Source organism: Triticum urartu, chromosome 6 (genome assembly GCF_003073215.2).
Source record: "Triticum urartu cultivar G1812 chromosome 6, Tu2.1, whole genome shotgun sequence".
Taxonomy (NCBI): Eukaryota; Viridiplantae; Streptophyta; class Magnoliopsida; order Poales; family Poaceae; genus Triticum; species Triticum urartu.
This window is the reverse complement of record NC_053027.1, coordinates 516685321-516757409: the sequence shown is the minus strand read 5'-3', so window position 1 is coordinate 516757409 and position 72089 is coordinate 516685321. Positions and strand designations below refer to the sequence as shown.

General features: G+C 45.9%; 3 protein-coding genes across 3 annotated transcripts; 1 reads left to right on the top strand and 2 right to left on the bottom strand.

The window, feature by feature from the left end:
* The first annotated feature begins 33815 nt into the window (after window positions 1-33815).
* Window positions 33816-36518, top strand: LOC125514740 (galactoside 2-alpha-L-fucosyltransferase-like). The gene is made up of 2 exons (XM_048680093.1): window positions 33816-34226; window positions 34969-36518. Exons 1-2 carry the CDS (start codon window positions 33980-33982, stop codon window positions 36393-36395), a joined length of 1674 nt encoding a protein of 557 aa, XP_048536050.1. The 5' UTR covers window positions 33816-33979; the 3' UTR covers window positions 36396-36518.
* Window positions 36519-36767: 249 nt separating this feature from the next.
* On the bottom strand, window positions 36768-38887 carry LOC125514741 (photosystem I chlorophyll a/b-binding protein 5, chloroplastic). Its single transcript, XM_048680094.1, has 6 exons — window positions 38535-38887; window positions 38304-38436; window positions 37740-37852; window positions 37493-37597; window positions 37292-37380; window positions 36768-37202 (listed from the first exon to the last, which is right to left on the bottom strand). Exons 1-6 carry the CDS (start codon window positions 38720-38722, stop codon window positions 37066-37068), a joined length of 765 nt encoding a protein of 254 aa, XP_048536051.1. The 5' UTR covers window positions 38723-38887; the 3' UTR covers window positions 36768-37065.
* A 23110-nt stretch (window positions 38888-61997) lies between these two features.
* On the bottom strand, window positions 61998-63217 carry LOC125512583 (ethylene-responsive transcription factor ERF109-like). Its single transcript, XM_048677672.1, has one exon. The coding sequence runs from the start codon at window positions 63095-63097 to the stop codon at window positions 62330-62332; it is 768 nt and encodes a 255-aa protein (XP_048533629.1). The 5' UTR covers window positions 63098-63217; the 3' UTR covers window positions 61998-62329.
* Between the last annotated feature and the right edge of the window lie 8872 nt (window positions 63218-72089).

The window sequence follows — 72089 nt, the reverse complement described above, 5'->3', positions numbered from 1 at the left end:
TAAGGGGGGTAGGTCTGTCACACCCTGATTTTGATGCCACAACACTTAAGCTAATAAATCATGATAAAATGTGGTTTGACAAAAACTTTTGAGTGTTTTGTCTTAGCTTTGATCGAATGTTTGACTGTTGTTTGCAAGTGCTCTAAAAATCAAATAAATCCTCCAACTCTTATACTCCTTCTCCTTGATCCAAAACCTTTTCCCAATGATCATACCATGTGTATAGAACAATATAGTATTTTCTTACAAAAATAATTTGGCCAAATAGTATTTTCAAAAATTAGTTTTCCAAAAACCCCTGAATTGAGGTTTGCACTGCAAGTACTTAATTAAGGGCAGTAAAAATATTTCCAAAAATAAATTTGACTCCTATTAGATATAGGACACCCAGAAACCACAAAAATATAATTTTGAAAGTTATTTTCCTATTTTATTTAAAGGCATTTTCTTTAGGCCAGAAATGGTCTTTAATAGGTTAAAATTATTTTAAAGCTTCAAAAATATTTGAGAAAAATCAGGGAAGCTCAGTGGACATATATTGTCCATATATATATGAGTTTAAACACATGGTCATGATCAAAATATTGGAAAAAACCCTCCAGAACCATTTCAGCTCATTTGAAATATTTCTGTAAGAAATATTTTCAAATAAATCCAGGAAAATTCTAGCAAGTCACATATTCATAATGTGATGATCTTGCAAAGTTTCATATCAATCAAAATAACTATGGTTCACAAAAGTGCCCCAAAACCCTCTCTGTCCAGATCCAAGTTTGAACAACTCTACATTGCCAAGTGTGTCCTTTTCATCTCAACTTTTGTGGACATGTTCAGAGCCTCAAATGATGACACTACACTAAGTGGTGCATCAAGGAGAATAGATTTGCATGACTAAATCTTGAAACGTCCATTTTTGCTAATTTCTAGGGTTTACAAAAGTTGCATTGGCAACTTTGCCCAAATGAGCTCAAAATTGGTGGAAGGCCCTAATTATATGTGAAATTTCACCCTGTGGAGTCTCATGGCAAATGGAAATCATCTGCTTTCCCAAAACACCATCAAACACCTTTTGGCAGAAAATTAAAATGCATGTTTTGGCAATTTCCACTAATCTCCATGAGCTCAACTTTTTCCCACAACCTCATCTGCTCCTCCTCTACCTCCTTCATCTTGGCTGCCCAAGGATCAATGATTAAGGGGGGCAGAGACCCAATTTTCCTCTCTTGACAGCCACTTTCCCCTCCCTTTCTCATCTCTCTCCCACTCCTGGCAAGTTCCAGAGCATCCAATGCCACTTTCCCATTGTTTACTCTCCCCTGCAGCTTCCAGACACAAGTGGATGCGCAAGTGCGCGTGGAAAAGCCGCGGATGCCGGCCAAAGACGCGCTCTGGAGCGCGAGGCAGAGCAGGCGACCGTTGACACCGCGTCCCCCGACCACCTCGAGCCTCCCCCTTGTGCCAGTCGAGGTGCCTCGATGTCCGCAACACGCCACTGTGCAGGCCCCCTTGTCTCTCCCTCTCTCTCACCTCCTGCGGCGCGTGCCCAGAGCCGCACGGCTCGGCCAATGCATGGCCTCGCACACGGGAGCACCAGAGCCTTGCCCCGCTCCTCCTCTCTCTTCCTGGCGCCCCACTCAACTCCCACAGATGCCGTAGACAGCCCCTCGCCCTCTCTCCTGGCCTCCTGAGTCGTTGCCGCGGCCACCCGTGCGCCGCGTCCACGGTGAGCCACTGGACGGCTACTTAAGGCCGCCTCCGAGCCCCCTCTCTACTCCTTTGGCCCTCTCTCCCTCCCGTGCATCCACTGGACCAATCCGCACCTCCTCCCGTGCCCCCCAACCTCGTCCATGGCCGGAGCCGAGCCGCCGAACACTGCCTAAATTCTTGTTGTCCGGGCCCCCTCCTCACCACCTATGGGTTAGCTCGCATCTCTATTTCCCCGCGGAGCTCCCCCGCACTCCGGTTACTCCTCCCGACGGCCGGAGCGCCGTGCCCGCCATCGCTGTCGGCCACGCCCGCCACAGACGACGCTCTCCTTGACCAGGTCCTCCCCGGCATGCGTGCGACCAGTGGCTGGAAGCGCCTCTCTGCGCTGGTCACGCCGGTGGGCAGAACGTCGTCGGGGGCGCTCTGTAGCCCGGCAATCGCTGGTGGGAGCCGCTCCTCCTCGCGTCCAGAGCGCGCGCGGGAGGTGGAAGATGACCTGCCGTTGGGGCCCGCACGACAGCGACCCAATAGGCGGGCCCGTCCGTTTAAGTGGATACGGCTCCAGCGGATCCACTTCCCCTGCGTGGAAGCGTACCCCACGAGGGCGCCTTCGGCGTCGCCCTGTCGTCCGCGTGGCCGAGCCGCTGGACCGGCCAAGTGCGCTGCGGCGCTATGCTGCGCTCGGTGCGCGGTATAGGTATAACCCCCCACTTCCTTTGTCTTTTCCTTTTTCCAGAAATTTGTAAAATGTCCCAAATATTCAAATTAACTCCAAATTGAATGATTCAAATTTCTCGTGACTCCATAAATCATGATCTACCTGTTGGTGCAGCATGCACATTTTTCTAGAACAATTTTCCTCACACAAATTAAATAAAATCCCATTTTCCATTTCTGTGATAAACTTTAGAAAATCACAGAGGGCTCAAATTTGATCCAAATGCCATGATTCAAATTTCTAGATGCTCCTGAGTTTATAACATATGTCATGAACATTTTTCTTAATACTTTCTGTACCCCACAAAATAATGAGCCATTTCTTCATGTTTGTCAACTTCGCAAATCCATAGAATATTCATTTGAACTCCAAATCCAGTGAAACCAACTCCTAGATGCTTCTAAAATCATGGTTTGTTAAATGGGTGCCTTTGCTCATTTTTCAAAAATATATTTCTATACACTTCTTGCAAACCCATAAACCCCTTGATTCCATCATATCAAAATGTTTAGAAATATCCACTGACCCAATTCCAATGAAACCACTCTGGTTATTTTTCATACAACCAGAGATGTCCTATACAAGTCAAATTAATATTTTTAGAGCACTTTTATTTCCTGCCTTGTTATGTTGCTTATTATGGTTGCTTTCGACGATAGTTGACGAAGTAGACGAAATGCTCGGAGTTGGACCAGAGATATTTGAGGATCTCAAGACTCTGATGAACCAGGCAAGCAGCCCTTTGACCATGTCTATGAAACCCTTTTTATGCATGTCATATAGCACTTTATTAGTGTTGCATCGGAATCATGATGAGATGGTAACCACTTTGATGGGTTGCCTCTATTACTTGTTGATACTTGCATTGTGCATGACCCTACCTCCTTATGAGGGTTATGCCGGTGGGAGTAGATAGGATGCTAAAGTAGTGCTATGCAAAAAGGGACGGGAATATGCATGGTGATGGAGACAAAGTATTTTCAAAAGACTTTTCGAAAACCCCCATCGGGTGCCACTTATGCCCGGGGGAGATGATGAGTTGGGTAACCACTTGATGACGAAGTGGTGTACCGAGGCAAGTTTGTGTGTTGTTTTTCAAAACGGATTGGTTTAAGTTGCGACCGTTATTCCAACCATACATGCGCAACCACTCTACCCTTGTATGGGAAAGGGCATCATTGATTACCTAGGCCGATACTAGCTTGGAGCCTGCATTACTAGTGACGGGAGAGTTGTTGGTGCGCTCTCTCGGGACGGGGTCATGCCAGGTAGGGCGGCCATGACTGTCTTCACAGGGCACCGGACACACCGTTGGTACCCCGTGCTTGTGGTATGTGATGAAAATGGGAGCGAGGCTCCACAATTATAATATGTGAAATGTTGGGCACGGGGGTTACTGCCAATCGAGTGGACTCTATGTTAGTGTCGTCTAGGGAAAGATAGTGATCGGGTGCTTACCCCGGGTACTTGAGGTACCGCGGGTCGTGGATGACACGGAAGTTCCCCGGATCTTGTGGGTAAAGTGTGCAACCTTTGCAGAGTGTAAAACTATTCGAATAGCCGTGTCCACGGTCAAGGACAGTTGGGTAACCGCTCTTGGGCTACGTCCACATGTTTACAAACCAGTATATGTGTCTGGATAAGTGGGAAGAACTACTTGGGTCAAGTCAAAGGACTTGACATGATTGAATTGGGTTGGTGCCCACTCTATTTATGTTGATATCTGTAACCGTCCTTATGGTTACTTGAATTCTCCTGATGCATGTCTTACAAGTTGTTGAACATGGCATTGCACTCAAAACTAGCTTTCTGCAAAAATTTACCTATATCATGCATTGATGTATCTTGAGCCAAAACATGGGTTGCTTGCGAGTATATTCAAAGTACTCATTGGCTTGCCACTGGTTATTTTATTGGCCAGGAAGGAAAAACAGGATATGATGAAGAATACTTCGGTGACGAACATGCGAGCTAGGACGCTTCCCAGTCAGAATGCCTGTAGGGTTAAGGCAGATGGCATGGGTCCAAGTTATCGACGAAGATTTCCGCTGCGAAGTTATACTCAAGACTTGACCATAATGGTCATAATTTATGTAAGACGGTGTGCATGGATGTAAGACTCTTGTTACTCAACTTCTATGTGTTCAGTGAGCATTGATCTCTGGGATCACTGTACACGTGCATTCGATGATCACGACTTATGAGTCGGGGTCCCCACATTCCAAAAGCCCATCAACATGGATTTTCTTCATGCGCTTTACACCAATATGACCTAAACGACAGTGCCACAAATAAGTTGCACTATCATTATTAACTTTGCATGTTTTGGCTTCAATATTATGAGAATGTGTATCACCACAATCGAGATCCAACAAACCATTTTCATTGGGTGTATGACCATAGAAGGTTTTATTCATGTAAACAGAACAACAATTTATTCTCTTACTTAAATGAATAACCGTATTGCAATAAGCATGATCAAATCATATTCATGCTCAACGCAAACACCAAATAACACTTATTTAGGTTCAACACTAATCCCGAAAGTATAGGGAGTGTGCGATGATGATCATATCAATCTTGGAACCACTTGCAACACACATCGTCACTTCACCCTTAACTAGTCTCTGTTCATTCTGCAACTCCCGTTTCGAGTTACTACTATTAGCAACTGAACCAGTATCAAATACCGAGGGGTTGCTACGAACACTAGTAAAATACACATCAATAATCTGTATATCAAATATACCTTTGTTCACTTTGCCATCCTTCTTATCCGCCAAATACTTGGGGCAGTTCCGCTTCCAGTGACCAGTCCCTTTGCAGTAGAAGCACTTAGTTTCAGGCTTAGGACCAGACTTGGGTTTGTTCACTTGAGCAGCAACTTGCTTGCTGTTCTTCTTGAAGTTCCCTTTCTTTCCCTATGCCCTTTTCTTGAAACTAGTGGTCTTGTTAATCATCAACACTTGATGTTTTTCTTGATTTCTACCTTCGTCGATTTCAGCATCACGAAGAGCTTGGGAATCATTTCCGTTATCCCTTGCATATTATAGTTCATCACGAAGTTGTACTAACTTGGTGATGGTGACTAGAGAATTCTTTCAATCACTATTTTATCTGGAAGATTAACTCCCACTTGATTCAAGCGATTGTAGTATCCAGACAATCTGAGCACATGCTCACTGCTTGAGCAAGTCTCCTCCATCTTTTAGCTATAGAACTTGTTGGGGACTTCATATCTCTCAACTCGGGTATTTGCTTGAATATTATCTTCAACTCCTGGAACATCTCATATGTTCCATGACGTTCAAATCATCTTTGAAGTCCTGATTCTAAGCCGTTAAGCATGGTGCACTAAACTATCAAGTAGTCATCATATTGAGCTAGCCAAACATTCAGAACGTCTGCATCTGCTCCTATAATAGGTCTGTCACCTAGCGGTGCATCAAGGACATAATCCTTCTGTGCAGCAATGAGGATAATACTCAGATCACAGATCCAATCCGCATCATTGCTACTAACACTTTTCAACTTAGTTTTATCTAGGAACATATAAAAATTAAACGGGGAGCAACATCGCGAGCTATTGATCTACAACATAGATATGCTAATACTACCAGGACTAAGTTCATGATAAATTAAAGTTCAATTAATCATATTACTTAAGAACTCCCACTTAGATAGACATCCCTCTAATCATCTAAGTGATCACATGATCCAAATCAACTAAACCATAACCGATCATCACGTGAAATGGAGTAGCTTTCAATGGTGAACATCAATATGTTGATCATATCTACTATATGATTCACGCTCGACCTTTCGGTCTCAGTGTTCCGAGGCCATATCTGCATATGCTAGGCTAGTCAAGTTTAACCTGAGTATTCTGCGTGTGCAAAACTGGCTTGCACCCGTTGTAGATGGACGTAGAGCTTATCACACCCGATCATCACGTGGTGTCTGGGCACGACGAACTTTGGCAATGGTGCATACTCAGGGGGAACACTTTTATCTTGAAATTTAGTGAGAGATCATCTTATAATGCTACCATCAATCAAAGCAAGATAAGATGCATAAAAGATAAACATCACATGCAATCAATATAAGTGATATGATATGGCCATCATCATCTTGTACTTGTGATCTCCATCTCCGAAGTACCGTCATGATCACCATCGTCACCGGCGCGACACCTTGATCTCCATCGTAGCATCGTTGTCGTCTCGCCAATCTTATGCTTCCACGATTATCGCTACCGCTTAATGATAAAGTAAAGCATTACAGCGCGATTGCATTGCATACAATAAAGCAACAACCATATGGCTCCTGCCAGTTGTCGATAACTCAGTTACAAAACATGATCATCACATACAATAAAATTTAGCATCATGTCTTGACCATATCACATCACAAACACGCCCTGCAAAACAAGTTAGACATCCTCTACTTTGTTGTTGCAAGTTTTACGTGGCTGCTACGGGCTTAGCAAGAACCGTTCTTACCTATGCATCAAAACCACAACGATAGTTTGTCAAGTTGGTGCTGTTTTAACCTTCACAAGGACCGGGCGTAGCCACACTCGATTCAACTAAAGTTGGAGAAACTGACACCCGCCAGCCACCTGTGTGCAAAGCACGTCGGTAGAACCAGTCTCGCGTAAGCGTACGCGTAATGTCGGTCCGGGCCGCTTCATCCAACAATACCGCCGAACCAAAGTATGACATGCTGGTAAGCAGTATGACATATATCACCCACAACTCACTTGTGTTCTACTCGTGCATATAGCATCAACGCATAAAACTTGGCTCGGATGCCACTGTTGGGGAACGCAGTAATTTCAAAAAAATTCCTACGCACACGCAAGGTCATGGTGATGCATAGCAACGAGAGGGCAGAGTGTTGTCCACGTACCCTCGTAGATCGAAAGCGAAAGCGTTAGCACAACACGGTTGATGTAGTCGTACGTCTTCATGATCCGACCGATCCAAGTACCGAACGCACGGCACCTCCGAGTTCAGCACACGTTCAGCTCGATGACGTCCCACGAACTCCGATCCAGCAGAGCTTCACGGGAGAGTTTCGTCAGCACGACGGTGTGGTGACGGTGATGATGTTGCTACCGACGCAGGGCTTCGCCTAAGCACCGCTACGATATGACCGAGGTGGAATATGGTGGAGGGGGGCACCGCACACGGCTGGGAGAGATCAACTGATCAACTTGTGTGTCTAGAGGTGCCCCCTGCCCCTGTATATAAAGGAGCAAGGGGGGAGGCCGGCCGGCCCTCTATGGGCGCGCCAGGAGGAGGAGTCCTCCTCCTAGTAGGAGTAGGACTCCCCTTTCCTACTCCTACTAGGAGGAGGAAAGGAAGGAGGAGAAGGAGAAGGAAGGAGAAGGAGGAAAAGGAGGAAAGGGGGGCCGACCCCCTAGTCCAATTCGGTTTGGGCTAGGGGGGCCGCGCGCCCTGCCTCCTCTCTTCCACCACTTGGCCCATGAGGCCCATTACTTCTTCCTCGTATTCCCGTAACTCCCCAGTACCCCCGAAAATACTCGAATCACTCGGAACCTTTCCGATGTCCGAATATAGTCGTCCAATATATCGATCTTTACATCTCGACCATTTCGAGACTCCTCGTCATGTCCCCGGTCTCATCCGGGACTCCAAACTACCTTCGGTACATCAAATCACATAAAATCATAATACAATCGTCACCAAAACTTTAAGCATGCGGACCCTACGGGTTCGAGAACTATGTAGACATGACCAAGACACGTCTCCGGTCAATAACCAATAGCAGAACCTGGATGCTCATATTGGCTCCTACATATTCTACGAAGATCTTTATCGGTCAAACTGCATAACAACATACGTTGTTCCCTTTGTCATCGGTATGTTACTTGCTCGAGATTCGATCGTCGGTATCTCAATACCTAGTTCAATCTCGTTACCGACAAGTCTCTTTACTTGTTCCGTAACACATCATCCCGCAACTAACTCATTAGTTGCAATGCTTGTAAGGCTTATAGTGATGTGCATTACTGAGTGGGCCCAGAGATACCTCTCCGACAATCGGAGTGACAAATCCTAATCTCGAAATACGCCAACCCAACAAGTACCTTCGGAGACACCTGTAGAGCACCTTTATAATCACCAGTTACGTTGTGACGTTTGGTAGCACACAAAGTGTTCCTCTGGTAAACGGGAGTAGCATAATCTCATAGTCATAGGAACATGTATAAGTCATGAAGAAAGCAATAGCAACAAACTAAACGATCAAGTGCTATGCTAACAGAATGGGTCAAGTCAATCACATCATTCTCCTAATGATGGGATCCCGTTAATCAAATGACAACTCATGTCTATGGTTAGGAAACATAACCATCTTTGATCAACGAGCTAGTCAAGTAGAGGCATACTAGTGACACTCTGTTTGTCTATGTGTTCACACATGTATTATGTTTCTGGTTAATACAATTCTAGCATGAATAATAAACATTTATCATGATATAAGGAAATAAATATTAACTTTATTATTACCTCTAGGGCATATTTCCTTCAACAAATGCTTCAACCAGAGGCGTCTTCTACCTCCTCCTCCTGTGAGATCTGCCAGCACCGCAGTGGTCAGGCATAATCCCAAGTTTATCTGCAGTGAACATGCAACTATATGTGTGTCGTAAAAGAATTGGAATTATTTAGGGTTCATTTCGACATTTCATACATTAAACTGGTTTTCTAGCCATTTCAGGTGCACAATTCAAAATTAAACTACATGCACATGCTTCGGTGCATACAAATTGGTTGAAAAATCAAATCTGTGTCCTTCAGTGCATGCTTAGGTCCCATGGAAGAAACGGGAATGAATTTTTCGGGGTTCGCTTGGCCTTTTTTATACATTAACTGGGTTTTCTAGGTATTTTATGTGCATAATTCAAATTTGAACTACAAGCACATGCTCCAATGCACTAAAGTTGGTTGAAAAATCACATGCGTGTCCTTGGGCGAATTTCTAGGTCCCATGCAAGAGATGGGAATGAATTTCAAACACCATGGCACTGTTGATTGCCAACAAAACGTTGAGATACCTGGTTTTTAAATTCTAGTAAATCCAAAACTCGTCTGAAATTCATGAAACTTGGCATGATATCATGGAGCGGCATCAACATGCCATGGTGAAAATTTTTGTCCCAATTGGGGCCAGGTTTGGGTATAAGCTTCTCACAAACCAGAGCTTCTCACAACAAGCATGATGGTTTCGATAGGGAACGTACCACCTTTGGGGACAGGACAATATCCGTTGCCTCTTATTGCTTTAAAAAAATTTCTAGTGTCAACATAGAACAACATGAGTGTTGTGTTCAATCTTGGAATTTTTTGGAGTTAGTTTAGCCTTTTTAATACATTAACTGGGTTTTCTAGGCATTTTATGTGAATAATTAAAATTTAAACTACAAGCACATGCTCCAATGCACCAAAGTTGGTTGAAAAATCACATGTGTGTCCTTGGGTGAATTTTTAGGTCCCATGCAAGAGATGGGAATGAAATTCAAACACCATGGCATTGTTGATTGCCGACAAAACGTTGAGATGCCTGGTTTTTAAATTCTAGTAAATCCAAAACTCGTCTGAAATTCATGAAACTTGGCATGCTATCATGGAGCGGCATCAACATGCCATGGTAAAAAATTTGTTCCATTTGGGGTAGGTTCAGGTATAAGCTTCTCACAAACCAGAGCTTCTCACAACAAGCATGATGGTTTCGATAGGGAACGTCCCACCTTTGGGGACGAAACGATATCCATTGCCTCTTATTGCTTTCAAAAAATTTCTAGTGTCAACATAGAACAACATGAGTGTTGTGTCAATTTTTGTGATTTTTCGGGTTCATTTGGACATTTTTATGCATTAACTGGGTTTTCTAGGCATTTTATGCGCATAATTCAAATTTGAACTACAAGCACATGCTTCAATGCACTAAAGTTGGTTGAAAAATCTAATATGTGTCCTTGGGTGAATTTCTTGGTCCCATGCAAGAGATGGGAATGAAATTCAAACACCAGGGCACTGTTGATTGTCGGCAAAACGTTGAGATGCCTGGTTTTTAAATTCTAGTAAATCCAAAACTTGTCTGAAATTCATGAAACTTGGCATGCTATGATGGAGCGACATCAACATGATGTGTTAAAAAATTTATCCCATTTGGGGCAGGTTCGGGTATATGCTTCTCACAAACCAGAGATTCTCACAACAAGCATGATGGTTTCGGTAGGGAACGTCCCACCTTTGGGGACGAAATGATATCCATTGCCTCTTGTTGCTTTCAAAAAATTTCTCGTGTCAACATAGAACAACAGGAGTGCTGTGTCAATTTTTGGGATTTTTCGGGGTTTGTTTGGACATTTTTATGCATTAACTGAGTTTTCAATGCATTTATGTGCATAATTCAAATTTGAACTACATGCACATGCTCTAGTGCATATAAATTGGTTGAAAAATCAAATTTGTGTCCTTGGGTGCATGCTTAGGTCCCATGCAAGAAATGGAAATGAATTTCAAACACCAGGGCACCGTTGATTGTCGGTAAAACATTGATATGCCTCATTTTAAATTCTAGTAAATCCAAAACTCGTCTGAAATTCATGAAACTTGGCATGCTTTCATGGAGCGGAATCAACATGTCGTGGTAAATTTTTGTCCCGTTTGGGGTAGGTTTGGGTATATGCTTCTCACAAACCAGAGCTTCTCACAACAAGCATCATGGTTTCGGTAGGGAACGTCCCACCTTTGGGGACGAAACGATATCCACTGCCTCTTATTGCTTCCAAAAATTTTCTCCTGTCAACATAGAACAACAGGAGTGTTGTGTCAATTTTTGTGATTTTTCGGGGTTCTTTTGGATATTTTTATGCATTAAATGAGTTTTCAATGCATTTATGTGCATAATTCAAATTTGAACTACATGCACATGCTCCAGTGCATATAAATTGGTTGAAAAATCAAATCTATGTCCTTGGGTGCATGCTTAGGTCCCATGCAAGAAATGAGAATGGATTTCAAACACCAGGGCACCGTTGATTGCCGGCAAAACTTTGAGATGCGTGGTTTTTAAATTCTAGTAAATCCAAAACTCGTCTGAAATTCATGAAACTTGGCATGCTATCATGGAATGGCACCCGACATGATGTGGTATTTTTCGTGTCCATTTTGAGAGAATGGGCACTCGAATAATGATAGCCAACAAAGGCATTTTGAAAAAATAGCTACCACTTTAATATCTCAAACGGTTGTATAATTCAAACCGTGTGCGTTCTGTTAACCATTCACGTGACGCCACATGTCTTGGTTTTAATGGTTGTAGGAGGTGCCGTGCGGACAACTACTTGACCTTGACTGAACAGGAGGCGTGCGAGCGCAATCCGGTGCGCAGGCTGACCGAGAGGCGTGCAAGCTGTCCTCCAATGTGCAGGCTCACCGGGAAGCGTGCAAGTTGTACGCTGCGCAGGCTCACTGAGAAGCGAGCCCTTTGACTTCCATGGCCTCCCGCCTTCCTCTCCATTAGTGGCGCCCGAGCCGCTGTTTAATACGGGCGGCCCTACTGTTCGCCTCCCATTCCCCCCCTCCCCGTAGACCTCCACTGCCATGGCGCAAAATGATTATCTGCCACTAGCCTTCAAGTTTGGTGAAGTCGACTCCGAGCCAGAGGAGATAGAAAATAAGGAGGAATGGGGCCTCATGGATATGGCCCAGAACGAGCTGGCCGCGGCGGTTGCTGCCCCCGCTCCCGTCCCAGCACCCATCCCCGCGCCCGCGCCCATCCCCGTAGCATTGACGAGCTGGTCACCGAGCACTGTCGCAGAGCTGGAAGCCGTGGGCATCAGCGAGGTCTCCGCGGACACGCACGAGCTCAGGTACATGCTAGCACCAGCGCCCATGCCCGTGCCCGTGCGCGCCCCTCCACCCACTGTGGCGCCGGCCCCCGTGCGTTTGGCTGCACTCGCCGCGCCCATGCGCGCCCCTCCACTCACCACGGTGTCGGTCCCCATGCGTTTGGCTGCAGCCGCCGTGCCCGTGCCCGTGCGCGCGCCCCCGTCAGCGGCATGGGACACTGTCATCGACCGCTACCTCTCAGCGGCGCCAGTTGCCGTCCTCCCGCTTCCCGCCCATCGATCGCGCGACAACATGATGTTTGATTTACAAGTGAAGAACATTTTGTGCTGCCTTGAAGACTTCAACAACGGCGTCCCGGAGGACGACAAGACAACGACGGTGCGGCACGCCACCTCAAATAGTTTTTTGGGGGTTTAGTACTGTATCTCAAATTCTCGATCATATGAATATAAATTCGCAGTGTGACTGAATGAAAGATATGGTTTGAACGAACTTGCATTTTCCTCCCTTAATGTACAAACTTATCAAACGATTTTCTTTTGAAAAAAACGTCAATGGTTTTTAAATATAAAACACTCATCGCAAACGTTTTAGTTAGAACACCTGTATGCAAACCGACAACTTCCTCAGGAAGCCAATGGAAAATGTGCCGAGCAGGATTTCTGCATCCCTTCAACGCAAACGGTTGTTTTGCATGACCCGTGTGCACCACGTAGAAACAATTGGGTAAGATTTGCATATCTATCATTTTAGGTATGTTGCCGTTTCTCAAACTGGAAAGATTGACATTTGTTTATCTAGTATATTGCCATTTGTCAAGCTTGTAACACTGCGGTTTGTCAAAATATGCAGCTACAAATCACTAGCACTATCTAATTTTTGCAACTAAAATCACTAGCACTGTTCATATGGACACCACTAGCAGGCGTGAGTTCATGGACGCATATGCAAATGTACCATTGATTACATACAACAAGTCATCAACCCACAACGACAACGAGGATACACGTTGGATTATAGATCATTTCCGACAAAACATTATAGTAAAGTTTTTCTCACACAACAAATAACAAAGCGATGAAATGTACTTTAGCTCAACCACTTATCGGCGTTGGAAACGCTTGCTTTGAACCAGAAGTGATTCTCTGGGAAGGGCCAGCTACTGTCAATCTCGAGACCAACACAGGACTGATCATCGAGGCTGAAGCAGCCTATGTCAGGACCCATATTGGGACGGTAGGGAAGCATAGTAATGTCCGAGGTATAGATATAGTTGCTTCTCATAAATGGTAGTAATGTTGTGTCAACAGCAGCTAGATCGCCTTCCACCATCATTGGATAGTTTTGTCCAAGGAAGAGCGAGTTTCCTCCAAGACTTTCAATACTGAACCAGGGAGAAGGTGTTGGCGCTAGTACACTAGTATCCATCCCGAATACCCTGCAACGGATGTTGGAATAAGTCCGGAGAGTGCAACCATACGAGACAACACCTACTTCCTTAGTAACATCAACAGTGCCCTGTATACAGAAAAGAAGAGGTGATCCATCGGAATAAGTTGCCAGGCGCCACTGAGTATATGGGTCCTGCTCGTCCTCATGCTCGTGAATAAAATTTTCAAGTATAGGTGGTGGAATGTTCACAGGACCTTGGAAACACAAAAAGGTTAATTAGTAAAGGGAAACTAGCTAACCCGCATGCATGTGGAGGAAACAATTATAATTACGGTGGAAGACAAACGTACCGAAATCATACGGATTCCATGCAAAAACAGTGCCATGAGTGGTGGCAGCAAACACAAGACCCTCGTATTGAATTGCATCACAGTACTCATTTGTGTATAGAAACTGATTTTTGAGCAATATCCATCGAGTCAAACCATGAAGGATGGCAACAAGCTTGTCGAAGATAGCGACAACACAAGCATTCCTATAACTCCAAGAGCGGTTGGGAACTCGACAAATTGCTATCTTCCGTAGACGACAGTCAGCATGCTCGTATTTGAACTCACGTAGAATACCGGTGTACTCAACCTCTGGGCAGTCGTCTGAGATTTTTCGAAGTGGAAACCGGTGATGAGTGTACACATTTACAAGTTCCCACTTGGAGTTGTACCCAATATAAACAACCCAATCTCCATTTGCGCCTGCCCAAGCCTTGCCCTCAAGCGATGGCATCTTAACATCATACATATCATTATCAAGCATCATCAACTTATACAAGGCGAGGCTTCCCTCGTCCCCGCGCCAGTCAGCAGGATCACGGCGAAAAAGATAGGGGAGATCAAATCACGCCTGGACCCTTGGGTTCCTTGTAATGATGTTATTAGTTGAGTTGAGAATGGTCTTGAACGAACCTGCCATGCTAGCTGAGGTGATGGCGTCGCACCGATCAATGAGTTCCTCCACCGCGTCATCATTCAGATCGGGGCAAGAATAACGGGGTCATTTCCGACTTGTTCCCTCCATGGAGAAGACGATCAAACAATGGCAGAAGGAAGGGTGAAGGTAAATGGAGGAGGGAGGAAGAGCTAGCGTGCGAAACAGTTCCAAATCAAAAGGGAAAGGCAAAGAGTCAGTGGACGGTTGCCACGGTACACGAAGAGGCGCCTAGGGAGCGAACGGTTGCCACAGAGGTCACACACTGACGACAAGGGCCGAGTGAACCGCATGCAATCCCATCGCACAACACACACGTCTTGTTAAGTTGAACCATTTCTGTTCTCTTGTGTCAATGCAAACAGTTCATCCGAGTGAACCGCATTCTGTATACCGCACACACCTTGATCTGGCTGACCGTTTCTTTTGTGTTGCCGAATCACAAACAGTTCATCCGAGTGAACCGCATGCTGTATATCGCACACACCTTCATCTGGTTGCCCGTTTCTTTTGTGTTTCCTAATTACAAACAGTTCATCCGAGTGAACCGTATGTTGTGTATCGCACACGCCTTCATTTGGCTGCTAGTTTCTTTTGTTCCTCCTCATCGCAAACAGTTAATTGAACCGAACCCTATGCCCTTCATCGCACACGCAACTAAAATTTGAACCATGTTTGATGCATCATCCATCGCAAACGTTTTGCACCTTTTTTGACGGTTTTCATACACCACCGTTTGCGATTATTGCATCGCACACAGTTTCTCGAAGGGTCTCTTATCGTAGTGTCGTGTTAGCAGCGTCCTGCAGTAGTGATACTACATCACAATCATTTTGACGCAATGTTGATATCCAAGATAAATCATTATCAACTCCCAGCTACTTATGCATGGCATGATAAACTATAATCTCTAATTGTCATTGCAAACATGTTTAATCATAATGAGCTGAATCATGGATACCAGGTTAAACATATTTACACAAAAAGAACAAGTCGAGTTCATACCCGTTTCACTCCACCACGGCTAGTTCATCGAATATCGTCATTATTGCCTTTCATTTGCACGACTGAACAATGTGAAAATAATAATAGTGCAAGAGTGCCATGGACTAAGCTGGAATCTGCAAACATTTTATTCAACACGAGAAGACAAGGTAAAATGTGCTATTTATTAGTTCAACAATTATTCATATGAGATCAACTCAACATTTTCATCGTGGTCTTCTCCTTGGTACAACTCAAATAAAAGAAAAGAAATTCAGAGAAACACACTGAAATATTTCTAGAGTTTTTGGTTTTCTGGAGCAAGCAAATAAGAGAGAAAAGCAAAAACGAGAAAAACTATTTACACGGGAAAGCTCCCAACAAGCAAAGGAAGAACAAGGAAGTCTTTTTGGATTTTCTTTTAAATATAACAACTAAGCATGCATGGAAAGTAAACTAGCTACAAATAAATTTTTTGGTTTTTCTAAAGTTTTTCAAACACACAAGAAGAATGCAAGAAAAATAAATCTAAGCATGGATGATACAATGAAAAGGTGTGAACACCGATAAGATGAATAAGTGGGCATGAATGTAATGTCGGTGAGAATCACGTACTCCCCCAAGCTTAGGCTTTTGGACTAACTTGGTAATCGATCAGTAGTCCGGATAGTAGTTGGGGTACTGAGGAGGGGACATCCACTGATCCCACTGTGGAGGCTCCTCCTATGCTGCCTCCTCAGCAGCCTGAACGTTCCGATAGGCGATGCTGTCTGCAGGCATGATCTTGTATCCGCCCCTGGCAATAGGATCAAACAAAGCAGGAGCAGGCAACGGAATAATATCACGAGTTTCAACACTAAAGACCAAGTTATAAGGAATAGGAATGTTAGGATAATCCCGTGCAAGAAAATGATGGTGTTCCATGGCTGCACGGTCTAAGTAAACCTTGGTCAGAGGGTAATCATGAGGGCGTATCCCAACATTAAAGTGGGCTGCCAAGCGAGTAGCATAAATCCCACCATGGATTTTACCCTGAGATTTATTAAGATGGAGGCGACGAGCCACAATAGCTCCCAAGCTATAAGTGTTGTCGCCCTCCAATGCACAACGTAAAACAGCAAGTTCTGGTGAGCTGAGCGCACCCACCTTCTCCCTAGCAAGCAAGCATTTTGTAATAAAAAGTGCAAAGTAATGAACAGCAGGAAAATGTAGGCCAACAGCAGTGGTAGCTGACACTCCTCTCTCATCTCCCACGGTCAAAGTACGATAAAATGCCTCAAACCCAGTTGGCCTAGGCTCGGCCAAGCTCCCATCAGAAGGGATCAAGCATATGTCACAAAATTCAGTAAGTGGTATCTGATGGTTTTTAGCATATAAATCAAAGCTAACTTCAGGCAGATTATTCCTAGGCATGAAAGTAAAGCTCTGAACGAAAATGTTTGTGAGGATTTGGTACTGTTCACACTCATCTGCAATGAAGTCGGCGAGGCAGACATTCACAGCATATTGCATGAACTCTTGAAGGATTCCGGCCTCTTCCAGGAACGGGGTGTGCGGCCATTCGCACGACCGTACCTCCGCCAACCTCTGAGGATGGAGATCACTATCATATGACTCCCCAATAACACCTTTGGAGTTCTTCTTGAAGCCAAACTTCCTAAAGATATTCATGGTTTTCCGATGAACAAAATTCTAAAATTTATTAGCCCACAAAATTTTCTCAATAAAGCTTCACAAAAATGATACCAACTACTCATAGAGATACATAGAGGCCATAGCAAGCATTCCAACTACTTAAAACACTCAGAATTTAACATGCAAGCACATCTATAGCAGCACCAAGAGTAGTTAATTATTCAAAATATAAACCACTAAAACAAAAACTAATTGGACAAACGGTGGAGTCACATACCAAGCAACAATCCCCCGAAACAGTTTCGGAAACGGAGCTACGAGCAAAGAGATCAAAATCCGCGAGTTTGAGCTCAAGAACACGGGAGAGAGAGCAATGAAGATTTTTTTTCTAGAGGTAGGTGATGATGTGGTATGAAGAGATAAGTGAGAGGGCCCACATGGGGACCACAACCCACCAGGGCGCTCCTGGGGGTGCTGGCATGCCCAGGTGGGTTGTGCCCACCTGGTGCACCACCCTCTGATGTTTATTGCACCAAAAATTCTCAATTATTCTGAAAAAAATTGTATTAAATTTTTAGGGTATTATGAGAACTTTTATTTTTGGGTCATTTTTTTATTGCACGGGGAAATTAGAAAACAGACAAAACATGGCATTTTATTTTATTTAACTAATAAGAATAGAGAATAAAAAGTAGGGATAGAAAACATTGCTTACTAAATTCATCAACTTCATACCGTTCAAAAATGATCCATTAATAAGGTTGATCAAGTCTTATTAACAACCACTTTCGATTAGCATGAAACCGAAGAACTTTCTTAAATCACTAGGTTACCTCAATGGGGATATGTTTTCCCCAAAAATAAGCATTTCATATTTCTTTTTGACAGTGGGTAGAGGTATTTGAAAACTTCCAATAGTGATTGTCGGAGATTTTTCAATAACATTAATACCATTCACTTGGAATTATTTCTTCGGAAAGTGCACGGTATGCTCATTACCATTGATATGAAAAGTCACCTTGCTTTTATTGCAATCAATAACAACCCCTACAGTATTCAAGAAGGGTCTACCAAGGATAATTGACATGTTGTCGTCCTCGGGCATCTCAAGTATAACAAAGTCAGTCAAAATAGTAACATTAGCAATAAGAACGGGCACATCCTCACAGATACCGATAGGTATGGCAGTTGATTTGTCAGCCATTTGCAAAGATATTTCAGTAGGTGTGAGTTTATTCAAATAAAGTCTTTTATATAAAGAGAAATGCATAACACTAACACCAGCTCCTAAATCACACAAAGTAGTTTTCAAATAATTCTTTTTGATAGAGCAAGGTATAGTTGGTATTCCCGGATCTCCAAGTGTTTTAGGTACTCCATCTTTAAAAGTATAATAAGCAAGCATAGTGGAGATTTCAGTTTCCGGTATTTTCCTCTTATTTGTGATGCTGTCTTTCATATACTTTGCATAAGGAGGCATTTTTAGGATATCAGTCAAGCAAGTACGCAAAAAGACTGGCCTCAGGATTTCAGCAAAGCGTTCAAATTCTTCATCATCATTCTTTTTAGTTGACTTGGGTGGAAAGGGCATAGGTTTTTGAACCCACGGTTCTCTTTCTTTATCATGTTTTCTAGCAATGAAGTCTCTTTTATCATACCTTTTATTCTTAGGTTGTGGGTTATCAAGATCAACAGGTGGTTCTATCTCAACATCATTGTCTGGTTCTTTATTATTTGGTTGATAGTCTTCATGAACATCAACATTATCTTTTTCATTATCACTAGGTGAGTGTTCATTACCAGACTGAGTTTCAGCATCAGAGATAGAAACTTCATTATCTATGTCAGGAGGTTTCTCTATTTCAGGTTCACTAGGAGCATGTGAAGTCCTATCATTATTCTTTTGCCTTTTCTTTTTAGAAGAACTAGGTGCACTAGTGTTGGATCATTGTGAATCTTGTTCAATTCTTTTTGGGTGTCCCTCAGGATAAAGTGGTTCCTGAGTCATTTTGCCTCCTCTAGTTGCAACTCTAACAGAAAAGTCATGCATATTATTATTCATTTCATCAAGCAACTCTCTTTGAGATTTAGCAACTTGTTCTAACTGAGTTTGAACCATAGAAGCATGCTTTCCAACACCTCTAACATCATTTGATATTTTAAATAACAAGTCGCTCAAGCGAGCAATCATATCAGAATTGTATTTCAATTGTTTCATAACATTTGCATTGAAGTGTTCTTGTTTTCTAATATAATTTTCAAACTCATCAAGGCATTGGCTATGATGCATATTGTGAGGATTATCATTATCATTGAACTTCATAAGAGAATTTACCTCTACCACCTTAGGCAGTGGTGGTGTATTAATCCCATGTATTTCTTCAATAGGAGTTAAATTTTTAACATCCTCAGCTTTAATACCTTTTTCCTTCATAGATTTCTTTGCCTCTTGCATATCTTCAGGACTGAGATATAATATACCCCTCTTCTTCGGGGTGGGTTTAGGTGGTGGTTCAGGAATAGTCCAATCATCATAATTTTTCAGTATGTTATTCAATAATTCTTCAGCCTGTCCAACAGTTTGTTCCCTGAAAACACAACTAGCACAACTATCTAGGAAGTCCCTAGAAGTATCGGTTAGTCCATTATAGATGATATCAAGTATTTCATTTTTCTTAAGTGGATGATCAGGCAAAGCATTAAGTAATTGGCAAAGCCCCCCCCCCCAAGCTTGTGGGAGACTCTCTTCTTTAATTTGCACGAAGTTAAATATTTCCTATAAGGCAGCTTGTTTCTTATGAGCAGGAAAATATTTTTCAGAGAAGTAATAAATCATGTCCTGGGGACTATGCACACAACCAGGAGCAAGCGTATTGTACCAAGCTTTAGCATCACCCTTTAATGAGAATGGAAATGATTTGAGAATAAAGTAATAGCGAGTTTTCTCATCATGAGTAAAAAGGGTGGCTATGTCATTCAACTTTGTAAGATGTGCCACGACAGTTTCAGTTTCATAACCATGGAAAGGATCAGATTCAACCGGAGTAATTAACTCTGGGTCGACACAGAATTCATAATCCTTACCATCAATAAAGATAGGTGAAGTAGCAAACTTAGGATCACATTTCATTCTAGCATTCAGAGATTTTTCTTTATACTTGCATAGTAATTTCTCTAGATCATCTCTATCATTGCAAGCAAGAATATCTCTCGTTGTTTCTGCACTCATAACATAACCTTCCGGTACCTTAGACAATTCATATCTAGGAAGGCTAGTTCTAGTAGGTGTTTCAGGAGATTCAATTTCAAGCTCATCATGAGATTCAACAACATCATGTTGTATAACTCTAGCAATTTGTTTATCAAGCAATTCACCAAGTGGCACATCATCATTATCAAGCAAGGTACTAGCATCATCATAAGCATTATCCATAGCAGAAGTAGCATCATGAATAACTTGCGACATATCAGAATTAATAGCATGTGGTGGTGGTGCAAGTTTACTCATAATAGAAGGTGAATCTAAAGCAGAACTGGATGGCAGTTCCTTACCTCCCCTCGTCTTTGAGGGATAAATTTTAGTCTTAGGATCCTTCAAATTCTTCATGGTGATAAATTGGTAATAATCCCAAGTGACTCAACAAATATAGCTATGCTCCCCGGTAACGGCGCCAGAAAAAGGTCTTGATAACCCACAAGTATAGGGGATCGCAACAGTTTTCGAGGGTAGAGTATTCAACCCAAATTTATAGATTCGACACAAGGGGAGCCAAAGAATATTTGAAGGTATTAGCAGCTGAGTTGTCAATTCAGCCACACCTGGAGATTAATTATCTACAGCAAAGTGATCAATAGCAAAGTAGTTTGATAGTTTTGATAGTAGTAGCAGCAACAATAGTAACAGTAACAGTGATAGCAGTAATTTTGTAGCAAGTGTAATAGTGATGATAACAGTAGCAACTTAGCAGAAACAATATGGAAAAATTCGTAGGCATTGGATCGGTGACTTGTTGGATGATATTCATCATGAGACAGTTATAACCTAGGGCAATACGACACTAGCTCCAGTTCATCGATATAATGTAGGCATGTATTCCGTAAATAGTCATACGTGCTTTATTAAAAGAACTTGCATTACATCTTTTTTTGACCAAAAATGACACTAGGGGGAAAACCTCTACTGTGATAACATATAACTATATAAATGGGGGGTTTACATAGACATATCAGCTACTTTACATCCTATTCTGTTGCGGCCATACCTAGGGTGTGGCTGCTCAACCAGTTCAAAAGTAGAGGAGTAGGCTATACAACAGAGGCACAAAAGTCGACCAGAGCAGCTTTATGTGCTGCTTTAACCCTATGCTGCAATGAAGACAAGTCTTCTTTGAAACGGTTGAGCCAAGATACAACACTGGGAGCTATTGGGGAACGTAGTAATTTCAAAAAAATTCCTACGCACACGCAAGATCATGGTGATGCATAGCAACGAGGGGAGAGTGTGATCTATGTACCCTTGTAGACCGACAGCGGAAGCGTTATATTAACGCGGTTGATGTAGTCGTACGTCTTCACGATCCGACCGATCCAAGCACCGAAACTATGGCACCTCCGAGTTTCAGCACACGTTCAGCTCGATGACGATCCTCGGACTCCGATCCAGCAAAGTGTTGGGGAAGAGTTCCGTCAGCACGACGGTGTGGTGACGATCTTGATGTTCAACTCTCGCAGGGCTTCGCCTAAGCACCACTACAATATTATCGAGGATTATGGTGGAAGGGGGCACCGCACACGGCTAAGAAAATGATCACGTGGATCAACTTGTGTGTCTAGGGGTGCCCCCTACCTCCGTATATAAAGGATCCAAGGGGGGGTGCGGCCGGCCCTAGTAGGAGGCGCGCAGGAGGAGTCCTACTCCTACCGGGAGTAGGACTCCCCTCCCTTTCCTTGTCCAAGTAGGAGATGGGGGAGGAAGGGAGAGAGGAGAGGAAGGAAAGGGGGCCGCCGCCCCTCGCTCCTTGTCCAATTCGGACTAGGGGGAGAGGGGGCACGCGGCCTGCCCTGGCAGCCCCTCCTCTTCTCCACTTTAGGCCCATGAGGCCCATTAACCCCCCGGGGGGTTCCGGTAACCCCCCGGTACTCTGGTTTTATCCGAAACTTCCCCAGAACACTTCCGGTGTCTGAATATAGTCATCCAATATATCAATCTTTATGTCTCGACCATTTCGAGACTCCTCGTTATGTCCGTGATCATATCCGGGACTCCGAACCAACTTCGGTACATCAAAACTTATAAACTCATAATATAACTGTCATCGAAACCTTAAGCGTGCAGACCCTACGGGTTCGAGAACAATGTAGACATGACCGAGACATGTCTCCGGTCAATAACCAATAGCGAAACCTGGATGCTCATATTGGCTCCCACATATTCTACGAAGATCTTTATCGGTCAGACCGCATAACAACATACGTTGTTCCCTTTGTCATCGGTATGTTACTTGCCCGAGATTCGATCGTCGGTATATCAATACCTAGTTCAATCTCGTTGCCGGCAAGTCTCTTTACTCGTTCCGTAATACATCATCTCGCAACTAACTCATTTAGTTGCATTGCTTGCAAGGCTTAGGTGATGTGCATTACCGAGAGGGCCCAGAGATACCTCTTCGACAATCGGAGTGACAAATCCTAATCTCGAAATATGCCAACCCAACATGTACCTTTGGAGACACCTTTAGAGCTCCTTTATAATCACCCAGTTACGTTGTGACGTTTGGTAGCACACAAAGTGTTCCTCCGGTAAACGGGAGTTGCATAATCTCATAGTCATAGGAACATGTATAAGTCATGAAGAAAGCAATAGCAACATACTAAACGATCGAGTGCTAAGCTAACGGAATGGGTCAAGTCAATCACATCATTCTCCTAATGATGTGATCCCGTTAATCAAATAACAACTCTTTGTCTATGGTTAGGAAACATAACCATCTTTGATTAACGAGCTAGTCAAGTAGAGGCATACTAGTGACACTCTGTTTGTCTATGTATTCACACATGTATTATGTTTCCGGTTAATACAATTCTAGCATGAATAATAAACATTTATCATGAAATAAGGAAATAAATAATAACTTTATTATTGCCTCTAGGGCATATTTCCTTCAGTCTCCCACTTGCACTAGAGTCAATAATCTAGATTACACAGTAATGATTCTAACACCCATGGAGCTTTGGTGCTGATCATGTTTTGCTCGTGGAAGAGGTTTAGTCAATGGGTCTGCAACATTCAGATCCGTATGTATCTTGCAAATCTCTATGTCTCCCACCTGGACTAGATCCCGGATGGAATTGAAGCGTCTCTTGATGTGCTTGGTTCTCTTGTGAAATCTAGATTCCTTTGCCAAGGCAATTGCACCAGTATTGTCACAAAAGATTTTCATTGGACCCGATGCACTAGGTATGACACCTAGATCGGATATGAACTCCTTCATCCAGACTCCTTCGTTTGCTGCTTCCGAAGCAGCTATGTACTCCGCTTCACATGTAGATCCCGCCACAACGCTTTGTTTAGAACTGCACCAACTGACAGCTCCACCGTTTAATGTAAATACGTATGCGGTTTGCGATTTATAATCGTCTGGATCAGTGTCAAAGCTTGCATCAACGTAACCATTTACGATGAGCTCTTTTTCACCTCCATATATGAGAAACATATCCTTAGTCCTTTTCAGGTATTTCAGGATGTTCTTGACCGCTGTCCAGTGATCCACTCCTAGATTACTTTGGTACCTCCCTGCTAGACTTATAGCAAGACACACATCAGGTCTGGTACACAGCATTGCATACATGATAGAGCCTATGGCTGAAGCATAGGGAACATCTTTCATTTTCTCTCTATCTTCTGCATTGGTCGGGCATTGAGTCTTACTCAATTTCACACCTTGTAACACAGGCAAGAATCCTTTCTTTGCTTGATCCATTTTGAAATTTTTCAAAACTTTGTCAAGGTATGTGCTTTGTGAAAGTCCAATTAAGCGTCTTGATCTATCTCTATAGATCTTAATGCCTAATATGTAAGCAGCTTCACCGAGGTCTTTCATTGAAAAACTCTTATTCAAGTATCCCTTTATGCTATCCAGAAATTCTATATCATTTCTGATTAGTAATATGTCATCTACATATAATATCAGAAATGCTATAGAGCTCCCACTCACTTTCTTGTAAATGCAGGCTTCTCCAAAAGTCTGTACAAAACCAAATGCTTTGATCACACTATCAAAACGTTTATTCCAACTCCGAGAGGCTTGCACCAGTCCATAAATGGATCGCTGGAGCTTGCACACTTTGTTAGCTCCCTTTGGATCGACAAAACCTTCCACTCACTTCTTTCGAGAGAAACTCCTTCTCCAGAAAGGATCCATTCTTAGCGACAAATGTCTTGCCTTCGGATCTGTGATAGAAGGTATACCCAACAGTCTCTTTTGGGTATCCTATGAAGGCACATTTCTCCGATTTGGGTTCGAGCTTATCAGGTTGAAGTTTCTTCACATAAGCATCGCGGCCCCAAACTTTTAGAAACGACAACTTTGGTTTCTTGCCAAACCACAGTTCATAAGGTGTCGTCTCAACGGATTTTGATGGTGCCCTATTTAACGTGAATGCGGCTGTCTCTAGAGCATAACCCCAAAACGATAGTGGTAAATCTGTAAGAGACATCATAGATCGCACCATATCAAGTAAAGTATGATTACGACATTCGGACACACCATTACGTTGTGGTGTTCCAGGTGGCGTGAGTTGCGAAACTATTCGGCATTGTTTCAAATGTAGACCAAACTCGTAACTCAAATATTCTCCTCCACGATCAGATCGTAGAAACTTTATTTTCTTGTTACGATGATTTTCAACTTCACTCTGAAATTCTTTGAACTTTTCAAATGTTTCAGACTTATATTTCATTAAGTAGATATACCCATATCTGCTTAAATCATCTGTGAAGGTGAGAAAATAACGATATCCGTCACGAGATTCAACATTCATTGGACCACATACATCTGTATGTATGATTTCCAACAAATCTGTTGCTCTCTCCATAGTACCGGAGAACGGTGTTTTGGTCATCTTGCCCATGAGGCACGGTTCGCAAGTACCAAGTAATTCATAATCAAGTGGTTCCAAAAGTCCATCGGTATGGAGTTTCTTCATGCGTTTTACACTGATATGACCTAAACGGCAGTGCCACAAATAAGTTGCACTATCATCATCAACTCTGCATCTTTTGGCTTCAACATTATGAATATGTGTATCACTACTATCGAGATTCATCAAAAATAGACCACTCTTCAAGGGTGCATGACCATAAAAGATATTACTCATATAAATAGAACAACCATTATTCTCTGATTTAAATGAATAACCGTCTTGCATCAAACAAGATCCAGATATAATGTTCATGCTCAACGCTGGCACCAAATAACAATTATTTAGGTCTAATACTAATCCCGATGGTAGATGTAGAGGTAGCGTGCCGACCGCGATCACATCGACTTTGGAACCATTTCCCACGCGCATCGTCACCTCGTCCTTTGCCAGTGTTCGCTTAATCCGTAGTCCCTGTTTCGAGTTGCAAATATTAGCAACAGAACCAGTATCAAATACCCAGGTGCTACTGCGAGCTCTAGTAAGGTACACATCAATAACATGTATATCACATATACCTTTGTTCACCTTGCCATCCTTCTTATCCGCCAAATACTTCGGGCAGTTCCGCTTCCAGTGACCAGTCTGCTTGCAGTAGAAGCACTCAGTTTCAGGCTTAGGTCCAGATTTGGGTTTCTTCTCTTGAGCAGCAACTTGCTTGCTGTTCTTTTTGAAGTTCCCCTTCTTCTTCCCTTTGCCCTTTTTCTTGAAACCAGTGGTCTTGTTGACCATCAACTCTTGATGCTCCTTTTTGATTTCTACCTCCGCAACTTTTAGCATTGCGAAGAGCTCGGGAATAGTCTTATTCATCCCTTGCATATTATAGTTCATCACGAAGCTCTTGTAGCTAGGTGGCAGTGATTGGAGAATTCTGTCAATGACGCAATCATCTGGAAGATTAACTCCCAATTGAATCAAGTGATTATTATACCCAGACATTTTGAGTATATGCTCACTGATAGAACTGTTCTCCTCCATCTTGCAGCTATAGAACTTATTGGAGACTTCATATCTCTCAATCCGGGCATTTGCTTGAAATATTAACTTCAACTCCTAGAACATCTCATATGCTCCATGACGTTCAAAACGTCGTTGAAGTCCCGATTCTAAGCCGTAAAGCATGGCACACTGAACTATCGAGTAGTCATCAGCTTTGCTCTGCCAGATGTTCATAACATCTGGTGTCGCTCCAGCAGCAGGCCTGGCACCCAGCGGTGCTTCAAGGACGTAATTCTTCTGTGCAGCAATGAGGATAATCCTCAAGTTATGGACCCAGTCCGTGTAATTGCTACCATCATCTTTCAACTTTGCTTTCTCAAGGAACGCATTAAAATTCAACGGAACAACAGCACGGGCCATGTATCTACAATCAAACATAAACAAGCAAGATACTATCAGGTACTAAGTTCATGATAAATTTAAGTTCAATTAATCATATTACTTAAGAACTCCCACTTAGAAAGACATCCCTTTAATCTTCTAAGTGATTACGTGATCCAAATCAACTAAACCATAACCGATCATCACATGAAATGGAGTAGTTTTCAATGGTGAACATCGCTATGTTGATCATATCTACTATATGATTCACGCTCGATCTTTCAGTCTCAGTGTTCCGAGGCCATATATGCATATGCTAGGCTCGTCAAGTTTAACCTGAGTATTCTGCGTGTGCAAAACTGGCTTGCACCCGTTGTAGATGGACGTAGAGCTTATCACACCCGATCATCACGTGGTGTCTGGGCACGACGAACTTTGGCAATGGTGCATACTCAGGGAGAACACTTTTGTCTTGAAATTTAGTGAGAGATCATCTTATAATGCTACCGTCAATCAAAGCAAGATAAGATGCATAAAAGATAAACATCACATGCAATCAATATAAGTGATATGATATGGCCATCATCTTCTTGTACTTGTGATCTCCATCTCCGAAGTACCGTCATGATCACCATCGTCACCGGCGCGACACCTTGATCACCATCGTAGCATCGTTGTCGTCTCGCCAATCTTATGCTTCCACGACTATCGCTACCGCTTAGTGATAAAGTAAAGCATTACAGCACAGTTGCATTGCATACAATAAAGCGACAACCATATGGCTCCTGCCAGTTGTCGATAACTCGGTTACAAAACATGATCATCTCATACAATAAAATTTAGTATCATGTCTTGACCATATCACATCACAACATGCCCTGCAAAAACAAGTTAGACGTCCTCTACTTTGTTGTTGCAAGTTTTACGTGGCTGCTATGGGCTTAAGCAAGAACCAATCTTACCTACGCATCAAAAACACAACGATAGTTTGTCAAGTTGGTGATGTTTTAACCTTCGCAAGGACCGGGCGTAGCCACACTCGGTTCAACTAAAGTTGGAGAAACTGACACCCGCTAGCCACCTTTGTGCAAAGCACGTCGGGAGAACCGGTCTCGCATAAGCGTACGCGTAATGTTGGTTCGGGCCGCTTCGTCTAACAATACCGTCGAACCAAAGTATGACATGCTGGTAAGCAGTATGACTTATATCGCCCACAACTCACTTGTGTTCTACTCGTGCATATAACATCAACACATAAAACCTAGGCTCGGATGCCACTGTTGGGGAACGTAGTAATTTCAAAAAAATTCCTACGCACACGCAAGATCATGGTGATGCATAGCAACGAGGGGAGAGTGTGATCTACGTACCCTTGTAGACCGACAGCGGAAGCGTTATATTAACGCGGTTGATGTAGTCATACGTCTTCACGATCCGACCGATCCAAGCACCGAAACTACGGCACCTCCGAGTTTCAGCACATGTTCAGCTCGATGACGATCCCCGGACTCCGATCCAGCAAAGTGTTGGGGAAGAGTCCCGTCAGCACGACGGTGTGGTGACGATCTTGATGTTCAACTGTCGTAGGGCTTCGCCTAAGCACAACTACAATATTATTGAGGATTATGGTGGAAGGGGGCACCGCACACGGCTAAGAAAACGATCACGTGGATCAACTTGTGTGTCTAGGGGCGCCCCCTACCTCCGTATATAAAGGAGCCAAGGGGGGTGCGGCCGGCCCTAGTAGGAGGCGCGCAGGAGGAGTCCTACTCCTACCGGGAGTAGGACTCCTCTCCCTTTCCTTGTCCAAGTAGGAGATGGGGGAGGAAGGGAGAGAGGAGAGGAAGGAAAGGGGGCCGCCGCCCCTCCCTCCTTGTCCAATTCGGACTAGGGGGAGAGGGGGCGCGCGGCCTGCCCTGGCAGCCCCTCCTCTTCTCCACTTTAGGCCCATGAGGCCCATTAACCCCCCGGGGGGTTCCGGTAACCCCCCGGTACTCTGGTTTTATCCGAAACTTCCTCGGAACACTTCCGGTGTCCGAATATAGCCGTCCAATATATCAATCTTTATGTCTTGACCATTTCGAGACTCCTCGTTTTGTCCGCAATCATATCCGGGACTCCGAACCAACTTCGGTACATCAAAACTTATAAACTCATAATATAACTGTCATCGAAACCTTAAGCGTGCGGACCCTACGGGTTCGAGAACAATGTAGACATGACCGAGACATGTCTCCGGTCAATAACCAATAGCGGAACCTGGATTCTCATATTGGCTCCCACATATTCTACGAAGATCTTTATCGGTCAGACCGCATAACAACATACGTTGTTCCCTTTGTCATCGGTATGTTACTTTCCCAAGATTCGATCGTCGGTATATCAATACCTAGTTCAATATCGTTGCCGGCAAGTCTCTTTACTCGTTCCATAATACACCATCTCGCAACTAACTCATTTAGTTGCATTGCTTGCAAGGCTTAGGTGATGTGCATTACCGAGAGGGCCTAGAGATACCTCTCCGACAATCGGAGTGACAAATCCTAATCTCGAAATATGCTAACCCAACATGTACCTTTGGAGACACCTGTAGAGCTCCTTTATAATCACCCAGTTACGTTGTGACGTTTGGTAGCACACAAAGTGTTCCTCCGGTAAACGGGAGTTGCATAATCTCATAGTCATAGGAACATGTATAAGTCATGAAGAAAGCAATAGCAACATACTAAACGATCGAGTGCTAAGCTAACGGAATGGGTCAAGTCAATCACATCATTCTCCTAATGATGTGATCCCGTTAATCAAATAACAACTCTTTGTCTATGGTTAGGAAACATAACCATCTTTGATTAACGAGCTAGTCAAGTAGAGGCATACTAGTGACACTCTGTTTGTCTATGTATTCACACATGTATTATGTTTCCGATTAATACAATTCTAGCATGAATAATAAACATTTATCATGAAATAAGGAAATAAATAATAACTTTATTATTGCCTCTAGGGCATATTTCCTTCAGGAGCCAGTCCTCAGAAGTGTTGGTTGTTTCTCTCCTTCCAAATACTCCACGTTGGGGTTAAGAATGTTTCATAGAAGAACGGGTTCGGCCAGCTATCCTTTGTAGTTTGGAGAAGATCGAAGCGGCAGGGGAATATTGGCCAGGTGATGTTTAGTCTCGTCCAGCAGCTTTGACTAAAAGGGCATAAGAAGATCATGTGGTCAACTGTCTCTTCAACATGCTGATCGCAAAGGGCGCAATTGAAATTGTTGCCAATATTGTAGTGCCTCCTCTTCAACATGTTGTGTGTGTTGGGTCTATCATGGAACAAGAGCCAACCAAAAACTTTGATCTTCAAAGTGCATTTCGATTTCCATAGTTGATTGAATGCTTGATGGGTCGTCCCGTCCCTAAAGTAATTGTTGTAGTAGTCTCTTGGTTTGTAGAGTGTGGCGCCCCAGGAATAATGCCAAACATCATGCAGAGATGTCGACGGAGAGATCCACATTGATTGCGTTTGGATATCCCGGATCTCTGCCAAAGCCTGCGGCGAGACAGGAAGGTGAAAGGTTACATGCATGTCCGTACTGGCCATCGCTTCAGCGACCGAAAGATCCTCTTGCACAGCAAACGAGAAAGCACGAGGGTGCGAGATTTGCAGCACCTCCTCTTTCCAGAGATCTTTCCAGAAAAGGGTCGACGTGCCATCCACTAGCTGTATGCGCGAGATGCCGTGGTAGATGGGAGTCAGTTTAAGGATGTCCTTCCACCAGAACGAGCCAATGGGGTCAACCGCGTGTGGAATTTTGCCATCATAGTGATTGTCCCAGATAAGGTTAACCCAAGGAACATCATGTCTGTTAAAGAATTTGTGAAGGAATTTTAGCAGCAGGGCCTCATTGTGAATCTTCAGATTGATCACTCCTAGGCCCCTTATTTTCTTTGGTCGACATACCAAATCCCAAGCGGCCAATGAGTTACATTTATCACCTTGTTCAGTTTTGTTTGTCCAGAGGCATCTTCGTCTGATCTTGTCAAGGATCTCAATGAGCTTGGGAGGGAATTTGAGAGTGCACATGGCAAACACCAGGAGGGACGTAACCGAAGCATTCAACCAAGATAGCTTGCCACCGTATGACATCATCGCGATAGTGGGTGTCAGTTGTCTTTCCAATCTGCAAACTAAAGGCATAAATTCTTGTACCGTGGGTCGTGTGGTGCCAATTGGGAGACCAAGGTAGGTGGACGGCATTGATCCAACCGCACAGCCAAAAACCCTAGCAAGATTCGCCGTAGAACTTACATGACATATTTTGTCCTACCCTCCCATGGCAGTGGGGTCCATATTGGAAACTAAGGGATATTAAGGCCTCCTTTTAATAGAGAACCGAAACAAAGTATTAACACACGGTGAATACATGAACTCCTCAAACTACGGTAATCACCGGAAGAAGTCTCGGTTATTGTCATTCCGGGGTTACCGGATCATAACACGTAGTAGGTGACTATAACTTGCAAGATCGGATCTAGAACATGGATATAATGGTGATAACATAAACAGTTCAGATTTGAAATCATGGCACCCGGGCCCAAAGTGACAAGTATTAAGCATGGAAAAGTCATAGCAACATCAATCTAAGAACATAGTGGATAATAGGGATCAAGCCCTAACAAAACTAACTCGATTACATGATGAATCCCATCCAACTCCTCACCAACCAACGAGCCTATGAAGGAATTACTCACTCCCGGTGGGGAGCACCATGGAATTCATGATGGAGAAGGGTTGGTGATGATGAAGAACGAAGACCCCCCCCCCTCTCCGGAGCCCCAAACGGACTCCAGATCTGCCCTCCCGGGGAAGAACAGGACTTGGCGACGGCTCTGTCTCGTGGATCGCGACAATTCTTTCTCCCTGATTTTTTTTCAAAATAGTATTTTATAGCGTCGGAATCAGGGTCTGCGGGGCCACCAAGTGGGGACAACCCACCTGGGCGCGCCAGGAGAGGGGGGCGCGCCCTGGTGGGTTGTGCCCACCCAGGGGCCCCTCTCTGGTTGGTCTTGGCTCTAGAAATTCTTATATACTCCCTTCGTTTTTATTTACTCCGCATATTAGAGTTGACTGAAGTCAAACTTTGTAAAGTTTCACCAAATTTATAGAAATGAATATAAATATTTAGCATAACAAATCTATATAATGTGGAAGTACATTCAACAACGAATCTAATGGTATTGATTTGTTATTGTATATGTTAATACTTTTGTCTATAAACTTTGTCAAAGTTTGTAAAGCTTTACTTTGACCAAAACTGATATGCGGGGTAAATAAAAATGGAGGGAGTATTATATAAAAATTCCTCGTAAAATTTCGTTCCATTCCGAGAATTTTTATTTCTGCACAAAAACAACACCATGGTAGTTCTGCTAAAAACAGCGTCTGTCCGGGGTTAGTTTCATTCAAATCATGCAAATTAGAGTCCAAAACAAGAGGAAAAACGTTTAGAAAAGTAGATACGTTGGAGACGTATCAGTGTCTCTCCCGAATGCAATAATTTTTGTGCAACCCTTGAGAGCATCCAAGCACGTCCCGTGAGCAGCTTTGGCCTCAAAGATATGGTATACATGCGCCCCTCTCCGTATCCGTTTTCGTGTGCTTGCATGTCTATTTGTCCATATGCTTGCATGCTATTCATTTGTAGGCATCCCAAACTTTGAAGGCATTCAAGGCCCAACATGACGGCAAGTCCTTCAACCTCACCCATTATTGGATGGTCATCAACGGGGAGGAGAAGTTGAAGGCACAATATGTCGTTGCCAAGGCGCGGGGGGGGGGGGGGGGGGGGGGGGGGGGAGCCGTCGAGGAGCATGGGGAGGGCGAGAAGCCACGACCGCGGGGGAAGGCCAACTCCAAGAAGGAGGACAAGAGTGATGTGGCGTCGATTGCCTTGCATGCCACTCTGGAGGGCATGATGAGTAAGAAGGACACAAGGGAGGAGAAGCGCGAGCAAGACAAGGAAGAGCAAATGGACGCCTTCATGAAGATTCAAAGGAGGATGCTTGAGCTCGATGCGGAGAAGCAAGCCAAGATGCTCGAGATGGAGGCGGAGAAGCAAGCAAAGATGCTCGAGATCGAGTCTGCCAATGCCAAGACCAAGGAAAAAGAAGTGGTACTCGATAGCATGATGACGTGGGTGAAGATCATGAAGGTGGACTTGAGAGCACAGAGTTGTCGAGGAAGAGGTCATGGTTCGAGAAGATGCAGGCCGACATGCTCAAATTCGATGACGAGTGATCTATGACGGAGAGCGTCATCCTTTTTTATTATGCCGGCAAGTGTGCTGGCATTACCATGGCCGAGATGGTGTGGTCGAAATCCTGCCCTTTTTTTGTGTGCCGGCCGCTGACAGGTGTGTCAACATGAACTGTATGGTGGTTTTTTTAGAGGCTGACATGTATGCCGATCGTTGGCATGATGCTGACATGAACTTTGGACGATGGCATGGTCGTTAGCATGATCTATAAGCGCGGGCTTTCTAAAATCTGTGTGCGGACATGAAATAGGCCGGCGGGTTGGACGCAGGGCTAATCCAAACGTAAAACGGAATAAACGGTGAGCAGACAGCCGACTAAAATATACGAAAAATGAATAAAACACGCGTTTCCTTGGTTCGGCGCGTTGGAGTTGCTCTGACCGCCCCCACCATCCAAAGCCGCATCAGCAGGCACGCTTGCCTCATCAACGCCGAACCCGGCGAGCCGGGCGAGCCTGGCGCGTCCGGTGCCCCGCACAGCAACCCAGGGCATGGCCGCGACCGTGCCACGCACAGAAAGCAGGAGCAAGACTACAAAAGCCACGCCGACGCCGAGGCGCCCCAGCGACCACCGACAACGCCACACCGACGCCCACCGCATCGCGTCGCTCGGCCCGGAGCCACTTTTTCCACCTGAGAAACGCATCGCATGGAAGGTTCAAAACCCCTGCGCGTGCGGCCCCGACTCCGCCCGTCGGCCCCGCGCCCACCCCCTCCCCTACTACATCAACCCCGGTCGCGCCGCGAGACGTAGGTAGCGCCCGCCCATCTTTTGACGCCGCCCGTGCCTTTTTCCGGCGGAAGGCAGGCAGGCAGGCAGAAGAACCCCGGGACGCGGCCCGCATGGACATCAAGGAGCGGATCCGCCGCACGCCGCGGGAGGAGGAGGCGCCCGCGGCGGCGTCCCCGCGCGGGAGGAAGGGCGGGGCGGCGATGCTGCTGCTGCGGTGGTCCCTGCCGGCCGCGGCGCTCGTGGTCTGCGCGGCCCTCCTCCTCCTGCTCGCCGGGGGCTCCGCCGCGCGGAGGGGCCATCTCCTCGACGCTGATCCCTCCGGGCGCGATGACCCGCGCCTCGTCCGTCCGCGAGATGGTACGTACGTGACACACATACCACGGATACGCCTGCGCCCGTAACGCAAGTTTCCATTTTTTGAGTTCGGCTGCGCTAGGACCACGGCTTTTGTTTCAATTCTGATGATTTTTCTGAGTTGTAAGTACCGGTGGATGGCGACGTTACATTCAGGATGCCGCGCCTTTAATGTCTGGGCCCTTCTCTTTTGACATGTGCGCTGATACTCAAGTTCTGCAAAAAAAATAAAAAAAATCCCGACTTCTTTTCCCAGATTGTTTTTACCAGTTTATAGCTCTTAAAAACTCATAAGTTTGATGGTTATTGATATTTGCCGTCGGGGATGTAGTCGTCACTCAAAATGTGTCGTGTGGCACTTTTTTCAGATCACTGTGTGCAGTATGAGCGTGACATCCATATCGTATCAGCGTTGATGCCAAGTTACCTTTATTTTTGTTGCATGCTACACATTGTCGACTTTGGCTAGTTTATGTTTCACGCTACTGTTACGTGCCTCGTCTTGTTTATGCACTGCATTGTGCTATCCTTATCATTTACTAACTGACTTGTGTCAACTCATAGTGCATTATAGCTAACTGACTTGAATAATTCGCGCCTACCTCAGATTTGTATTGGCATCACTGCCACTTGACCAAAGGATGACCTTTTTTTTTATGTTTTTACTACAGTACAGATTGAAGTGTAACTCTTATATTCTGTATATGATTTCTGATACAATGTTTTTCTGTTGTTGTGTTTTCAGAAGATGGCACCTCGGGATCTCCGGTAGTTGTCAAGGACAAATTACTTGGAGGCTTGCTAGTTCCCGGTTTTGATGAACAATCATGCCTAAGTAGGTACCAATCAGTACTGTATCGTCGAATATCGCCCCACTTTCCATCTACCTACCTCTTGGAAAGATTAAGGAAACAAGAGGCCCTCCAGAAAAAGTGTGGCCCACGAACTGAATTTTACAGGAAAGCTGTTGAGCAGCTTAAGTCTGGTCAGGATATTAAGGTCATGGACTGCAACTATCTGGTCTGGACAGCTTACAGTGGTCTAGGGAACAGGATCTTGACAATCGCCTCGGCATTTCTGTATGCAATCCTTACAAACAGAGTCTTACTTGTCGACGGAGACAAAGGCACCGCAGATCTCTTCTGCGAACCATTTCCTGAAACTTCATGGTTGCTGCCGTCAGATTTCCCCATTAAGCAGTTCAAGAACTTCAGCATTGGCTCTCCTGAGAGTTATGGAAACATGCTGAAGAGTAAAGTTGTTCATTCTAGCCCTGCTTTTCTCTATCTTCATTTGGCTCATGACTATAGTGAGTATGATAAGCTTTTCTTTTGTGAAGATAATCAGCAGTATCTCCAGACAATCCCATGGCTGATCCTGAAATCAGATAATTACTTTGTACCTTCACTTTTCCTGATCCCGGCATACCAAGAGGAACTCATGAGGCTTTTCCCCCAGAGAGATGCTGTTTTCCACCACTTGGGACGTTACTTGTTTCACCCCAGCAATGCCGTCTGGGGCATGATTACAAGATACTATGATTCTTATCTTGCCAGAGCTGATGAAAAGTTGGGTATCCAGATCAGAGTCTTCGACACCGAAACTGGTCCGTTTCAGCATGTCCTGGATCAGGTCCTTGCATGTACATTCAAGGAACACTTGTTGCCAGAGGTTAATACTCAAGAGCCAATTGTCTCACCAAGGAAGGCCAAGTCGAAAGCTGCTCTAGTTACTTCATTAAACTCGGGATACTGTGATAAATTCAGAAACATGTACTGGGAACATCCTACGGCAAATGGCGAGACAATTAGCTTCCACCAGCCAAGTCACGAGGAACATCAGAACTCAGACAAGAAAATGCACAACAGGAAAGCCTGGGCAGAGATATATCTGTTAAGCTTATCTGATGTCATGGTGACCAGTGCATGGTCAACTTTTGGGTATGTTGCCCAGGGTCTCAGTGGTTTGAAGCCATGGCTTCTGTTCAAGCCTGAGAACCGCACTGCCCCTGATCCGCCTTGCCGCCAAGTTCTGTCCATGGAACCATGTTTTCATGCTCCACCTTTCTATGATTGCAAAACTAAGAGAGGAACTGATACGGGAAAACTTGTCCCACATGTAACACATTGTGAAGATATGAGCTGGGGGCTTAAGCTAGTCGATCAGAATTAGTGGTAGATGTGGTGCGTATTTCCTATCCAAATCATATATGTACAGTGCAAGCCAATATATGCTTAGTTGTGTGGTATAGGTGCAACTCTGTTTCTATATTGCAGGAAAGTGTTTTCTGGCTTGGCTGATATAGATGCAATTACATTAACTGCTGCATTTGTTCTCAAAGATATGTTCTGCAACTTGCAGGACATGCTAGTATTAATTTCCTTGTCTGTAGTATTTTCATGTTCTGCGACTTACATTCAAGCATATGCAAAAAGCCATGGCAGCGTTTTTATGCTGCCGCAGAGTTTTGCCGAAATGATGCCCATGTCGGATAACTGCAAAGATGGTGCCATGGCAGAGTTTCATCGAAAAAACACAAGCATATACTGCAGACTAGGATCAATTGCAAGAACCAGAAGCATCATTGTTTCAATATAAACTATAATATCTTGTTTGCATTTGAAGAAAATCAACTTTTCATCCCATCTGTATGGCAATTGTGTAGTGAGTTTCCTATAGTTCCTCCAACAGAAGCTCCATATTCAGTTTTTGTGACTGATCGGACCTTGCAAAGAAGAGAGCCGAGTAGAAGTACCCTTCCTGTAACAAATCATTGTGATTTTTTGTGCTACACCTTTAGATGGAAAAAGGGGGGAAAGAGCGAAATTTCGAGACAGAGTTTTCAAGACAAGGTTAGTGCATGAATGATATTTTTGTTGAAAGGATCTGAAAGATGTGTCAAAAGGTTCTCAATGGGCCCAGCGTGAGTCACAGACGCTTGCACAATAAAGCCAAGCATAGCAACCATTGCCAACCTCCCTGTAATTGATAGCAATAATATTAGCAAATCACAAATATTACTGCAGGAATATCTTGCAATCCATCGTACTTCGAGAAAGTGAACCTACCATTCTTAATTTCTTTCAGCTTCACTTCATTCGCATTCTCTATATCCTTGGCGAGTCCCATTGGGTTAAATAGTGGACCCCCAGGGTATCTGTTCAGATTTGAGAATTGTAATAATGATAATTTAGTTAAAGCATCGAGCGAGAGACTTGCCATTTGCCAAGGGAAATGGTTTCAGTCTTCAGTTGGAGAATGTTGCTTACCCTGGCTGTGAACCCGCAAGTGAAGCTTCTATCCCAAGGAATGTCCCTTCCTTTGCTTGTGATCCTGGACTAACGAAGTCCATGTACCTCTTGGTTTCGACAAATCTGTCGAGGATCAGATTTATGACAGAAACAGGTCAGTCATGCCCTGTTTCAAGTCACTACAGTCTACACCATTTAAAACTTCTGAGTTACTGGATGAACTCTTATGCAACTGACTAAATGTTTCAGTTGGATGTTGAATTACCCCATCAAGAGAAGCTGGACAAAGAAGAGTGCTGTGGTGTTGGCGAAGTCAAATTTCGTGGCACCTGCTTCAAACCACACGGGTAGGTTGCCGAGTCCTGATACACGGATCAACTACACAGAAACACACCAGTTAGACCATAGAAGAAAAGAGAGCATCAAAGCCATCGATTCCATGTTTGGTTTCTGCAAGTATGTTTCAGTGTGGTAGGAATACTATTAATCTTGGAAAAAAATTCCTAGGATGCTCTTGTGGAGCTGATGTGTTGGACATGAACTTGCTGACGTTGAGATTGTTATTTTCATTTGGCTCAATAGTTCCCTATGTCATATCTTGGTTTCTCTCTCTCTTTTCTTTAACTAGAGGTATTGCCCTTCCATTTCCATTATCAAAATTCAGAAGTCATGCTTGTTTTCTCACTGTGTTTCTCATAGTTCATCCTAATTTAAGCACCTCTCCAGCTAATTTTGCAAAATCAAGCTTCAGTGCTATGGTTTCTTTAAACTGAGAACATATGACATTCCACAGGAATTAGCAAAGAGGTCAAGTGAGCAACGAACTTACGTCGGTTCCGAGGATGCCGGCAACCCCTGCCATGGCGAACCGGCAGTGCACGAGCTCGGCCTGGACGTACCACTTCAAGTCCTCGGGCTGCTCCCCGAGCCCCAGGGGATCAAACCCGTAGTCACCAGGCAGCCTACAACGACAAACACCAAGCAACCCATCAGCCTAACAAGCAAACCAACCATCACCACCCGCAGAGAACGCCGGCAGAGATTGGCACGGGTGACTGACGTGCCGTCGAGGTACGCCGGCGGGTCCAGCCCCGGCAGCCATGTGGCGCGCTCCGCGGTGGCCCGGACCGCGAACGGAGCTTGGACGTGGTGTCCAGGCATGGTGACCATGCTCCTGCTGCCGAAAGGTGTGGGGGGCCTGGAGGAGAGGGTGCAGACTCTTCCATGGGCGTTAGCTGCTAGCGCCATGGCCGCCGCCGCGCCGCCGCCGCCGGACTTGGCTGGCTGACCCCTTGCTCGCCTGACTGCTGCCGGCGAGGGTCCTTCTTGGCTGCTGCTATTTTGGTTGGGGCGTGTGGGTGGTGCGTCGGACGGATCAAAAAAGGCGTGGATATGGAACTAGAGGCGTTCGTACTTCGTAGCTCCAGTGGCTGTGGAGTCTGCAGCTTGTGTGACTTTTTTTTCCAGGGGATGCAGCTTGTGTGCTGGTTCCAGGCCGGAGTGTATTGAACGGGTTGGGCCAGGGATTTTGTTCCAACGGTATGGTTGGGCCGTCGTCGGCCCACGGCTGGCTGCGACGTCTCGGCATGGGCGTGTCTGTAGAGCTGAGAGTGACGGACAGCGCTTGTGCTGATGCATGAACCGTGGTTCCAGTCTATTCATCACACTTGCCAAAATATATTTAAACAAATCTTATGCGAATAGGAGATTTTCTTTTCAGCTAAAAGGAAATATATAGGAATATGAGAATTTCCTTTTCTTCAGCTAAAAGGAATTAAAGGGAGAAATTTAAACATATGGATTTGGGATGAATACAAACATGAGGTCATTCTAGATGGATGTGGAGACTACCTCCGGATTTCTCGCTTTTGCTCTGGTTAGGATAGGTGGTTTTAGATGGCATTGGGTTTTCGCCCCATGGTGAGCTGCTCGATGACGAGTGCTTGCAGTGGGTTTTCCAGTGGTGTCTTAAACTCGCTTTCCCCTTTTCAGTTTCCTTAAGACCTGGACTCTGTATTTTCGTTATGTCATAGTAATGGAAAGGGGTAATGCTCGGTTCAAAACAAAAAACAAAAAAACACACGAGGTCGTGTTTTATATTTTCTTTCTTCAGCCTGTGTCTGAAATGCAGTTTAGAAGGTGCCCAAGCATGCATACAGCTCAGAAAAAGAAAGAAGTTGCCCATTAGACTCTTTGGGCGGATCCGCCTGTTTGACTGTTCTGGGCTGTTTGGCTAATCCGCTTTTTTGGTGCTTGTTTTTCGGAACAGGTCACAGAACACCTGACATCTCAATTCACACCGCCTTTTTCATTCCTGCGGGTTTTCAGTTACGCTGGTGTTTGTTAACAGATCTAAACATGATGAACACGTTTGGTTGCCCGTATAAGGTCCAACCAGGGTGTCGCGCGGGAAGAAACTGAGCTGTTTGGTTGCTAGCATACACTATTGGGCGTGCATCGCATGAAGTTTAAAGCACCTCTAGGCTTGTCTCGCGAGGCACGCTCGAATCGGCAGTTTCTCGCGAGCCAGGCCCGAGCGGGGCACGTGGGTGGCGGGGGCTGCACGCGAGGAGCCACCCTCGAGAAACCGAGCTGCTTCCTGAAGCGCCGGCAGTTATTACCCTCGCCTTCCCTCACCGCTCTCTCTTCCCTTTCCCTTCTTCCCACTCTCACCGATGGCAGCGGCGGCGTGTAGCAGATCGGAGAACAGCAAGTCGACCCCCGGCCACCTTCACCGGCATCAGCAGCAGCACTTCGGCAATGGCGGTAAGCTATTTTTTCCCCTCCTCGCCTACTACTTCGCATTCGACTCGAGTTTAGATTTGATCCGTGTTAGGGGAACGGGGAATCGGGGTAAACACCATACAGGTGATCATAGCATCGTCATGACTACCGGTAGATATGAGGTTTCCAGTCTGGATTGAGTATAATATGAATGGGGATTAGGGTTCATCTTACATAGTACGCACAGATCCTAGCCTCGAGGACACTAGAGGCGATTGGAGCGGCGAGTGGCCTTGGTCTTGGTCTTCTCCTGCACCACCGTCTCTTCTTCCTCGTTGGAGTCCACCTCGATTGGCATGCTTCGGTTTCCTGGCTCCGGGCCCTCACAATCATTGCCATCGCATCCTCTTCTTCCCCTTCCATAGGCACATTATTTGTGGTGAAGTACATGCCGACACGATGGTCATGAGGACGCCGATACTGTCTGTACTTGGCCCACTTTGCCCTCTATCCAGCGTCGCCGTATTCAGCCTGATTCATGGTCCAGTGAAGCATGTCGACTGACATAGCGCTCTCCACTGGGTCAGGAATCAGTGTCTTCAACTCCTTCAGCGTCGCCTTCTTCAACACAACGTCTAACTCTTTGTGCAGATCTTCCATCCTGCTGAAGTTTGAGCACACTTCCATGGTGTTCTAAAACTTAGTGCGGTCACCCAGCGAGCTGTAGGAAATATGCCCTAGAGGCAATAATAAATTAGTTATTATTATATTTCCTTGTTCATATTTCCTTGTTCATGATAATCGTTTATTATCCATGCTAGAATTTTATTGATAGGAAACTCAGATACATGTGTGGATACATAGACAACACCATGTCCCTAGTAAGCCTCTAGTTGACTAGCTCGTTGATCAATAGATGGTTACGGTTTCCTGACCATGGACATTGGATTAATAACGGGATCACATCATTAGGAGAATGATGTGATGGACAAGACCCAATCCTAAGCCTAGCACAAATATCGTGTAGTTCGTATGCTAAAGCTTTTCTAATGTCAAGTATCATTTCCTTAGACCATGAGATTGTGCAACTCCCGGATACCGTAGATGCTTTGGGTGTGCCAAACGTCACAACGTAACTGGGTGGCTATAAAGGTAACACACGTATCTCCGAAAGTGTCTGTTGGGTTGGCACGAATCGAGACTGGGATTTGTCACTCCGTGTAAACGGAGAGGTATCTCTGGGCCCACTCGGTAGGACATCATCATAATGTGCACAATGTGATCAAGGAGTTGATCACGGGATGATGTGTTACGGAACGAGTAAAGAGACTTGCCGGTAACGAGATTGAACAAGGTATCGGGATACCGACGATCGAATCTCGGGCAAGTATCGTACCGCTAGACAAGGAATTGTATACGGGATTGATTAAGTCCTTGACATCGTGGTTCATCCGATGAGATCATCGTGGAACATGTGGGAGCCAACATGGGTATCCAGATCCCGCTGTTGGTTATTGACCGGAGAGTCATCTCGGTCATGTCTGCATGTCTCCCGAACCCGTAGGGTCTACACACTTAAGGTTCGGTGACGCTAGGGTTATAGAGATATTAGTATGCGTAACCCGAAAGTTGTTCGGAGTCCCGGATGAGATCCCGGACGTCACGAGGAGTTCCGGAATGGTCCGGAGGTAAAGATTTATATATGGGAAGTCTTGTTTTGGTCGCCGGAAAAGTTTCGCGCATTATCGGTATTGTAATCGGTATTGTACCGGGAGTGCCGAAAGGGGTCCGGGGGTCCACCTGCCCCGGGGGGCCACATGGGCTGTAGGGGTGTGCGCCTTGGCCTATATGGGCCAAGGGCACCAGCCCCAAGAGGCCCATGCGCCAAGAGATAAGGGAAAGAAAGAGTCCTAAAGGGGGAAGGCACCTCCTAGGTGCCTTGGGGAGGATGGACTCCTCCCTGGCCGCACCCTTCCTTGGAGGAAGGGCCAAGGCTGCGCCGCCCCCCCCCCTCTCCCTTGGCCCTATATATATAGTGGGGGGAAGGGAGGGCAGCCACACCTATGCCTGGCGCCTCCCTCTCCCTCCCGTGACACATCTCCCTCCTCCCGCAGCGCTTGGCGAAGCCCTGTTGGAATCCCGCTACTTCCACCATCACGCCGTCGTGCTGCTGGATCTCCATCAACCTCTCCTCCCCCCTTGCTGCATCAAGAAAGAGGAGACGTCGCTGCTCCGTACGTGTGTTGAACGTGGAGGTGCCGTCCGTTCGGCGCTAGGATCATCAGTGATTTGGATCACGACGAGTACGACTCCTTCAACCCCGTTCTCTTGACGCTTCCGCATAGCGATCTACAAGGGTATGTAGATGCACTCTCCTTCCCTCGTTGCTGGTTTCTCCATAGATAGATCTTGGTGACACGTAGGAAAATTTTGAATTTCTGCTACGTTCCCCAACAGTGGCATCATGATCTAGGTCTATGCGTAGTTTCTATGCACGAGTAGAACACAAAGTAGTTGTGGGCGTTGATTTTGTTCAATATGCTTACCGTTACTAGTCCAATCTTGATTCGGTGGCATTGTGGGATGAAGCGGCCCGGACCGACCTTACACGTACTCTTACGTGAGACTGGTTCCACCGACTGACATGCACTAGTTGCATAAGGTGGCTAGCGGGTGTCTATCTCTCCCACTTTAGTTGGATCGGATTCGATGAAAAGGGTCCTTATGAAGGGTAAATAGCAATTGGCATATCACGTTGTGGTTTTTGCGTAGGTAAGAAACGTTCTTGCTAGAAACCCATAGCAGCCACGTAAAACATGCAAACAACAATTAGAGGACGTCTAACTTGTTTTTGCAGGGTATGCTATGTGATGTGATATGGCCAAAAGGATGTGATGAATGATATATGTGATGTATGAGATTGATCATGTTCTTGTAATAGGAATCACGACTTGCATGTCGATGAGTATGACAACCGGCAGGAGCCATAGGAGTTGTCTTAATTTATTTATGACCTGCGTGTCAACATAAACGTCATGTAATTACTTTACTTTATTGCTAACCGTTAGCTGTAGTAGTAGAAGTAATAGTTGGCGAGACAACTTCATGAAGACACGATGATGGAGATCATGATGATGGAGATAGTGGTGTCATGCCGGTGACGATGATGATCATGGAGCCCCGAAGATGGAGATCAAAAGGAGCAATATGATATTGGCCATATCATGTCACTATTTGATTGCATGTGATGTTTATCATGTTTATACATCTTATTTGCTTGGAACGACGGTAGTAAATAAGATGATCCCTCATTAAAATTTCAAGAAAGTGTTCCCCCTAACTGTGCACCGTTGTGAAAGTTCGTCGTTTCGAAGCACCACGTGATGATTGGGTGTATAGATTCTTACGTTCGAATACAACGGGTGTTGACGAGCCTAGCATGTACAGACATGGCCTCGGAACACATGCGAAACACTTAGGTTAACTTGACGAGCCTAGCATGTACAGACATGGCCTCGGAACACAAGAGACCGAAAGGTCGAGCATGAGTCGTATGGTAGATACGATCAACATGAAGATGTTCACCGATGTTGACTAGTCCGTCTCACGTGATGATCGGACACGGCCTAGTTGACTCGGATCATGTAATCACTTAGATGACTAGAGGGATGTCTATCTGAGTGGGAGTTCGTAAGATGAACTTAATTACCCTAAACATAGTCAAAAGGTCTTCGCAAATTATTTCGTAGCTCGCGCTTCAGTTCTACTGTTTAGATATGTTCCTAGAGAAAAATTAGTTGAAAGTTGATAGTAGCATTTATGCAGACAGTAGAAGGCTTATGTCCTTAATGCACCGCTCAGTGTGCTGAACCTCGAACGTCGTCTGTGGATGTTGCGAACATCTGACATACACATTTTGATGACTACATGATAGTTCAGTGTGTAATGCTAAATGGTTTAGAATTGAGGCACCAAAGATGGTTTTTGAAACATCGCAGAACATATGAGATGTTCCAAGGACTGAAATTGGGATTTCAGGCTCGTGCCCACGTTAAGAGGTATAAGACCTCCGACGATTTTCTTAGCCTACAAACTAAGGGAGAAAATCTCAATTGTTGAGCTTGTGCTCAGATTGTCTGAGTACAACAATCGCTTGAATCAAGTGGGAGTTGATCTTCCAAATGAAATAGTGATAGTTCTCCGAAGTCATTACCACCAAGCTGCTAGAGCTTCGTGATGAACTATAATATATCAGGGACATATATGATGATCCTTGAGATATTCGCAATGTTTGACACCACAAAAGTAGAAATCAAGAAGGAGCATCAATTGTTGATGGTTGGTGAAACCACTAGTTTCAAGAAGGGCAAGGACAAGAAGGGATACTTCATGAAACGGCAAATCAGCTGCTGCTCCAGTGAAGAAACCCAAGGTTGAACCCAAACCCGAGACTAAGTGCTTCTGTAATAAGGGGAACAACCACTGGAGCAGAATTACCCTAGATACTTGGTAGATGAGAAGGCTGGCAAGGTCGATAGAAGTATATTGGATATACATTGTGTTAATGTGTACTTTACTAGTACTCCTAGTAGCACCAGGGTATTAGATACTGGTTCGGTTGCTAAATGTTGGTAACTCGAAATAAAAGCTACGGAATAAACGGAGACTAGCTAAAGGTGAGCTGACGATATGTGTTGGAAGTGTTTCCAATGTTGATATGATCAAAGCATCGCACGCTCCCTCTACCATCGAGATTGGTGTTAAACCTAAATAATTGTTATTTGGTGTTTGCGTTGAGCATAGACATGATTGGATTATGTCTATCACAATGCGGTTATTCATTTAAAGAGAATAATAGTTACTCTGTTTATTTGAATAATACCTTCAATGGTCTTGCACCTAAAATGAATGGTTTATTGAATCTCGATCGTAGTGATACACATGTTCATGCCAAAAGATATAAGATAGTAATGATAGTACCACCTACTTGTGGCACTGCCACGTAAGTCATATCGGTATAAAACACATGAAGAAGCTCCATGTTGATGGATCTTTGGGCTCACTTGTTTTTGAAAAGTTTGAGACATGCGAACCATGTCTATTGGTGTATATGCATGAAGAAACTCCATGAAAATGGACCGTTTGGACTCACTTGATTTTGAATCACTTGAGACATGCAAATCATACCACATGGGCAAGATGACTGAAATCCTCGTTTTCAGTAAAATGGAACTAGAAAGCAACTTGTTGGAAGTAATACATTTTGATGTGTGCAGTCCAATGAGTGTTGAGGCGTGTAGTGGATATCGTTATGTTCTTACTTCACAGATGATTTGAGTAGATATTGAGTACATTTACTTGATGAATCACGAGTCTGAATTATTGAAAGGTTCAAGTAATTTCAGGGTGAAGTTGAAAGATCGTCGTGACAAGAGGATAAAATGTCTATGATATGATCGTAGAGATGAATATCTAAACTACGAGTTTGGCACAGAATTAAGACATTGTGGAAATTTTTTCACAACCAATACAGCCAAGAACACCATGGTGTGATGGTGTGTCCGTACATCATAACTGCACCCTATTGGATATGATGCGTACCATGATGTCTCTTATCGAATTGCCACGATAGTTTATGGGTTAGGCATTAGAGACAACCACATTCACTTTAAAAGGGGCACCACGTAATTTTGATGAGATGACACTGTATGAACTATGGTTTAGAGAAACCTAAGCTGTCATTTCTTGAAAGTTTGGGGCTGCGACGCTTATGTGAAAAAATTTCAGGCTAATAAGCTCGAACCCAAAGCGGATAAATGCATCTTCATAGGACACCCAAAACAGTTGGGTATACCTCCTGTCTCAGATCCGAAAGCAATAAGGCATTGTTTCTAGAATCGGGTCCTTTCTCGAGGAAAAGTTTCTCTCGAAGGAATTGAGTGGGAGGATGGTAGAGACTTGATGAGGTTATTGAACCGTCACTTCAACTAGTGTATAGCAGGGCACAAAGAGTTGTTCATGTGGCACCTACACCAATTGAAGTGGAAGCTTATGATATTGATCATGAGACTTCGGATCAAGTCACTCCCAAACCTCGTAGGATGACAAGGATGCGTACTACTTCAGAGTGGTACGTAATCCTGTCTTGGAAGTCATGTTGCTAGACAACAATGAACCTACGAGCTATGGAGAAACGATGGTGGGCCTGGATTCCAAAATGGCTTGAGGCCATATAATCCGAGAGAGGATCCATATATGAAAACAAAGTGTAGACTTTGGAAGAACTACTTGATGGTCGTAAGGCTGTTAGGTACATATGAATTTTAAAAGGAAGACGGACAATGATGGTAAGTATCACCATTAAGAAAGCTCGACTTGTCGTTAAGATGTTTTCCGACAAGTTCAAGGAGTTGACTACGATGAGACTTTCTCACTCGTAGCGATGCTAAGAGTCTGTTGGAATTATATTAGCAATTACTGCGTTATTTGTGAAATCTTGCAGATAGGATGCCAAAAACCATTGTTTCCTCGACGATTTTTGAGGAAAGGTTGTATGTGATACAACCGGAAGGTTTTGTTAATCCTGAAAGATGCTAATAAGTATGCAAAGCTCCAGCAATCCTTCTAAGGACTGGAGTAAGCATCTCGGAGTTGGAATGTATGCTTTGATAAGATGGTCAAAGTTTTGGGTGTATACAAAGTTTATGAGAAACTTGTATTTCCAAAGAAGTGAGTGGGAGCACTATAGAATTTCTGATAAATATATGTTGACATATTGTTGATCAGAAATGACATAGAATTTCTGGAAAGCATATAGGGTTATTTGGAAAGTATTTTTCAATGGAAAGCCTAGATTAAGCTACTTGAACATTGAGCATCAAGATCTATAAGGATAGATCAAAATTCTTAATGGTACTTTCAAATGAGCACATACCTTGACATGATCTTGAAGGTGTTCAAGATGGACCAGTCAAAGAAGGAGTTCTTGCCTGAGTTGTAAGGTATGAAGTTAAGACTTAAAGCTCGACCACGGCAGAAGAAAGAGGAAGGACGAAGGTCGTCCCCTATGCTTTTGTCATAGGCTCTATACGGTATGCCATGCTGAGTACCGCACCTGATGTGTGCCTTGCCACATATCTGGCAAGAGGGTACAAAGGTAATCTAGGAGTAGATCACCAGATAGCGGTCTAAATTATCCTTAGAGGAATAAGGATATGTTTCTCGGTTATGGAGGTGATAAAGAGTTCGACGTAAAGAGTTATGTCGATGCAAGCTTAACACCTATCCGGATAGCTCTGAGTAGAGATACCGGATACGTATAATGGAGCAACAATTTAGAATAGCTCCAAGTAGAACAGTTATTTGAAATGGCTCCAAATATAGCGTAGTAGCTGCATCTACAAGATGACATAGAGATTTGCGAAGTACATACGGATCTGAAAGATTCAGACCCGTTGACTATAACATCTCTCACAAGCATAACATGTTCAAACCCAGAACTCATCGAGTGTTAATCACATGGTAATGTGAACTAGATTATTGACTCTAGTAAACTCTTTGGGTGTTAGTCACATGGGGATGTGATCTTGAGTGTTAATCACATATCGATGTGAACTGGATTATTGACTCTAGTGCAAGTGGGAGACTGTTGGAAATATGCCCTAGAGGCAATAATAAATTAGTTATTATTATATTTCCTTGTTCATGATAATCGTTTATTATCCATGCTAGAATTGTATTGATAGGAAACTCAGATACATGTGTGGATACATAGACAACACCATGTCCCTAGTAAGCCTCTAGTTGACTAGCTCGTTGATCAATAGATGGTTACGGTTTCCTGACCATGGACATTGGATGTCATTGATAACGGGATCACATCATTAGGAGAATGATGTGATGGACAAAGACCCAATCCTAAGCCTAGCACAAAGATCGTGTAGTTCGTATGCTAAAGCTTTTCTAATGTCAAGTATCATTTCCTTAGACCATGAGATTGTGCAACTCCCGGATACCGTAGGAATACTTTGGGTGTGCCAAACGTCACAACATAACTGGGTGGCTATAAAGGTACACTACAGGTATCTCCGAAAGTGTCTGTTGGGTTGGCACGAATCGAGACTGGGTTTTGTCACTCCGTGTAAACGGAGAGGTATCTCTGGGCCCACTTGGTAGGACATCATCATAATGTGCACAATGTGATCAAGGAGTTGATCATGGGATGATGTGTTACGGAACGAGTAAAAGAGACTTGCCGGTAACGAGATTGAACAAGGTATCGGGATACCGACGATCGAATCTCGGGCAAGTATCGTACCGCTAGACAAAGGGAATTGTATACGGGATTGATTAAGTCCTTGACATCGTGGTTCATCCGATGAGATCATCGTGGAACATGTGGGAGCCAACATGGGTATCCAGATCCCGCTGTTGGTTATTGACTGGAGAGTCATCTCGGTCATGTCTGCATGTCTCCCGAACCCATAGGGTCTACACACTTAAGGTTCGGTGACGCTAGGGTTATAGAGATATTAGTATGCGGTAACCCGAAAGTTGTTCGGAGTCCCGGATGAGATCCCGAACGTCACGAGGAGTTCCGGAATGGTCCGGAGGTAAAGATTTATATATGGGAAGTCTTGTTTTGGTCGCCGGAAAAGTTTCGCGCATTATCGGTATTGTACCGGGAGTGCCGAAAGGGGTCCGGGGGTCCACCAAGGGGGTCCACCTGCCCCGGGGGGCCACATGGGCTGTAGGGGTGTGCGCCTTGGCCTATATGGGCCAAGGGCACCAGCCCCAAGAGGCCCATGCGCCAAGAGATAAGGGAAAGAAAGAGTCCTAAAGGGGGAAGGCACCTCCTAGGTGCCTTGGGGAGGATGGACTCCTCCCTGGCCGCACCCTTCCTTGGAGGAAGGGCCAAGGTTGCACCCCCCCTCTCCCTTGGCCCTATATATATAATGGGGGGAAGGGAGGGCAGCCACACCTAAGCCCTGGCGCCTCCCTCTCCCTCCCGTGACACATCTCCCTCCTCCCGCAACGCTTGGCGAAGCCCTGTTGGAATCCCGCTACTTCCACCACCACGCCGTCGTGCTGCTGGATCTCCATCAACCTCTCCTCCCCCCTTGCTGGATCAAGAAAGAGGAGACGTTGCTGCTCCGTACGTGTGTTGAACGCAGAGGTGCCGTCCGTTCGGCGCTAGGATCATCGGTGATTTGGATCACGACGAGTACGACTCCTTCAACCCCGTTCTCTTGAACGCTTCCGCATAGCGATCTACAAGGGTATGTAGATGCACTCTCCTTCCCTCGTTACTGGTTTCTCCATAGATAGATCTTGGTGACACGTAGGAAAATTTTGAATTTCTGCTACATTCCCCAACACGAGCACCCTAGGAAGAAAGCCCTCCATTCAATGCCCCAAGGGAAGGGGGTGGGGTTCATGGCGTTGGGTTAGAGGTAGAGTGAGAGACAAAGAGGTGGTGGGTAAGTGGTGACCCTCACGGTGGGTAAATAAAGGGGCACACGAACATAGATTTTAATGGTGATGTTGCAAGGTTCATAATGCAGATCCTGACCCAGCCTTTGAACATCTTCATAATGCAGATCGAGACGGAGAACAAGGGAAATGAGGTGGTCGACAAGGGCAAGGACGTGGTGCCGCCCTCAGAGGTGACGCCCGTCCAGAGCCCGACCACGGACGAAGACGTGCCAGAGGAGCCCCCCAGCGGCAAGCGGCGGAACTACGACCATTACCATGAGGTTGGAGGGCCAACCACCTTCTGCAAGGTGATCATGCCCCCCCAGCTCGAGGCCATACCTATGCCGCTGGACTTAACGAAGCAATTCGTGTCCGTGCCGCAAGAGTTCTAGCTGAAGACGAACATTGGCTGCGCCTGGAGGGGTCACTGTCCGGCTGTTGAATGACAGGGTCACCCTCGATCAGGGTTGGGCCACCTTAGCTGCCGTCCATCAAATCAAGATAGGCTTCATGTTGACCTTCAAGCTACTGACTCCCGACATGCTGAAGGTCATCGTCTTCAATGATGATGGCATTGAAGTGGTGACCAGGTGCGGGAAGCACGACGACGCCTTCACTGCGAATGCCTAGGACAGCACATCGTATGCTCCAACTGCTTTAGTTTAATATCGAACTGCTTAGTACTATGATTGGACTGATCTATTTATGTGTGGCACAATATTTATGCTTACTACTATGTTCTGTTGTGTGTGTTCTTCCTGACGCTGGTGTGTGGTGGTAACCTCACCACATCGCCGAAGAGGTTATCAGAAAACAAGGGTTGCATGCAACCAAACAACGTGCTTATCTGTGAGTTCAGACAATGCGGGCAACCAAACACCATGCGCTAAGTTATTCCCTAATGCAGTCAACTCAACGCAGCGAGGGGTTCAACGCTGTCCTTAAGCGATATGTGAACCCACACAAGTTCATTTTGAACTTTGTGAAGCAATATCAGAAAATCCAAACACACATACTAGTCCGGGAGGGTTCAAAAGACTACAGGACAGGACATTTACAGACTGAAATGTGGTCATCCTACCCAATAGAGAAGCAGGCGTACGGTTCGTATACTAGGGACTTGTACGAGAAGTTTCGTGATGAGTTTCAGTTGACTACAAGGTACAATGTGCGACCGCATGGTGAAAACTTGTATGAGGTTTACCCCAATCAAGAGTGGGTTGCCAAATATGGTTCTAGGGGCTATTTTGTCACGGTGGAAGCTAGTGCTGGAGACTACAGATGTGACTGCTGCAAGATTGAGAGGGACGGCATGCTTTGCTGCCATATCTTGAAAGTTTTCAACCAACTTGGTGTTGATGAAATCCTAGCGCAGTACATACTTAGAAGATGGACACCTATGGCAATTCCCAACGCACCCCCTGCTGTCGAAGAGCAACCGGATGAGATGCCACCACAATCGAAAAAGGAACTCAGGCATGCAAATCTGATGATGGATTTTGGTAGTCTTGCCCGGGTTGCTAGTGCGTCAGATGCTGCGACGGATATTGTAAAGAAACATATGCGTGGTGCGCGTCATGAAATCAAAAATCTCAACATGTCAAAGAAGAAGAAACCGGCAGCACCAACAAGTGGGCCCTCTGGTGGTTCTCCACCATCAGCTGATGGTTCTGCACCACAACCGAGTAACTCTCTGGCAACTGGTGGCCCTGCGGTGCGTCCTGGAGGGCCTTCACAAGCCCCTTCTGGACCTAGGCAGCAGCGACCTACTTCTGCGCCACCACCGAGAAACACTCAGGCAACTAGTGGCCCTGCGGTGCGTGCTGATGAACCTGCACAAACCTCTTCTGGACCTAGGCAGCAGCGACCTACTTCTGCAACGCGGAGAAAAAACGCACCAAACCTAACTGGCAACTCTATGAGTGAGGATGGACACCAACAAACAGCATTCGGGGCTGCAGCGGTGCAAAAAGGGGTTGTACCACTACCCATGAGCCCTCCCACACAAGGCTGCTAGCCTGTACAGCAACTGTCAGGATATGTGCCACTGAACAGTGGAGCAGCGCCGCACCTTTCAAGGGGCTCGACAATGACAAGGCCTGTGCAAGTGCTAAGAGGAGCTGCGCCACAACTTTTGATGGATACGTCACTAGCAAGAGGGCCTGCGCGACCTCCTATGGGTCCTAGACCAGCAATTTGGCCTGCACCACAAACTATGGGGGCTATACAACCACCGCGGGGGCCTAACGCAGCAAACACAACCTATGTGGCTGGTCCTGGACTGGCACCATTGCCTGCATCAACAGCAACACTGGATGGCTGGATTGGGCAGCATCCAGGGTCTTCAACAACACAAGAAGAAAATGCCAATGCAATTTCATCTCCTACTGCGCAAGCTCCTGGTGGATATGCGCACCAACCGCTCAGTATGGCATCTCTACATGCAGCTGTTGCAGCCGCACAAGGTACTACGATGGTTGAACCACAGTTTGGAAGACCTGCTACCACACTTGGCCCTGCAATTCCTAGAGACCCTCCAAAATCAACAACAAAAGGGAGGGCAAAGTCAAAAAGAATTCAATCAGCACTTGAGCTGCATCCGAAGAGAAAGAACAAGTGCAGCTATTGTGGTTCTTTTAACCACAATGGTGCAAGCTACCCGACCAGATTGGCGTAATGGTCACACAGTGACCAGATGGATGAAAAAGATGTGTCGAATGGCATTGACGAGTTAAACTATTTGTGGGTCCATATGTTTGAACATCCTAAACTATTATTTATGGTTTATAGTTTCTTGTGGCTGACTTGCCTCACACTAGAGTTTTGAGTTGCCTGGTTATAAGTTTTGAGTTGCCTGTTGTGTGCTTTGAATTGCCGCGCAAACACCCTTGCCCTCCCCATAATAGTCGAAAACTTACATACATAAGATTCTGCAATGCTATAAAATGCAACAATTCCCTGGTTACGTAATGATCATACTATTTGTCTTTCATTTGTCTTTTATGGGTTCTTCTGAATAACTTGCCTCAAATTAAAGCTTAAATTGCCTTTTTATGCAATAGAGTTGCCTGGTCCAAGTTGTTATACAGGCAACTCCTCCCCCGGCACTCCAAAATTCACAAAAGAGCAAAAGAAACAACACATGCATTTACATGGATGTAGCGCGCGTGAGGGGAGAAAAAACTGACCTATGCTAACTTGAGTATGGTTTTCCATGGAGCATTGTTGTTGGCGTTGTCAACCCACGTGTTAGTCAATTGTTTCCTGATGCTTGGAATATCCTCAGCTGTGAATTTTGGAACAGCCCTTGCCTCCCAACCGTTTGCTATCGTCAGAGCAAAAACACCACAGTCGAACCTAAACAAAAAATTGAAAAAAGAACTGGATGCTTACTCTATGTAGTATTGTGTCGCTTGTAAAAAACTGAACAAAACCATAGTTAATATGTGAAAAGAAGTGGATGCTTACTCATTATTTTGTTTTGGAACGTCGATGTTGGTAAGCCCAAACTCATCCAGCGAGACGCGGGAACTGGCGTAATGCTCTTCCCATAGAGACCGAAAACTTGCAACCATTTTCCTTGCGCAAACATCTAAAGACTTGTTTTTGAGCGTCCTCCAAGAATCAAGAGTTTCAAAACGTCGATCCCTTATGTTCACGTTAAAAATCCAGTAATGATTGCCTGTTTTAGGTTTTGTCTTGTCGATGTTCTCTAACACTGGGAACATAATCTGTTAGAAAAAACAAAAATGGGGTTAGTAAAAAAATACAATACTAGAAACTGGATGTAAGCAATTTTTTCTGTGTGCTCTCACAAATTAAGAAATGGACTGAAGAAGCAAAAATGCACATGCCAGTTTTGTGCTAGTGTGAGTAATTTGCCAAAAACAGAAGATGCATTATCTGCCTGTGTAAGCAACCAGCCAAAAATGCACAGGCAAGTTGTGCAAAAAATGTAAGCAACTTGCCACAGAAAAGCAATTAAGAAATGGACCGAAGGAGCAAAAATGCACATGCCAGTTTTGTGCTAGTGTGAGTAATTTGCCAAAAACAGAAGATGCATAGGCAACTTATCTACTTATGTAAGCAACCAGCCAAAAATGCACAGGCAAGTTGTGCAAAAAAGTAAGCAACTTGCCACATAGAAGCAATTTCATGAGTGTAGTCAATTTGCCCACCACACACCCCATACCCCCCCTAAGAAATATTTACATTTGTGTGAGCAAAAGTTTTAGCATAAAAAGTCATATATATAAAATGCATTGGTAAAAAGTAAAGAAACCATTAACTTACCATGTCTTTACGGTCCAAGCGATTCGACTTCTTGAACCGGGAAATGAGCTCCTTGCCGTTCAATTCCATGTTTAGCATCTGAACCTGATGTAAAAAAAATACAGACATGAACATGACCTTTTATGAAAAAAATAAAAAGAAAGAAACACAAAACTACACTATTAGTTGCTTCGCGTTTTCTTACCGAGAACCTGACGGGCATCACGAGCTTCTTTGAGTCTGGTGGCAAGTTCATCATTATATTCTGTATACCAACTTCCATTACATGGCTCAAGACAAAACCTTCCTTCTTCATTGAGTTTGCGAGCTCCCTGACCGTGACAAAGTATTTGCCATATTCAATTACCCTTACGCTGCATGAAAAAAAAGAGGCATTCAGCTCACAAAATCCTTCCATGAATTGCCTACCACCATTTCAACTCAGGGAAAACACATGGGGGCATGGGCATATCAAAGGATAAACTACTTCAAAAAATAAGAATTTCACACTAAGCCAAGTTGCCTGATTCTATAAATGGATTGCTTGTAAACACAGTTTGAATTGCCTGGATAACATGACAGACCTTGCCTGGGGGAAAGTGCATTGTGCAATGGCTGCCAAAAAGAAATGCAGTGATATACTGTCATACCTGGTATCCACATCTGGTGATTCTTCTTCATTAATTCTTCCATGCAAAATAACTGATGCATACAATCTATTTGCTTCGCGTTTGGACATGTAGACTTTCTTCTCATTATAGTCAATGAAAGGTGACCTCTTGCAAGGAGGTGGCTTGATGATCCTTCTCTCGAATTGATGTGGATGCATCTCTCCTGAACTACTACTGCTGTAAACCTTGCTGCCTGACCCCACTTCTCCTTGGTTGCAACTTTTTTCAGGTGTTTGGTACGCATTTCCTTCTGCTTGAACACACGGTTCGTCTATGCCTTCAATGTCCAACAGATAATCATCACCGGTTATATCGATGATTGGCTGGTTATGTACTGGGAGTTCCTTGAACTCATGCTCTATAAATGTGCTTGACCCAACATGTTGATGTGTTGTGTTGTCTGCAGATCTTGTGTGCAAATCATCTATTCCTAGATCGAAACTTGGTGCTGGGAAGTACTCTCTAAAAAAATCATTTGATCTTTCGGTGTCCCTTTGCTCAAAATGTTGTTTATCTTTATTCGCTGAGCTGTGATTTGTGGAGTTGGATTGGGCATTCTTGCTGTTTGGATCAACACACCTTGCAAACAGCTCACTCACATCTAGAACATTGATTTCTAGTGCATTGGTTGTCTTCCCACTAACACGCATGAATTCATGGTACCTCTCCTCTACATGAGAGAAATGGGAAGTGTTCCCCTGGCCAGTTGCTTCTACTGCTTCTGGAACACTCGTGGCCTCAGGTTGGGCAAGTACAGTTGAGCAGACAGACAATTTCCCTAGGGCTCTTAGCAACTTTTGTTCCGGACTTTTTCCCATGGTTACAGCTTCGGGCAGGTCTTGTATCCTATTGATCTCCGTACATGACACCGGAGGGATGTTCTCTTTCTCCTTTTTGTGTCCTGCATGATTTAATGCTACAGCCTCGGGTGATGCGTTGAAGTCTTGCACCTTGGCCCTCTGGATACCATTGGCTGACTGCATCACATTTCCCCAAGACGGAGGAGGCACTTGACCATTTAAGTCACCTAGTGATTGTGTTCCGCTGTGGTTTCCTATGCTTACTAGCACTGTGGGTCCCTTCTTGAGTTGAACTGGCCTTACTTTTGTGGGGTCCAGTGTTTCCTCTGCAGAACTTGCCTGAAAAACAGCTGGTCTTGCTTCCTCCTTAGACTGAGTTGCTAGAATATGCGATCCACTTGCTTGACATTGGGAATGAAAATTACCCGACTGCTTTGAATCTACTCCTGTAGGTACTGCCTCATCTCCAACTTTACTGCACGGGGGTGCTGCTGAGCTTCATGGTGTACTTTTTACCACTTGTGTTTTGGCATTCCCATGGATTGCCTCTTTTGTTTCAGAAAATGTCTGTTGTTGCTGCTGGGGAGGACCAGATTTTTTCATGGCTGACTGCCTTGACTTTCCCCCTTGGCCGTAACCGGGATTTTCGGCACGATATGCCTGCGGATGAATTGCTGTTTCATTCATCACAGATGGCTCCAATACAAAACTAACAGTTTTCTTCATCTTCTTTGATGGCGGGAGTGGTGGTAGTTGGTTTCGACAAGCAGTCTTCTGTTCTGTAACTTCATTTAGAGAACCAAGTTCTCTCATTATTTTCTGCCGAGTCACCTTTGGGCATATTTGCTTGGGGTTGAATGTGAAGACCATATCCAAATCTTCCCCCCTCAACAACTCTTTGAACATCCTCCTCGCTTTGGTTGCCATGGATATGTCATCAATATCCAACATTTCTTTCACTTCAAAACAGGGAAGCGTGGTTTTGGGGAAACAACAGTTTTGAATTCTGTCATCACAAGGTCTCTGATAGATATCCTATCTGCCTCATCCAATCCTTTTGCCTTTCTGTCCCTCTTCTTTTCAATCAGAAATTGCAGCGTGCATTGTTTATCATCATCGCTGCTTGCATTTTCAGCTGCGGGATCCCTGTCCCGATCGGAGCCACCATTGCTGCCTGAACCCGTTGCCACCTCCGCTGTCATCCTCATCATCTTCATCCTGCTTCCCCCACCCATCATCTTCCTTGTCTTTGTCATCCCCATCGCCTTCTTTATCATCATCGTCCTCCTTTCCTTCGTCATCCTCTTCTTCTTCATCATCATCATCATTGTCCTCGTTCCCCTCAGTTCCGTCTTTACCTCCCATCTCAGCACTTGCCCCCTCGTGGTGATCAACCGTTTGTCGTGCTCCCTGGCTACTTGATTTCCCCTGAACTCCACTTGATCCATCATGACCGTCATCGCTGTCTGAACTGCCATCGGTGTCGCTTTCATCACTACCTTCATCCCTGCCATCTCCCTCACTTTCACTGTCGGCTGCCTCGCTGTCGTCGCTATCAGAATTAAATGACTCCTCCTCACTTGGTAAGCTGTCTCTTCTGGCTGGTACTCGCTTGCCCCTTCTGTTAGACTGCCGCCTGCTAGTCTCCGCAGTAGTAGGATCTGCCTCGTTTGTCCCCCATTCATCATCATCTATCTTCCCAACCCCAGTCACGAGCTTCCCAATTGCATGTGAAATTACAGAACACATATCGTGCACCAACCCTGTGAGCTTCTTTTGGTTCTGTAAAACATAAAAGTGGATGGTAGAGAACATGATAAGTACATATCTTCTATTGAAGATTCTGAAAAAATGGTTGAATGTACAAATGGCGATAAAAAAGGGGAACAACAGTGAGAGGAAAAAACAAGTGCTAGATAAACTTACTGATTTGTCATATGACTCGGGCAATCTTGCGGCAACAAATTTGGTGATGTGGTACATACTGCCAAACAAGCTATCATCGGCACAGCGGGAAAACTCCGTCTTGAGCTGGTGGTTTTATAGCCAAAAAAGATTAAAAAAAACTATGAGTCAAAACAATTCTGGCACTCCCATACCAAAAAAGACCTGAGAAAATGAAGAAAAATAGTACTACTAATAGTCTGAAAATTCCTGCAACCATTATGCCACTTCCCCTGTTGCCTACTATTAGTTGATACTGTAATAAAAAAATGAAGAACTAGTATGCAAGTTGCTAGTTTTCAGAACATAAGTTGCTTGTGTTGTTGTGTAAATTTGCTACTTTTCAACATGTAAATTGCTCCGACAGAAAAAAGAGCTAAAAAATGTACTACAAAAGCTACTATTAAATACAACAACAAAACAAATCCTTCCTGTGAACATTATCCAACTGTGTGCATGGCAAACGAGAGAAGGTTCGAATAAGTCTGATAACTACTTGGACATACTTGAAAATATATGTATGGCACTTGCCCAAAAAGATACATTACCTTGCTTGCTCTTTGAAAGTGAATTGCCTACTCTAAAAAAATGGTAGCGTTTCCTAAAAACAATATGACAATGATATGTATACTAAAACAGAAAAATTCAGTTACCCGCAATTGGCCATATTCTTCTGGAGCCTTCCTGTCCTTCTTGACAACTCTAGAGATTAAATCTGAATTCCAAACTGAAACCCTTGGTACCAAGTTCGGGATTGGCTCATTAACATCCAGAGAGTCTAGGTACAACAGCTACGTAGAGACACGGAAAAAGAACAGAAAGTTTAAGTTAGCTAATGATTGCAAAAAGAAAAGAAAAGATAAGTAAACAAATGGATGCTTGAAAAAACAAAACAGCTTGAAGCACTTACAACAAGGTGGAAAACACAACAACAAACAGCCTTCTTGTTGGCACGCCCCGAAGTGAACGCAAGCTTTAATTGATCAACGACAAACTGGCATATATTGGTTTCCGTTATTACATTGACATCCATGACCGTCGGGAAGCTCTTTGGGGAAATACTCAAACTAGTTGAAAGGGCAAGGAAGCATGAAAAAACAAGAGCTAGCCAAGCGCGGACAAAGTCATCATCATGAGATCCTCCCATGTCAACGATCATCTTGCACCATTCTGTGAGGGTTGGCGAGTTCTTGGATGTGATGTTGTAAATACTGTACATTGCCTTTGTGATTTCAGGCCGATTCTCGAAGCACACCTTCCTGCCCCTGTTGGGAAAACCCCATATCCTACGGACACTTGCGGCATCTACAGGAATCTCCCCCCTTTCTGGATTGACTATCTGCGAAATCTCCGGGTCATAATGCTTCATTATCCACTGGCTAAAATCTCTGGGCATGCTACTCGCTGCAAGGTCCAGAATGCCACCAAATTCTTTTCCGATGATGGCACCCTTTTGGTTAGGAACCAAGTCCTTGTTCAACTTGAAGAGCCTTGCAGGGGATGCCCTGTTCCTACGACCCTATTGCGCATAAGGAAAAAACAGAAACAGGGGATTAGCAAAAAAGGAAAAAGGTTCATCACAACATAGGCAACTTAGGCAGCATTGCTGGGCAACTGCTCAGTGAAACTGAGGCAACTATGCAAAATACCTCAGTTCCTCCCGTCTTCTGGCGTTTTGCTTTTGGAGGCTGCTCGACGTCTGCACCTTCAACATTTTTATTCCCAGCATCTACAGCTTGGCTCTCATTACTATTCTCATTACTAATGATATCATCAGGGCGCTTCCCCCGTGAAACAACTGTCTTAGTTCTCATACGCTTGTACCCAGTTATTGGTGCATTGCTCCGTGGCTGGGAGATGGAAACCACATAAATCAATAAAAATGAAAAAAAAACAAACTCTGTTATGTACAGGAAGAACATAAAACTTCCTGAGCATGTGCACACCTGTGCTTGATGCTCTTCATTCCCATGAGATGCAAGGTCGTCATGACTTGATCCAGTAGGTCCATCCTGTTTAGACTTATGACTTGTCCCAGCCATCTATTTTCTGCTGCATATTTAAAGGACAGACAGTGAGATTCATCATAAAAAACACATTAGAAATGATTCTGAAAGAACTCTATATCATCCAACGAATTTCGTTTGACTAAATTCTTACTGAACTTAACAAACAGCAACTTACAAAAAGTGGGCAATGAAAAGGGTTGTAAACTATCTGATTTTCACTATATTACAACTATCCTATAATTGGCCCTATTACCCTCCCTCTATGTGTCCTACAAAATCTGAAACAAATAAAGGCACCTAGAACAGAAAATCAAAGAATGAATCCTTGTGAAATGCTTAAAATTGTCCTACAAATAGCCCTATTAACCTCCCTCTAGTGGATTACTTCCTACCTCACACACACACACACAAATCACATGTGCATTTTCCATTGCTAAATCATTACTTTCCTGCACTGAAAATCAGAACACACCGTCAAACCCACCTTCGTAGGCGACACACGGTCCATATCAGGCAAGTCACTCGCAAAAACAAGGGCAACATTAGCATGGGAGAGGCATTACTGTCCTACAATAAACCAAAAACACACTTTCAAAACACCTTCATAGGCGACACGTGAACCATGTCAGGCAAGTCACTCACAATACAGGGGCAACATTGACATGAGAGAAGCATTACTGTCCTACACTAAATGAAAACACACTGTCAAAAACACCTGCGCAGGCAACATATCAAACCATATCAGGCAAGTCACTCACAAAACAAAGGCAACATTGACATGAGAGAAGCATTATTCTCGTACACTAAATCAAAAACACTGTCAAACCACCTGCGCAGGCAACACATGAACCATATTCAGGCAAGTCAGTCGCCCATCAGGATCGACCTCGACATCTACAACACCGGAAATCTACAGCCCCAAGGCTTGCCTTCGAAACCTACGAATCCTAGTTCACCAGTAGCCTAGGAACACGAAATGCCCCGTGTCGTCGTCCATCTCCAAATTAACGAGTGCTCCAAACAATCTCTACCATCTGCTACTCGATTTCATCAACTTAGTGGAGGGGCGCGTCGACCCGCCGTGAATCGGCACCTCTGCAACAACCGCGCGATGGCCGCACGCGCGCCGTTCCTCCTCTGTCCGCGGCGGAGCGGCAGAGCGCATCGATTTGGACAACCTAAACGCGGATGACCGGAAGAGATCGATGGGCATACCAGGGATTCGCCGCGATTTTGCCCTTCTGCGCCAACAGAACAACGGCCGCGCACGCCGTTCCTCCTCTGCCGAGTCTCCGGTGCTGCTCCTTCTGACGCGGCCTGCAGCGCGTCGTCTCTCCTCGGTCGCGTCTCCGCCGCTGCACCGCCTTCCTTCATGCCGCGCCCGCTGTCCCGCCCTCGCTCCGGCGGAAGACAACCGCCGAATCGCCGACACGCCGCCGGCTGCTCTCGCGCTGGATTTGGGGGATGGGTTGGGGGGATTGGAACGAGATCTGCTCCGCTGGGAGGGGCAGTTTCGAATGGGAGGGGTAGTGGAGAGGAACAGGAGAGGGACTCGACCACGAAGCCACGACCAGGGGACACCTGGCGCGCGCATCGACGGTTTCGCCTGAGCCCACATGAAACGCGCGTGACCGCGAGATCTCGATTGGACGGCGCACGAGCCCGAGTGCTCTGTAAGACAAAGTAGCACTCAACCACTTTTTAGGATTTAGGAAGAAAGAAATGATTTCGACCAGGGGTACTTTTCTTTTTATACAGATTCAGAGATGGGTTGGCGCAGAGAGGCCCCTGGATTCCTTCTACTCTCGAGAAGGAACCAAACCCGTGTTCCTTATTTTAATCGCCATGCTAATTCATCGAGGAGAATCTCATCTCCTCATAGTTTAAGATCAGTCGGCTGCCCAGGCTGCCTGACGTGACACTCAAGGAGGAAGTCACCCGCACAAAAAAAAAGGGAGGAAGTCGGCTTCGCGGGCAGCAGGCTGGGATTTGCGCGTAGCGCGTACCGTCGGGGTACGTACGTATGTGCACTCATTAGCTGTCCAGATAAAAATAAAATAGTGCACACGTCTCTTTCTGTAGCCTCTACGTCAAGTAACGCCAACATTCAGCGCTGTCCGGCTGCGAGGTTTTGGACGGTGAGTGCGCGTTTTCGGCCTTTGTTTACAGGGGAGGGAATCGGGATGACAGACCGGCGTTGCCTGCCCTCTGCTTCGCTTCTGGGATCCACATCGAGCATGTATACTTTGCATTGGATTTGGACCAGGGCCATGCAGATACCATGTTCTTTCCTTTGCCTCCAAAGCAAGTCGGAGTACATGTTCTTTTCTTTTGTTATTACACTTGGTACTTATTTTCCATGGATCCATCCGGTGGAAAGTGAGCTATCTGTGGTCAAAAGTGGAGCAGGCAACTGCTTCAACCGTGGGAAACGACGGTGGATTAATTAAGACGTGACAAACGCTCGTTTCTACGCCACGGAACGCATGCATGGCGTGATCCAATCTTTATCGGCTTTGGCGTTGTGATAGTGAACAGGAACAGCGCGCGAGCGATTCGCTGAACGGTCAAAAAGGGGGTGCAAAATATCTGACGGAAACCAGCGACGAGTAATAACGAGGATAAGGACTGCACCCAGAAGTTTAGCGACGACAAAACGATTTTAGATGAACAGTACAACACGACATCTGCACATTGTGAAGCAGTCTTTGTGTGAAAGAATCTCTTGAGCATTGTGCACATTTTGCACGGAACTGTCGGATGTATGTCGTTTATTGAACTCGTTTTGTGAGATTTATCATGTACTTCCTCCGTTCCGAATTATTCGTCATAGAAGTAGATGTATCTAGATGTATTTTAGTTTTAGATACATCCATTTTTACGACGAGTAATTTGAAACGGAGGGAGTATGTATGTAGTCACAATGAAGCATGAGGAGAACGAGGTAATGAGCGGCGGTGATCATGGCTTGGGGTTGGACCAGAAGCTGCCGTCGTCCATCATCATGATCTCGTGCAGCCCGTCCCAGATCTCCTGCTCCCGCGCCACCGGCCTCCCCTGCTCTGGCACGTGCGCCGGCGACGACGCATTTGACCCGCACTTCTCGCGAGGGCTCTCCGGCCTTTGCTGCCGCTGGGGATGGGGCTGCGCAGCCGCCCAGGAGGAAGCGGAAGCGGACGCGGACGCGGACGCGGAGGCCGCCGACGACGACGCCGGGAAGTTGAGCTTGGCGCGGTGGCCGCGGAACTCGAGCGCGGCGACGTCGTAGGCGCGCGCGGCCTCGGCGGCGGTGTCGAAGGTGCCGAGCCACTTGCGCACGGCGCGGTGCGGGTCGCGGATCTCCGCCGCCCACTTGCCCCACGGCCGCTGCCGCACGCCCCTGAACTTGCTCCCGCCGCCGCCAGCCCGCCGCTTGCCCACGCCGCCGTTCCTCACGAAGCTCGCGGCCGAGCACTCCTCCCCCTCGCTGCTCGACCCGGTCGTCGCCGCGGCCGCCGCAGCGGCAAACTCGCAGCCGGGGCACCCGTCCGCGCCGCACCTGCCGCACGCAGGCACCGGAGCGGCAGCGGCAGCGGCAAACGGCGGGTTCGATGGCTCCGGGTGCAGGGCGGGGGCCGCGGTGTCCCCGGACACGACGGAGATGAGCGCGCGGAGGAAGAGCGAGTTCTCCTGCTCGGAGTTGGGGAGCTGGAACCCGCCACCGCCGCCGCGCTCCAGCCTCGGCACCATGGCGACGTGGAGTCCGAGGTGAGGTCGGTGTCGCGAGAAAGCTTTCGGGCTGCGCGCGCTCGTGTGCTGAGGTAGCCGGCTTGCGTTATCGTGATCCCACTGATGTTTCAGGTAGTTTGGGCCCGTGGCTGCCATTTATAGTAGGACGACGTGCGGTGTTTCGTTTTGGACGCACGTTCTTGTCGTGGGAAGGGAGGTGGAAACGGGGGAGAGCGAGTGCTGGAGCGGATGAGCGCTGCCGACGTGCGACGGCTGGTTATGGCGGTATTCGAGCTGTTCTCACACGTTATACGTTGTCAAATTCGCCTTACTTGGACACAATAAAATCTATTTCCGTAGTAGTACTCCATACGTGTACCAGATATTTGTATGTATATCGTCGAGGTGTCATTTATTCGGTGGAATCATCTTTTGTGGCAATACTCTGTCATTTATTCTGTAGAGTCAAGTTTGCCTTGGACAGAATCTGTTTCATAATATGCGGCGATTTTGAGATTTATTGGTGTGTATTTGGATGAGCAATCCTTTTATGAATATGAATTCTGCATTATTGCTTGATATTTTTATGTGAAGTGTCATTTATTCGGAAGATTCATCCGTTGATGTGGTGTTATAGTAGGCAGCGTTTGTGTTAAGCATGTCGAGCCTAAATGTAAGTTCTTCACACGGCTTGTCCTTTACGTTAGGATTCTCATCACGGATATGTTGATTGTGTGTGTATGGCTGGCCGCGTGACCTGAGGTACCGTATGTATCTCCAACCACCGGAAACCGTGACCTACCTTTGCGAAGACTGCTATTCCCCGTCGCTATTTGAAACCATGTGGCTGCTAGACACACTCAGGCCTTCATTGATTTAGAGGAATTTTATAGAATTTCTTAGAATATAATTTTTATAGAAAAAAAATTCTTTAGTACCCTTTGGTTTATAGCAATGAAATCTTATTCCTACAAAGGAATTCTTCCTACCCTTCACATTTCATAAGAAAATAAACATTAGCCTAGACTCAATGAGAAAAATTCTTTGATGTGAATTAAAGGACATCTCTTTTCCTATTCTTGCTCATAGGATTTAAAATACATGTCATCTTATTTCCTACGACTTTTCTATTCCTATAATTTTTCTATCATATGAATCAAAGGAGGCCTCAGACATATTATGATGCCATCAAGCAACAGGGCATGACGTTTACTCGAGCCATGCCCACGGAGGGCATCGGCTAAGTGGTCCCTATCCTTTTACTTTCAATTAGGGTTTTGCCATGTTACCTAAAAAACACGTGCCAATGTACATGCCCTTTTTTCATCTCTTTTCATCTATATGAATAGGTAGTGTTCGTGTTGGTTCCTCGAAAAAAAGAGGCTGGCAGGGCGTCCTACCAAGTGGCGAACTAGCTAGCTGAAAGGCGACCCGAACTTGCAAGATTTACCAAACGACGAAATCAAGTACTTACATCAAAGGATTCGGTACCAAACTTAAAAAAAAAAGGATTCCATACCCTAAAAAGTGCCATACATTTTTACCAAACGGCGCATGCATTTTTACCATTTTTTTTTAAAAGATCCGGACTTGGAAGATTTACCAAACGACGCATGCATATTTTTTGGTGTGCAGTCCATGCATTTTTTAAAATCAGTTCAAACTCTGTAGAAACCGCGGTTCAAACTGTTTCGTGTTGCCCATGTTTGGCTTGATCATTTTCAGTACTATTAAATTGTTGATCTATTGAAAGACACCTGACACCTATTCGTATCTCAGAGATGGTGAGCGCTAAGCAATCGCTAACTTGGAGTATTATTAGTCTCTCGATTCACAAAAAGATATTTCGTGACGGTGCAAAAAAGAAAAGAAAAGAGAAGCGGTGGCTAAACCAGCTTGACGAAGCTGTGCCACGGTGCTAACCGCGCACCGTCTATCGGACAGAACGCTGACAACGGACTCGATCCAGGACTTTGACCGGCTGCGGGAGAAGAAGTGTGATGGGAATAGTCAGCGCTCCCACCGTCAGGGGGTGTGAAAGAGAGAGCTCACAGTCACAGGATAGGGCCGACGTGGGGGGGTTGCTGTTGTTTAACACGGGCGGCTCAGGTCGACGCCGGCCCACCTACCGACTACCGTGCATGCGAGATGGAGACGTGCTTTTCGCGTCCCCGCCGGCGTGGACGCCGGCGTATCGCGAGACGTTCAAAACCAGTTTTCTTTTCTTTTCTTTTCCTTTTTGATTGATCGGAACGGGCGTCGCTTTCAGCCTGGCTGCTCGTGCTCGACCGTTGTCATTCTTTTTTAACTGGGGAGTGGGGACGCAAGGTGACGAACTGCCTGCGTCGCCCCGTTCGGTCATGGAAACCAAGTCTTTGATTTACACCAAGCAATCTCCTATTACACTACCGTCCTAAAAGACAGACTTGACAAATCCGGCCCTCTATACGTCTGCAGACAGCGCCCACCGCCCCCTCATATATTGCACCCCATATTCATGAATCTTAAATTCCGATCCTCAAATCCATGCAATCCATGCCCGTCGACAGTACGATACAAATTGTCCGAATTAAAGAGTTGGAAATAAAGTAAAGCAAATCATAGTTCAATAAACAGGACATGCCAAAATGAAATCAATGTCCGAGCGTGACGGATGGCTTCAGATCACTGGCCGGGCACCTGCTCCGAGCGGAATGCGTCATGCTCGTCCTGTTGCACCTGCATGCGGGCTGCCTCCTCCGCTTGGATCCGGGCCGCATGATCTGCTGACGTTGCCGCAGCCGCCCCAGCCACCTCGTACTCCCTATGGTCGTTGATCTCCTTCTTCTTGTCCGCAAGCCACTTCTTTGCATACTCATCCAAGAGGGTTTCGTCCGTCAACATGATCTTCGCATCCTCCGCGTCCCATGTGAGTCACAACCTCTCCTTCTCAAGCTCAGTCTCGCAAAATGTCTTGGCCTTCTCGAGTTCCCATTTGATCGTCGTCTCTTGCTTTTCCAACTGAATCTTCTCCCTCTCAATTTTGAGCCTCATCTCCGCCCACTTCTGGCCCCACTCCATCTCTCCTTTTGTGTGTCCAACATTAGCTTGTATCTCTTCTCTTTATTGTTCTCCCTTATGAAAAAATGTCCGTCCATGTGGACGACATTTTTGTAGCTGCGGCGTCACGGGAGGCCCGTGCCTTCTCCCACTTGTTTTCCATGATTTGTCGGTTATCCTTGGCACAATGGCTCTTTCATTCGCGACGACAGCATCATCCTCTTCATCGTCCAACCCAATTGATTGGTGGGAGCTTGATCCATCATTCCTCTTCTTGCCGGACTTGAGATTGCCAACAAGTTGGTTCCACTTCGGCTTGCCATTAAATATGACCCAACAATGACTAAAAGCAAACAACTTATTCTCCACCTCATGATACAAAGTGGTCGCCACCGACGTCTAGCAAACAACATATGTATGAGCACGAGAATGCAATCACAAGGAAGCATATGCAAATGACGACAAGATGAAACGACTAAGCTTACGTGAGTTGCCACTCCCATCCCACTTTGAGGCCATTTGGTCACTTGTGAGTAGTAGCCGACGTACTTGTTCACTTCTCCTTGAATGACCCCCACCGATGTTGGAGAGATGCCACACTGCGAGTGGTCACAATAGGATGCGGCTCTACATACTCCTTTTGTTCGCGATACTCCTTCCAAATTTTCTCCCAATACTTGTTTCCCTTTTGCTCGGGTGCCGCATATTGGATCCATTGTTGTGGTCAACCAAGCTCTGACCAACAAGATGTCTTCAAATCTTGAGAATGTCGGATCTCTTGCCTTCGCCGTCTTGGCCTTCTTCTTCTGCTTGCTCGGATTGGATCGGATGTTGTCCGAACTTCAAATGCGGTGGTGCCCTCCAATTCATACTCCATTTCAGTCGAATCTTCATTGTCATTGATCATGTTTGACAAGAACGCCTCCTACATGATAATGGTTTTCAATCATTCATCATGTGTGAAATGAACTAGTGGTCTATGCAAAAATTTGATTAGATAGGAGCAAAGAAAATGTACCGACTCTTGTTCTGTCATTCCGTCGAACATCTCCAGGGCAGCACCGGCCGCCGCCGACGCCCGTGCTCATCTGCGCCAAAACAAGCTACGGCAAGTCACATACGTCGACACCGGCATCTGCGTGGGTGGAAAGCTCTCCGGGATGGCCCAGCCAGTCGCCGAATCCTCCTCTATCCCAATGGGGTCGGACTGCGTAATCCGCGTTGGCGCTCAGATGGAAGGGGTGCGGGGTTTCGGGCGCGCGGGGGGGGGGGGGGGGGGGGGAGACAAACTGCTCCACCATGTCTGAACCTCTCCGCGCCACCGCCGCTGCCTCCCTCTCTCGCTGCCGGCGTCGCCGCAACTTCTGGGCGATGTTCTCCACCTTGCAAGACGAAACTGACGAAGCGATGCCAATGGACGAGGTGGACTACGTCTCCATCGCGGCGGTCGGGGACGGGCTGGACGACATCTCTGGAGGTGGATTGGGACCGGTGGTAAGGATGGGGAGCATGGGTGGAGGACGGTGAGGGTGTTGGAAATATGCCCTAGAGGCAATAATATTTGTATTATTATATTTCCCTATTCATAATTAAAGGGTTTATATTCTATGCTATAACTGTTATGATCCTGGAATATGCGATTCAATGAAAAACTCATATGCACGTGTGGAATGATGAACGACAAAATAAAAAGTTCCTAGTCTCGCCTCTAAGACTAGCTCAAGTGTTGTTGGTGATCACGTTTTCTGGATCTTAGGATATCATTAAGTGTAACGATGATGCTAAAACAAACATTGAGATTATGACGTTGGAAGAACGATCATATTGAACAGACCCAATCTTGTTTGACATGAATTGAGTCTATATCGTCTACATTCAATTGTAATAACATGAGTGTTAACATGTGAAGTTGCTCCTTAGACCATGAGAATATCGTGGTCACTTATTACCGTACGGTGGGCTTTGGGGTTGCTCAAACGTCACATGTAACATGATGATCATAACGAAAACTTACAACACTACTGGAATCCGAGAATTTGTCATCAGCCTGTTCTTTGCCGCCTGCTTACCAAAAACAGACGGCAAAGAAAGGGCTGACGACAAAGGTACTCTTTGCCATCAGCCACCTCTTTGTCGTCCGTTAGCGGACGGCAAAAAAGCAACCACCTAACAGCTAGACCCCTCCTCTCTCTCTTCTCTCTCCGTCTCTCTCTGACCCCCTCCTCTCTCTTCTCTCTCTCCCCCCGACCGCACCCCACCGCCGCCCCCAACCACGCACCGCCCTGGCTCGCCGCCTGCTGCCACTGACGCCCCGCCGCTACGGTCCTCCCGGCCCCACGCCGCTCCGCCCCCCGGATACCCCGCCGCTCCTGCACGTCACCCTGGCCCGGCGCCCGCGCCCCATGGTCTCGCCGCCCTGGCGCCCCATGGCCCCTTCCTCCAATGCTTCTACCCCCTGCCTCCTCCAGCCAACCACCGCCGCCGCCGGCCTCCTCCACCTTCACCAACGCCACTGGCCTCGATTTCCCCCTTTTGGTGCAACAAACCCTGGGTCTGTTGCCCAGACTGTGCACAGGCACAAGATCAAGATTGAAACACCAACCCAAGACATGGATTGAAGGACTAAGGGATTTGAAGAACCAACACGCAGTCCAGAGAGACCAAGATCGAGCCATAAGAGCAAGATACCGACAAGAGAATGGCCTCCCTTGTCGGGCGGGCGAGCCCGGCAAGGGGCAAGGCCACCACAAGAAGCAGGCAACCGAGGCACCCCGGCAAGGTCTGCCGGGGCTCGCGGGGGCAGAACCACCCCACCAACCACTCAAGCACGACCCACGTTGTCAATCAGTGCGGTGTCAAGCCGCGAGATGATTAAGTGGCAACCATTCGTCACATGGCAGCTGTTTCCTACAGAAGAAACCTACATATGACACCCGTCCTGCAACATGTCGAGGGAACAGGCGCGGAGCTGGCAAGATAGCCCGACAAGCCTTGCGGGGCGACCAGTGATGTGACACTAAATGGTGCATTTAATGCGCCCTGTCAACCCGCAGAGTTAGGTATGATAGCATTGTTTGCTATCATATTAGTGGATAATGACTACTTTGCCGTTATGGTGACCCCTTAATCTATAAAAGGAGGCCCATGGCACTGGTAGGAGGTTGTTGGAAAGTTGAAGAACCCAGGCCACCATACGCGCGTAGTCGCTGTGGTCCCGAGGCAAACCATGTCGGGCAAGTGTACTACGCAACACCATGCTCATTCGACCATCAATCCACCAAAACAGGAGTAGGGTCATATGCCTCACGGCGGCCCAAACCTGGGTAAATTGCTTGTGTGCTCTCTGGCGCGCTACCGTACGCTGGTATGCTCTTTGTGCAACGCGACGTCCCCCTGCCGAACCAGCAAGGGGCCACCCGGTCCCATAGGTGGTCGCGGATATCCCGCGACATCTTTGGCGCGCCAGGTAGGGGGCTCACTTGCGCGAACTGGAAAGTGTACGCGGCGCGTCATCTTCATCGCCATCTTCATCCTCGAAAGTGCCATCGACCATGGCGCCTAAGAAGAAATCTGGTACCTCAGCTCATCCATCCACCTCGAAAGCTCCACCGCCCGCGGCCTCTAACGCCGCTGGGGACACGGAGGCGCGTGAGGACGTGGACGCCATTGGGGACGTGGTTGGAGCAGGTGGCGCCATTACCACCTCCCCCGCGGCCGACACGGGGCCGGAGCTACTGGAAGAGAACAACATCAGCAGCGTCTCGACGGTCAGGCTCTACAAGGTGCGGGTAAGGGGGTCACTCCGTCCGCGCCCCCTCCTCTCACCGACGAGTACAACCGCGACAATGGCGCTCGGTCCGGGGCGAGCCATCGCCCTCCGGTCGCCCCCATCACGGGAGCGACCACGGCGCATGCGCCTCCTCCTGGACGAGCCAACAGTCTGCTTTGCTCAACGGAGCCACTGATCTTCGAGCACCACCGCCGTGTGACCCCGCTGCCCCGGTGGTCGTCCCATAGCAGCATGGACGCGCCGCCGCCGCCGCTGGCACCATCAGGAGCCAGACGATGGTGCGGTCGACGTCATCGACATCCATGCCAAGCACAGCCACGGAGGCCATGGCACGAGCTCAGCTATTATTGGGGTTCCCGCCAGCAACTGAGCAGATGGATGAATGGCGTGCCACCATCCAAAGCCTGCTCGATTTCGCCGAAGCTGGGGGCTCACGACGAGCTTGCCCACTGCAACCTTCCCAAGCAACAGCCACCGCCCGCACCGCTAGCCATACGGAGGGGCCCGTCCCCACGGTTTGGTCCCCACCATAGCAGCCGACGAGGGCGCAACAGAATCAGGACCCCGACGACGTCTCGATGGCCTCTTCTGACCCTCGAGCACGTCCAGGCCAACGTCGAACCCCGGAAGACAGGCGGCCGGGAGACGCGCGCGTCGTCGCCGAACGGCGCCGCAACGACCCCTGCCAGACCAACGGGTGCGACGGCCTCAATGTCGACGAGCCTGCGCTCAGTGTTGGCAGATGCCTACCTTTCAAGGTCGGCTGCCCTGCCTTTACACAAGAGCTGCGGCAAGCCGGTTGGCCATCCGTTCACACGTTCAAGCCAGAGATACCTGAGAAGTACGACGGGAGGCTGAACCCGGCAGAGTTCCTAGGCATCTACACCATCGCTGTTCAGGCTGTCGGGGGAAGAGATGAGAAGGTATTCGCCAACTACTTCCCTTTGGCCCTCAAATCCAATGTGAGGTCTTGACTGATGCATGATACGTCTCCAACGTATCTATAATTTTTGATTGCTCCATGCTATATTATCTACTGTTTTGGACATTATTGGGCTTTATTATCCACTTTTATATTATTTTTGGGACTAACCTATTAACCGGAGGCCCAGCCCAGAATTGCTGTTTTTGCCTGTTTTAGGGTTTCGAAGAAAAGGAATATCAAACGGAGTCCAAACGGAATGAAACCTTTGGGAACGTGATTTTCTCAACAAACAAGACCCGGGAGACTTGGACCCTACGTCAAGACACAAAAGAGGAGGCCACGAGGTAGGGGGGCGCGCCTACCCCCCAGGCGCGCCCTCCACCCTCGTGGGCCCCCTGTTGCTCCACCGACGTACTCCTTCCTCCTATATATACCTACGTACCCCCAAACGATCATATACGGAGCCAAAAACCTAATTCCACCGCTACAACTTTCTGTATCCACGAGATCCCATCTTGGGGCCTGTTCTGGAGCTCCGCCGGAGGGGGCATCGATCACAGAGGACTTCTACATCAACACCATAGCCTCTCCGATGAAGTGTGAGTAGTTTACCTCAGACCTACGGGTCCATAGTTATTAGCTAGATGGCTTCTTCTCTCTTTTTGGATCTCAACACAATGTTCTCCCCCTCTCTTGTGGAGAACTATTTGATGTAATCTTCTTTTTGCGGTGTGTTTGTTGAGATCGATGAATTGTGGGTTTATGATCAAGTCTATCTATGAACAATATTTGAATCTTCTCTAAATTCTTTTATGTATGATTGGTTATCTTTGCAAGTCTCTTCGAATTATCAGTTTGGTTTGGCCTACTAGATTGATCTTTCTTGCAATGGGAGAAGTGCTTAGCTTTGAGTTCAATCTTGCAGTGTCCTTTCCCACTGACAGTAGGGGCAGCAAGGCACGTATCGTATTGTTGCCATCGAGGATAACAAGATGGGATTTTCATCATATTGCATGAGTATATCCCTGTACATCATGTCATCTTGCTTAAGGCGTTACTCTGTTTTTAACTTAATACTCTAGATGCATGCTGGATAGCGGTCGATGAGTGGAGTAATAGTAGTAGATGCAGGCAGGAGTCGGTCTACTTGTCTTGGACGTGATGCCTATATACATGATCATACCTAGATATTCTCATAACTATGCTCAGTTCTGTCAATTGCTCAACAGTAATTTATTCACCCACCGTAGAATACTTAT

Coding starts and splice junctions, on each gene's coding strand:
- LOC125514740 (XM_048680093.1), top strand. CDS start 33,980: ATGGACATCAAGGAGCGGATCCGCCGCACGCCGCGGGAGGAGGAGGCG. Junction 34,227..34,968: donor CCTCGTCCGTCCGCGAGATG/GTACGTACGTGA, acceptor TTGTGTTTTCAG/AAGATGGCACCTCGGGATCT.
- LOC125514741 (XM_048680094.1), bottom strand. CDS start 38,722: ATGGCGCTAGCAGCTAACGCCCATGGAAGAGTCTGCACCCTCTCCTCC. Junction 37,853..38,303: donor CCGGCATCCTCGGAACCGAC/GTAAGTTCGTTG, acceptor GTTTCTGTGTAG/TTGATCCGTGTATCAGGACT. Junction 37,381..37,492: donor CTTGCGGGTTCACAGCCAGG/GTAAGCAACATT, acceptor AAATCTGAACAG/ATACCCTGGGGGTCCACTAT.
- LOC125512583 (XM_048677672.1), bottom strand. CDS start 63,097: ATGGTGCCGAGGCTGGAGCGCGGCGGCGGTGGCGGGTTCCAGCTCCCC.